Source organism: Trifolium pratense, linkage group LG6 (genome assembly GCF_020283565.1).
Source record: "Trifolium pratense cultivar HEN17-A07 linkage group LG6, ARS_RC_1.1, whole genome shotgun sequence".
Classification (NCBI taxonomy): Eukaryota; Viridiplantae; Streptophyta; class Magnoliopsida; order Fabales; family Fabaceae; genus Trifolium; species Trifolium pratense.
The window spans coordinates 14,281,500-14,353,588 of NC_060064.1; the positions used below are offsets into that span (position 1 = coordinate 14,281,500).

Here is a 72,089-nt window from a genome sequence, read left to right on the forward strand (position 1 = left end):
GACATTTGACTTAAGTGGTTAATCTCTCCCAAGGACGAATCATTTGAGAGAATACGAGTTTGATTTCCGGTGGGAACAACTCTTGACCATATTTCGCTTCGTGGCTGAACTCTGGATTATCAGGGCAAGAGAAGCATCCAAATACAAAAGAATTTGGTTTACAATTGTGGTGTGGCTCATATATCTGTGATGCTAAAAATTCTGTAACATTTTCGACTGGTATAAACCTTTCACAATTGTCTTTGATAATGATACTAGTTGTCCATTTGCCATCTGTAGTTAAGTGTGAATCAGCATTCACTTTGATGAAATCTTTTGGAGGAGGGTTCTAGTTCTATGTAGTATTCTCTTTTGACAAACTATGGGTTTTGTTGATGATGTGACAGGTAGGGTTCTGATTATTGTTGATGATGATATGCTTGCTAGTTAGGGTTTGCTGAATAGGTGCAATAGTCATGCAAAATGGACAGAGTTAGCTAAAGTGGTGTTGACAAGTACATACTCTTGATTAAAAACTTTATTGTTTCTTCTAGCTATCAAAATTCTATGGATTATTTGTGCTACAATTTCATTGTTATCCTTGGTTGCTGATGTCAAAAAAATTGCAAGTGACCTAATTGCTATTTATCGGTGAGTTTGGGGGGGTCGTCCCGCCAAAAAATCTTTATTTATCACAACATTAATTTGGTTTCAACCCATTTCTAGTTTTTACAGCAACACACACACACACCATGTGTTCAAAATTCATATATAAATTAAAACATGTCAATCTACCACATCAATCTTTTGAAATATCCTCTAAACGTGTGTGAGTGGAGCGGACGAAGAACAGTGGGATTGGGAACATGATGGGAAAGAAACAAGATGCTTTCTCTTCCAACCTTCCGTGATTCTTTTATACCCCCCAATATTTCAATTTTGCCCTTACAGAAAAATACGGTTCGCAAAAACCGGATTTTTTTTAGTGCAAATTCAGAGTAAATTTCAGTTTTTAGAAACCGAAATTTGTTGTCGAGGCAAAAAAAAAACTTCGGTTTCTACAAACCGAAGATTTTTTAAGGATAAAATTGGAAATTCAGGGGTATAAAAGAAACACGGGGGATCGGGAGAAAAAACATCAAGAAACAATCATGAATGGAATTGAAAACTTAGTTTTAGCTCTTAAATCTAAGTTTCTTTTTTTATCAGTGCACTATAGAAAAGAAAAAGAATTATTGGATTGGACTCAGTAGACTTTAGACTTATACATATAATTCAATCTTAGTACATAGTTTTTTTTTTTTTTTTAAAAAAAATGCCCACGGGGCACCTTACCCTATTTTTTAAGCGAGTTAGGCGAGACATACCAACTTAAGTTATCGAGCCCAAAATCGTAGCATTGACAATAAAAAATGGCGGGTTAAATGGGTCGGTCTGACCCGTTTTACCACCCTAGTAATAATATGATCCAACTTGGTAAAATCGACAAATTTTTCTCTTTATCCCCACGTTTCTTCCAAACCCCCTTGAAATTCCCCGTTTACCCCTTTAAACTATTCAGAATCTATTTTTGAATTTTAGAGTCTTTTTTTTATATAGTTTTAATTCGTTGTTTTTTGTGTAGTTGGACCGACATTTTCAGTGTTGACGGTTGAACCCGAGGAAGATAGAGTTGAAGTGATTAATTTATCATACTCATAGTCTCGTTTGTTTTTTATTTATATTTGTTCATCAAGATCTTATATTTTTATGTCAATTTTGTTGTATGCCGTTATTGACTTGTATCTTTTGAAGTTGTTGACCATTTTTTTTAATGGCATATTTTAAGGTTTTTGTTTTTTTGACAAAATGTTAAGGTTTTTGTTGAGTGTGTTTTAATGAATATATCATTTTTTTTATGTATCTTCTGGTGCTTCAGTTTTTTATTTTCAACTATTTCGGATTTATAGTTTCCAAATTAATTTGCATTTTCAATAGAAACTAATGTTTTTCTAGTTCTTACTTATAGGGCTTCACACTACTAGAAAATTCACTTTTAGAGACCGATTTTTCGATCGGAAAACAAAATCCGAAGTATAGATTTATGTAGTTTGAATTCTGCATTCCGAAATAGTTGAAAATGCAAATTAATTTTGAACCAACCTTTTAAAAATCGTTGAGAACTTGTTTTCGCGCCCCTGGCTTTTCTCGTGCGCCCCTGGAAATTCTAAAAATACCCCCATTGCTACTTAATTAGCGAGTGCTAAAGGGGGCGAAAATCTGAAAAAACACAGTTCGCTACTTTAGTAGTAAACTCAAAGGGCGCAAAATCTAGAAAAAAAAATACAGTTCGCTACTTAAGTAGTTGAGTTTGCTACTTAACTACTTAAGTAGTGAACCTTAAAAAATCTAATATTTTTGTCCCCCCCTCGTCCTTCTTCACCCCGTATGAAAATATTTTTTTAAGGTTCGTTAGTTATTGTGTGAACTCAGTTCGCTAGTAGCGAATTATATTTTTCCAGATTTTACACCCTTCAACACTCATAGTTATCTTGTGAGACGGATATTTTGGGAAATTCAGGAGGCGCTTGAGAAGTTCAGGTGACGCGTCGATTGTTTTGCACAGACAAATAGTGTCCAAAAATGTATGGTCAAGGCAAACACTTCCGACGCGCAATAGTTTTGTTAAGGCTGTTCATGGCAAAAAAGTAGTAATAGTAAATAACGATATCACATAAGAATAATAAGATGGTAAATTTGATAAGCTTGCGGATTGAAGTTAACTCACAAGCAGTAAAAATTAAATAAAGGCTACAAACACAATTTTCGTTAAGACTAACCTTTACAAGACAACCTGGTTGATAACTTTGGCGGGTCTTTCCTTCCAACCACAATTTTTATCCACTCGAATATGAGACCTTGCTCAAGAGATCAAAAACTAGTAAATATATTTTTATGAAATAAAATTTAAGGCGAGAGGATGCCAGGTCCAAGGCATGAAAGACCATAAATAGGGTTCAAAGAACATTTATAAAAGTATTTACATTTCCATCTATCCAAAGGTACTATAGTGAGGATTAAACTCGAGGGCTCTCAGATTCAAGACCTATTTTTTTATCATTAGATCAAACTTTTAGAGTTTTTTTTTTAATGAAAAATTCTTAGTATGTTAATTGTTATGTTAGTTTTTCATAACCTCAAACTTCTTAACACCTAGCTCAACCAACTCAACCAGTTGAGTTACCCCGATCAAACGTACTCTTCGAGTTGATAAACTAGTAATTTAATAAGGTAGATGATAGTGGATTGAATTAAAAATATTTCAAACAATTGGTGGTTGAATTAACGTATAAATATGTAATGACATAAAAGAATGGTTATATTTCTATATCCCTTTCAATGTAAATGCTAATACAAATGGTTCTATGGTGTAGTGGTTAGCACTCTGGACTTTGAATCCAGCGACCTGGGTTCGACTCCCGGTAGGACCTATTTTTTTATCGTTTCATTTATTAATAATAATAAACATTTATGCGATACAAATATAAATATGTGATGGATACATAAAATTTATTAAATTCAGGATACAATACAATAAAAATACGCAAACATTATGATGAGGGGTGACAACATTTCAATTTTTTTGGAGACATTGTGAAATACTGAAATCCAAAAGGAGATTAAAAGTAAAACATTTGATTTGACTAGCGACAACGTGGTGTGCTTGAAAGTTAATAAATAATGTCATTTTTCGGGGTGTAATAGCTGATTCTGATGGGTTGGTAGATCAAATTAAACTCATTTCGTGGTTTTGGTTCATATGTCGTTCAGGTAGACTTTGCAATTATTTGTATTCCGATTGGAGTGTCAATCTTAATATGTATTCTTAGTATTTAAGGGATTTGCGTTGTATTGTAAGGATTTGAGTACTTCTTGTACCCCTTATTAATACAATTTTTTATTATAAAAAAGGGATTGAATACAACGCCACATTAGAAAGTTCTAAATTTTTTGCTCCTAATCCTTCTTGATCGATCCTTAGGTAAACAAATTTGATGTCACTTAACCCAACACAACCTCTTATCCTCTATATACCACCTCCCCGTAAAAAAATTTCTTTGTATCCTCACTAGTTGTTTTAAAATACAACAAGGTGTCTTCAAAAAGGAAAGAAATAGAGAGGGAGAGGCTCGCCTTAATTAGAGTAATTCTATCATCAAAAGATACTTGGCTACTCCAAGTTCTCAACCTATTAGACATAACATCCACCGTCGATTTTCAAGTCTCTCTTGTTGCAGAATTTGCACCAATCGAAATTCCTAAAAATTTAAATGAAATAATATCTGAACGACACGACATAAAAGATGATATTCAACTTCTAAAAAACTAGCATCAACATTAACATTAATACCATAAAGCATACTCTTTACAAAATATTATCAAATAGTATCATGCTGTTACATTTATGCGACCTTTTAATATTAGTACATACTTAAATTTTATTATATTTTTAATCCTTCATATTTAATAAATTTTAAGTATGGACTACCCCTCCGTCCCAAAATATAAGACCTAGTTGATCACAAACACGTATGTCAATGCACAATTTTGATCACTAATATCTTTACTTGTCTATTTGTAAAAATTATAAAAACTTGATATTTTAAAAATACTCATCAAAACAAATCAAACAAGATCTCATATATTAATATTTACATTTATATGTTATTAGAAAAATACGGTTAAAACAAGATGAATGAATAATATATTTAATCAAAATAACTTTTATATTTTGGGACGAAGGAGTATTTCAGTTGTAACTTTAAAGTTCAGACACTCTGGTATAAGATTTCCAACATATTATTGGTAGAGTAGAAAAGTAAAATAATATAAAGCCCAAGAGATGAGAACAAAATAATAGAGCAATAGTATAATGTGTTTGTTTGTTATAAATGCCAAAATGTTAATGATAGAAGAGATACACTACACACACCTGTCATGATATATACTGGTATTTTTGAAGTTGAAAACATGGGTAGCACATGGGTATAGTACTATAGTAACAGTACAATGAATAAATATCCTTTTATGATCATATTTTAGTTTGATTCTATTGGTCCAATAATACTATTGTCAATGCTGCAAAAAGGAAACATGCACTTTCTAGGGACAATAAGTGTGCTCTTTTCTTTTTACTAATAATAGGTAGACAAATTTGATATCCTTTCATGCGTCTTGTGTTTCCATCTCAGATTTGTTTAATGCAAATCTGTGTGTCTGTGTTTGATTGAGGTATAAATCAATTTCTGCACCCAACAGGTATCCCACTTGCAACAGTGTTCCTTTCTGAGTGTATTTCATGGTTTCTGTTCCAACTCTCCAAATAAACCATCCTTCTTCACTTTATACTTCATTCTTTTTTATTATTTAATTTAGGGCCTAGTTAATTTCATGTCATTAATTTAATTTCTCACACTCATTGCTATTGATCCTTTTTTTATTATTATTTCTTTAACCCCCACATTCTTTTTATTAGACTATGTGCAATGGTTAACCATCTTCAACATTATTTTTTCACTTTTAAACACTCTATATCATTTTATCTTTCTTCCACTTAATCATTTAACACTCATTCAACTTTTACTCTCTCCAATGATTATTATGCGATCAAATAATTGAGTTCAAAGTATTATTGTGATAAAAATCCGCTCAGCCAATCAGATTATAACACGTATCCCATTCAATTCTTTCTCTCTCCGTCCGTCTGCTCCTCACTCTCTCTACCGTGCGTGTACTGCACGCGCCAGTTTTCAGCCACAAAAAGCGCGCCGCGTGTCCCTCTTTGTCAGGTTCAACACAGTTGAAAATTTTCAACTCTTCCCTCCTCCACATCATCTTCAACATACCTCCTCCAATCATTCAACACTCTCAACACCCTATTTAAACCTCTTACACCACAAACACCACTATCTACTTGTTCATCCCTACTCTCATACTTAGCCACCAACACTTTACACCACAAACCATCTTATTCCACCGGAAATCTCCAACACCACTTACCAAGTAAAGATAAATTAAACTCCCTCACTCTACGAACCCCCAAACCTCTTCTCTACAACTCAAGACAAATTTATTCTCACTTAATCCAATTAATTTTCCTAAATTCCTTACTCCCATCCCAAAGAAATGCTTTAAAAATAGACTCAATTAAAAAAATAATACTAGTCGAAACCTTGAAGAAGGAAAGAAAATAAATCGAAATTGAGAACAAAACATATTGAAGCAAAACTAATCGACCTCCCATCGATAAATTACAACTTTTCCATCGAAACAATTTACCTTTATATTTTTCAACCAGAGGGACCCAAAAAGAATGTCTACAAGCATTACCACACATCAGAAGACCCAAATACAAAAATGAAATCTGCCCAATTGAGATTGGATTTTTATAGCAACTGTACAAATAATAATTATGGAGTTGTTAAATCAAGATTTATACATGGATATAGTTGAATTTGAACTTATACCTAGTGGCTCTAGAGTTGTTGCACTTGTCCAATTGCCTTAGAAAATATGTTATATATGTTTCACCCATTAATTATGGATTGTCCTTTTGTTATTTTATTTTAGATCTGGACTCTTGTGTGTAATTATTAAATCTCATCTAATCTAATTAATGGCAAAAAAACAAAACATCACCCATTAAGTTTCCTTGTGCATGTATCCTCCTATCTCACACACCAGCTCAACAATTTAATTTATTCTCTTTACACAAAACAAAAATCCACAAAAGTGAAGAATCTTTTTATATCTCTCCTCTTCATCTCAACTCTTTCCCATGCCCGTACATTTCATCCTTACTATACTCTTCCAAAACTTCTGGTGGCATCGTTTTCAGCCTAATAATATAAAGAGGTGTGTTATTGTAAAAAAGATTAAATTTGTATGATGTACAAGTGAGATAAATATTTTTTTGGTAGTGAGAGTGAGACAAGTATTTTATTATGTAATATAAGATTATTTTTATTATTTGATTAATAAATTTTGTTTTTAGATATAGATTAAAAAAATAGTGATTTTGATGTAAAATAATTTAGAGATTAGTTTTTAGAGATTTTTAGAAAAATTGAATTTACTTTGTGTTTGTTTATTATAATAAAAATCACTTTTTTTAAATAAAACAATCTTTAGTTTGTTTGGATACAATTTATAAAAGTGATTTTTTTAATTACAAATAACTTTCTTATTTTAACATTTTTTTTCTCTCTCCTCTAAAAAAAATCTATTATTTTATAAGCTACTCTTAGTAACTTCTCATTTTTAGCTGTTTTATGATTATTTTTAGCTTCTAATTATTTTAAAAATCTATAACAAACAGATACAAAACAATTAAAAGTGATTATTTTTATAAAAAAGTAATTTTTTTCTAAAATAAACTATAACAAACGGCCTCTAATTAAATAAGATGTGATGTAACTTGTAAGATAATATATTGGTATGTAACGATGTTACTATACAACTAACATGAGCTATTTTTTTTTGGAAAAATCTTACATGAATTATGTAAAACACAAAAAACCACAAAGGGAACCCGTGTTTTTGGGAAATTTGTGTCCATTTAACATTTATTCGTATGTAATATAAATGGATCATATTGCCAACACTTTATTGTAAAGGAAGAATTAGTTCATTTGTTGCTTTTAATTGTGTCAAATTTTTAAGCCATTAGATCCGGTTAGTTGTGAGAGATTTGAATAATATGTATAATGTTATAGGTTCGATCTTCAATAATGATATTGTAAAAAAAAAAATATTGTGTCAAATTTTAAGAAAAAAATATTTGTCTTAAAAATAAAAATAAATTGACGTTTTCAAGCTTCATGTTTTAAATTTTTTTTTCTCTTAATGATACAAGTCATTGGGACTTGAGGGGCTGCTGAATCAAAATATCCCAATTAAGGTGGGGTAGCAATGAAAAAGAAATGCATAAATACAATTTTATAAATACTACCAAATTCTATTACTTTCGCAAATCATTTTTCAAGGGTATTATCCTCTGAAGCACGGACACAGACGGCGATATCACTAATATAAAAAATATATGATATCGACACGGCTATATATTTATAAAGGATATAAATTGAAAATCAAAATATATACATGTAAATCTAAGTTGAGCAAATTATTTCTTAAAAAAAGTTTTAAAACAAGATATGATAGTATCTTACATTTATTTATCTACAATGGAAAAAACAAAAAAAATATTATAATCAAAGTGCAATATCTTCAATCCCTCATCGATCGATATTGATTTAAACCGTTTGATACTTTTTTTGATAACTTCAATTGAACGTACGACAAACTTTTAAAAAAATCGTTGAATTTCAATAGTCTGAATACATAACTACATTTCTTGAATTTTTATAAAAATTTGTGGAGTTGATCTACTCAATGAGATCTTTGAATTCAACGGTTGGATTGAAGAAATATAATGCCGATATCGAGTTATTAAGCGAAGTAAGTCAAAGAAGACTTACTCCTAAAATCAACGGATCCCTCCTCATAAAATAAATACGGGACAAATATTTGTTTAGGTTAATTTAATATTTTTTGTTTGATTGTGGCCTTGTGTTAAAGAATTATACGAGACCTATATTTTTTTTAAAGAACATATATCTCCTAAATATATTAAATAAAAACGAAAAAAAGTATATATATGCAAAATTGGGGAACATAAATCTAATCTAGCGAGACCACACAAAAGTCTAGGACATCTCAAACAATTGAAACAAAGCCAACTTCTAGTTAATGCTAGCAATCATTAATTAGAAGTCTACAATCTAGTGTATGGACCAATCATCAACATGGAACCGATCCAAGAAGCAACAAACTCTCTGCAACGAACAACAACAAGCAAAACATATTTTTTAAGTAAAGCGTTCTAACATCCAATGATAAGGATATTCAACCAATCTGAAAATCCATCCACACAAACTCAAAATGCAAATGAATCGACTGTTAACACAGACCGATTCACGTACCAACAGACCCGTACCAATAGACCCCTACAAAATAACACAACAATCATCAAAGACTTTTTCAAGTCATATAGTTTGAATTCAATTATGAAGGATTGAAAACGGATTTAAGAACATCCCCAATTCAGAAACTACACAACAACAAACGACGACATATCGTGATGTCAAAGGAAAAACTGGAGAGAGATGGGGCGGTCGCGACGTCAACAAAAGCAACAACAACCAAATGAAAACCACGAACAAATCATGAACTACCGCCGAAAACGGAGGCTGCACCGAACTCGTTGAACCAAAATTGGTGTTCTTAAAGAGATGAGAACAAAATGTTGCACAACCCCAACAGGGGTTCAACCACCGGATCAAACGCAACACTACACCACAAAAATGAAATTGAACAACATTCACTCATCATATAATACGAGACCTATCTTAATTATGAAATTTTTACATGGAACTTTTTTTGTAATTTATATGAGGTGCAATTTTTTTAATATAATTTTTCTATATTTTATTTTATTTTATAATAACATTTTCTACCACTCCTATTTTATTCCTATATGTGTGAAACACATTGACTCACAATCTGTATTGTAGCACGAATTTTCTACTAGTTAATTAATACTCTCTCCGTCCCAAATTATAAGGGAAAAAACTCTATTTTTTGTCCCAAATTATAAGGATTTTTCAAGAATGTTCTCTCTCTCTCTCTCTCTCTCTCTCTCTCTCTCTCTCCTCTTTTCTCAATAAACAACAACCAATAAGAATAACTTTTATATTTTCCTATGCAACTTATTACAAGAAAAAGTCACAAAAACATATTTCAAATTATCGTATTTTACTTTTTCTTAATAAGCGTGATTTTTGTTTTTTGCCTTATAATTTACTCTCTCCGTCGCAAAATATAAGCACTACTTTGGCCACTACACGTATGCTAACGCACAATTTTGATCACTAATATATTTAATTCTGTATTAGTAAAAATTATAAAAACTTGATATTTTGAAAATACTCATCAAAACAAATCAAACAAGATCTTATATGCTAATATTTAAATCTATATATTATTAAAAAATATGGTCAAAACAAGATAAGTGAATAGTATCATTTAATCAAAGTAGCTTTTATAAAATGGGACGGAGGTAGTAAAGACTCACGGAGTATACTATATCAATTTCAATTTTCTACTACCATCATTTTGAAACTGAACAAATACTACTTCAACCTTAATTATAAACAAAGAGGAGGGATCCGTTGACTCCAGGAGTAAATATCTATTGACTTACTCCGCTTAATAACTAGATATCGACATTATATTTCTTCAATTCAACCGTTGAATTCAAAGATCTTATTGAGTAGATCAACTCCACAATTTTTTGAATTTGTATAAAAATTTATGGAGTTGATCTACTGACTGAGATATTTGAATTTGTTCTGGGCCGAGCTTAGACGCTCGGAACACAAGTCAACGAGCTTGTGTAGTCGAGACAGCGCCTAACCTCCGGACATACCATAAACGCTCGGGACACCAACGGTTACTTCTCTATGGCTTCTGTAACGTCAAACCACCGGAATGATGAACATTAACTGCACATCAAGGCTCCTTAGCCGTTTTCCGGCAGCCACTTGATGGCCTTAAATGCCATCAAGGGCCTTGGCCCTGCGCTGGGGGCTATATATACGTGAACACATTTCACTTCCAAGGTACGTATATTTTAGCTAAAGAAATCCTTACTACACAACCCCCCTCCGCTTTAACAGGGGCTTCACCGTCATCAACGCTGGTGCGGTCGCACACTTCTGATCAGACACGATCAGAATTCAATGGTTATATTGAAGAAATATAATGCCGTAAAATTTGACTTTTTAGATTCATTGAAAAGTAATGTATCTAGTCTATATTATTGACCAAATACATTACTTTTTAATAAATCTAAAAAGTCAAATTTTACTATATATGAAACCAGATGAATTATTAATAACCAATATATCTAATCTAATTTTTAATATAGGCTTAATTAATAAAATGATCCCTTAAAGACATTTTTGGTTTCATATTGGTCCCTTAAAGAAAAAAAGGTCTAAATAGGTCCCTTAAAGAAAAAAAAGTCTGAATAGGTCCCTTAAAGACATATCCGTTAATCAGTTTGGTCCTGTTTAGACCTCTTTTTAGGGACCAAACTGATTAACGGAGATGTCTTTAAGGGACCTATTCGGACTTTTTTTTCTTTAAGGGACCTATTTGAACCTTTTTTTCTTTAAGGGACCAATCTAAAACCAAAAATATCTTTAAGGGACCATTTTATTAATTAAGCCTTTAATATATTACTAAATACATTAATTAATTATTCAATGAATATAAATTTTGAATCGAAATTGTAGTAAAACCTAAAAAAAAAAAAATGATAGAGATAAGCAAGAAAATCACAATATATAAAAGAAAAAGAAAAGAAAAGAAAGAGAAAAAACAAGATCCACCTCGAACCTCTCTCCACCCTCCCACTACACTCCAATCCAATCACAATCATCCGCCCCCTTCTCTCTCTCTCTCTATCCTCGTTGTCTCCCCCAACTCAATCAAATTCTACAATCAGATTCTCTCTTCACAATTTCATCATCAAATCTCAAAATCTCCACCACCATCACAACCACCATAATCAAATTACTAAAACACCCACTTTCAAAAATTCAATCTTTTCTTCACTCATCACAACCCCAACAATGAGAGAAGACGATTCAAATTGGTTTTCAAGATGGGAAGAACAACTCCCTTCACCTGAAGAACTCATGCCTTTATCACAAACCCTAATCACCCCTGATCTTGCTATAGCTTTTGACATCAGAAACAACATCAACAACAATAATAATAACCCACTTAACAACATTAATCACTCAAACCCACAACAACAACAACAACATCATCAAAATCATCAAAATCAACAACAACAACCTCAACCTTCTTCACTTCCTTCTTCAACCGATTTCGCCGATTCTGGTGAACTTGGTTCTGGTACAGCCGGAGAAGAACCAGCTAGAACACTCAAAAGACCTCGTCTTGTATGGACCCCACAACTCCACAAACGTTTTGTTGATGCAGTGGCACATCTTGGAATCAAAAACGCTGTTCCAAAGACGATAATGCAGCTTATGAGTGTTGATGGTTTAACAAGAGAAAACGTGGCGAGTCACTTGCAAAAGTATAGGCTTTATTTGAAACGCATGCAGGGAATTTCTTCTGGTGGAGGTGGTGGTTCAGGTGGTGGTTCCGGTGGTGGTAATGACCCTGCTACTGATCATTTATTTGCTAGCTCGCCTGTTCCGCCGCATTTTCTTCATCCGGTTGCGAGGCCGAATTCGGATCATTTTATGCCTTTTGTTCCTGTTCCTGCTATTCACCATCAGCAACAAATGGCTGCTGCTGCTGCTGCTCAGTATAACCGGCCGGTTGGACATTTTGGGTCGCCGCCAAATGGACACTTTGAGAATCCTTTCTTGTCTAGACAGCAACAGCATCAACAGCAACATCAAAATCAACATCAGAATCAACATCAGAATCAACATCAGCAGCAGCAGCTTCATAGGATTGGGACACAAATACATCATAGCCCTGTTGGTGGTTATGTGGAGGATATGGAATCAGCTAATGCATCAGGAGGGAGAAAGGTTCTTACTTTGTTTCCAACTGGAGATGATTGAATTTGGGTTATAATTTATATATACAATATAGTGATATGATCTGATCTGATCTGTCTCCTTAGTTGCATTGCATAGCACCTTTAATTGTATTGAGTTGATTAATGTTGAATCATTGGTGGTGTATTTAATCTGTCTGGTCAGGTTCGTCGTTGTTAATTTCTGTTAGAGTCATTGGTAATTTTGGTGTTGGTGTTAATGTTACTAATTGGTTATGGAGTCTATATTGAAGTTAAAGTATTCGGATCTAAAAGCTCCAGCGGTTTTTAAGGTGTCCTTGTAGAAAAGAAAACTGCTTCTGTAATTACCTTGTTCATGACGGTCTATATGTTCTCTGTCGGCTTTTGGTGATCGATATTCATCTTGATGTCACTTTTGGGTGGGAGTATGCTTATGCCTGTTTATGAATCAGTAGTTATCTGTATGGCTTCGTCTATGTTGATTTATCCCATTGATGTATGGGAATTCGGCTGCAGCTCAATGTAATTCGGAGTGTTACGGTTTGAGAAGTTTTGAATTGGTATTCATGGCAGAGTGTCTCTGCAGATGGCAATAAATACCCTCGATAGATACTGGTGGAAGCATATGTGATTGATCGGCACATATGGTTGTGAATTCTTCGACTAAAATTGGGATCCTCTATTGTGAAAGACTTGTCTCATCTGCGTCGTGTCCTATAGAGGTGAGTTGTACATTGTTTGATTCTATACAAGACTTCAGTGCCTGATGTAAGGCGCTTGTTTAAAATTCTAATCTTGCTCCATTGTGGGGTTAATTTCTCTATGCTAGATGAACTTAAGTAAATTAGTTTCTGGGTAAATCCTGCTTAAAAGAACACAATAAGCTCATGTTTACTTAGTTCTGTATTTCTTGTTTGACTAGAATTCCGGATTCCCTCATATTTTTGAGGCATAATAATGTTCCAAGTTCGAACTGTTCAAGTTGACTTTCTTTTATAGTTTTCGATGATAAATCGATGCACTTAAATTGAGACTTTGTTGAAATGCATTACGCAACACGGCATTCTGTTATCTGTATTAGCATCATGTTATTGTGCATCAGAATGTTTATGTTATAGAATTGCCTAATGTAGTTTAGGACCATCATCCTCATTCTCTCAGTCGCTATGATTTTTGCTTATGTGCTTGGAAGTTGGAACTGATCATTTTTACTTACAGTAGTTCAAATTTCAATTAAAATGGTAAAGTAACCCCATAATCATCTAGGATCATGGGTGGATCTTCTCTAGGGCAGGGATGTGCCACGATAATTCTCTAGTTAAGTGCACGGTGAATATTAAGTAAAAGGTAGCGACTTTTACCACTACGGCAAAATGCGAATCTGTTCTTTACATTAAATGTTACTAATACTTATAATAAATATGGCTTCATCTAAAATTTCAGTCAACATCCTCCGCTGTCTAGGATAAACATCACTTATAAGTTGATCTAATCATGTGTTCTTATGAGGCTTCTTGAGTTCAATCTTATTAATTTTGCCTTTCCAGTTTCTAAATGTTTCCCTCTTCTTGAATGCATGAGGAAACATGGCTTTTGGCTTCAACACAATTAGATTATTTTCACCAAAGTTTATAAACAATTGATCCATAAAGTCAACCTGAAAAGTGGTAAAAAGCTTGATTTTTGGAGTGCTTGAAGTTTGATTCCTTCTGTTTTGATACTTGATGTATTAGTTTTGATGGACAATTATTTAGCAGCAACAGCCATTTTTTATCTCCATTTTTTAATGTAAAAAAAAGTATTACCCTGCTAAGGATGTTGCCATCTCTAACTTAACTTCTTTCTTCAATTTTTTAAGCAACTTAGTTTCCTGTGTCATTTACTCTTCTTGAACCACACCTGTTCTGTATACCTTGTATTAATAAATATTGGAATGAATAAATATTCAAACTGGTCCATGTTGAGAAATATAAAAAGAAAACCAATTGAATCATTTCTTGCTCTTCAAATGGACCACGCAACCGCATGTCACACTAGAAGAACCCTATTGAGCCGTTTTTCATTTGCATTACCAAAACAAAATGTTTGTAACAACGCAAAGGGGTCACAAGGCACCACTGAGGTCAAAGCGAACCAATTAAAAATCTTATATCACAATGTATATAGTAATAATAAGGGCATTCTCCAAAAAGATGTGTCTCGCTCTCCACCACATCTGAACACCACACACAATTTGAATTTTCAAATGTACAAAAGATATTTTTGGGACTTGCCAATACTTAAAAAGACAACAATTTAGCTTTATTTAGATAAAAAGTAAACAATTTTTTTTCTCACAAATTAAAAAAAAAAGTGATATATATTTTTTTTGACGAAGTGATATATTTGTAGAACTAAAAACATATTTAAACTATTTTTTAATATGAAAGTGTTTTATTCCTTTGTACTTTTTACATTTTTTGTGTTTCTATTTCTGATAGGAAATAAAGGCACTATAGCTTACTAATTATTTTTGGCTTTAGCCAAGTTAATAGAAAAATGCCATGAGAATTGGCATGGTGTACTTAACTAGTAAAACTATGCTTTTACAGTAACCACTATATTTATTCTATCTAGTTTTCTTAGCGGCTACATTATTGAAATATGTCCTTTTTCTCTTAGCAGCTACAAAACCAATAATAATACTAGGGTCTCATTCATGGCATGTGAAAGTAACTTTATGAAAAATACTTTTCATCTTTTTAGCATAATTACAATCAATTATTTTATTCTTAATTCAATGTCAAAAGTCATTTTCCATAAGAAACTTGAACCACCAACTATCTTCATCTTAGTTAGTCACTAACTTTATGTGCTAAGCATTTTGTCAAAACTAAGATTGATATTTTGTCCACTTAGGACAAATAATCAATTACATCATGTTGCACTAAATTCCAATCAAATATCTAATGCTATATGACAAGACTCGATAATGTAGATATATATAAATGTTCATAAAATTAATCATGATAATTTCATTTCTTTAAGTAAATCATAAAATTCTGACCTCATCATATATAGGGATAAAAAGAAAAGAAGACATATCCTAATATGGAAAATTCTATGGTACATTCCTTAGTTGGAATGTTTTGGTACATTCCAAAACTGGCCAATGAGGATGCAATGTTGACCAACTTTGAATGATATGGTACAACCTTTATGTATGATACTTACCATGGAACTTACCATCTTTTAATATTTCAACTAAGTCCCTTACATATTAAAACTTACACAATTACCCCAATATTATATTTTGTTAATTTTGTAAATTAATTAAAACTAAATTAAAACTAAATTTAAAACTAAAATTAAATAAAAAACAACATGACAAAATAATCGTTGTAATTATTTTTGAATCAAAGTTCATTGTTTTACTTCTTCTGAACTTCATCGTCTTCATCGTCTTCATCACCAACATTGGTTTCGTTTTCCTGAACTTGTTTTCATCCCCAACAAAGTGTAAACAACAACATTAACCTCCAAAACGGTCGCAATTGCTGGACGAACAGACTTTGCTAGTTCATTGTTTTCCTTCACCTGAGTTTGAACGGAACTCCATTCGACGGCGAGTTTGTGAAAGAAGATTGCGTGTGCAGTTGCTAAGGTAAATACGAAACAGTAATAGTTATTAAGAATTAATTTGATTTCAATTTGGGAATTAGGGTTTATGCAGAAAATCAGTTTGATTTCGTTTGGGAGTTAGGGTTCATGCTGAAATTGAATTGCAGTTTTATTTGTAATTAGTTATTAAGAATTAATTTTGATTTTCAATTTGGGAATTAGCTTTAATTTGTTTTCTGTATAAAATTAGTTGTGTGAGTATAAATTTGATTTTCAGTTGTGTTAGTTACCTTTCATTTTGTTTAGGAATTTTGGTGGTATTGTTATTGATGGTGACAATTGTTGTGTTTTAGGTTCACAACAATGGTAAAATTTGATGAATCTCTAGATGTTGATTCTAATGAAGTTAGTTCAACTGATAGTCATACATCTGATGATGAGAATTCCAGCTATTCGGCATCCAGTGGGCATGATAGGTCAGATGATGGCGATGATCATGGTGACCACCATGATGATGGTGATGATGATGATGATGATGATGATGGCAATGACCATGATTTTGCTGATGAAGCATCTATAGGTGAAAGAGCGGTACGTATTAATTCTATGACTGCTGATGAAATTCGTGGTATGGATTTTGGTAGTGTTGACGAAGCTTATGAATTTTATTATCAATACGGTAAATGTAAAGGTTTTTCCGTTAGGAAAAGTGATGATAAGAAAAAAATAGGGCCTGATGGTAGTAAAATAATAACAAACAAGCTTTTTGTATGCAGTAGACAAGGTTTACGAGATAAGAGACACATATCTAGGTTAGATAGGAAAAGAGAGCACCGACGTTTGACACGTACGAAATGCACGGCTAGGTTTCGTGTGACATACAAAGCCGATAAGGGTAGATTTGTAGTGTCTGTGTTTGAAGAGACTCATAACCATGAATTAACATCAGCTAGGTTTGTGCACTTACACCCGGTTTATCGTAAGATTAGCGAAGCAGATAGAGCTCAGGTTGATGGTATGCAGTCACGTGGAATTAGAACTTGTCATATTATGGGGTACATGGTTGCTCAGAAGGGTGGATATGGTGGTGTTGGGTTTACGAAGAAAGATCTTTATAATTATTTTGATAAAAAAATGCGTGATATTGTTAAAGATGGTGATGTTGCCGCATCGCTACATTATCTTAATGCAAAGTCAGCTACTGATCCCATGCTCTATGCTGAATATGCTGCTGACACTAGCAATGGACGGATGAAGTCTCTTTTTTGGGCTGATGGGACCAGTAGATCTGACTACTTCTGTTTTGGAGATGTGGTTGCATTTGACACAACATACAAGAGGAACAAATACAACCTCCCGCTGGTTATATTTTCAGGTTGTAACCACCATTCCCAAACAATAATTTTTGGCGCTGCGTTGGTATCAGATGAAACCACGGAGACGTATAAGTGGGTGTTGAATTGTTTTTTGGAGTGTATGGAAAATAAACGCCCAAAAGCTGTGGTGACAGATGGAGATGGGGCTATGAGGGAGGCTATAAAAGAGGTTTTCCCCGATTCGACTCATCGGTTATGTGCCTGGCATTTGAATAAGAATGCAGGTGAGAATGTGAAGAATTCAGGTTTTCTGAAGGGATTTAAAAAAGCCATGTTCTCAAATTTTTCAAAGGATGATTTTGAAGAGTATTGGTCAGAGATGATTAAAGAAAATGGAGTTGAAGGACATCCGTGGGTTATCAAAACCTACGAGAACAAGTTACTATGGGCAACTGCATACCTGCGGGATAAGTTTTTTGGACGTATAAGAACTACGTCCCAATGTGAAGCAATCAATGCAATAATAAAGAGTTATGTAAGAAAGAAAGGATGCATCTTTGAATTTATGCAAAATTTTGAGCAGGCTCTAAGAGGCTACAGAAACAATGAACTTGTTGAAGATTTTAAGTCAAAGTTTTCAGAACCTGTGTTGACAACTCAACTACGTTTGATTGAGAGCAATGCCGCTAAAATCTATACAGCGGAGATTTTCAAAGAAGTGAAAGAAGAAATTATGAAGGCCGGTGAATTGATTGTTAAGCATAAAAAGGAAATTGGAGATACAAAGTTTTATACTTTGACTAAATATTGTCGGGATGCGTATGAAAGAACAGTTGTTTACGATGGTGATACATTCCAATGTTCGTGCAGGTTGTTTGATTCTCGTGGACTTCCTTGTTCTCATATTTTTCATGTGATGAAGGAAGAACATGTTGATCACATTCCTAGCACTTTGGTATTGTCGCGATGGACCAAGGATGCTAAAATTGATTATTTGAACATGGTGGATGTTAATGATCCAGTTGATTCCGATGTGATTGAGCTTGCCCGTTTTGGTGCATATTGTTCTGTTCTGACATCATTTTGCAAAGAAGCTTCTAAAAAGAATGGTGTGTATGGTGACATTATGGATGACCTCATGAATTTAAAAAAAAAATATTGCAGTGTTGAGGATCCTATTGGAACACAAAAGTCAGTTGTTGGTGATCCTATCCCGGTTCAGAGTAAAGGTGCTCCAAAGAAAAAAAAGAATGACGCAAAAGCTCTCAGGCATTGTACTCATTGCAAGAGTACAACTCATAATGCGAGGACTTGTTCGGTAATTTTAATAATTCTTGATTGTTTATCTTTCGAATCATATAATATGTTTTATTAATTATATTGTTTTATATTTGTAGTAAAATTTCTTTTTTATTGTTATAAACAGGATAAAAAGAGAAAAAAAAGTTGCAACGCTGAAAGTAGTGTGCAAGACATAAATTCAGAGCTACCGGTTGACGTTGGTGAAAGTAGTGTGCGACAGAAAAAGAAGAAATGTGCAGAGCAACCGAAAGACCTTTGCGAAAGTAGTGTGGCACCAAAAAAGAAGAAATGTTCAGAGCTACCGAAAGACCTTTGTGAAAGTATTGTGCAAAAGAGAAATAAATGTTCGGTGCAATTGAAAGAGCGTGGCGCTAATGTGTCAACACCAACACATATTGATGTTACTAGTGCGACCGGGCAATTCACTCCGATGTATGGATTTCAACATATGATTCCTATGTTACATCCGGTTATGCAACAGATGCACGTACCATCTGGACAACATGTTCCACCTGCACAACATGTAACTTCTGTACCACATGTACCACCTCTATACCAACTGTATGGAATGAATGTTGGTGCAAATTCAACTTCGTGTTATGGTCTGTTACAACAGGTGATGAAATCTGCTGATGGTAAACAATGAGGTTTTGTTTTATATATTAAATGTGTTGGATGTACTATGTGATCGAATTTGAGATTTGGGCTGTAATGTTTATGATATTTTGAAACTAAGTTTTTTGTTTTTAATGTACATTTACATTGAGATTTGGAAAGAATTGAACTAGAAATTATTTTTTTTAAGGTATTGTTAAATTGTGATTGAATTTTGGGACATAATGTTTGTTAATACTATTACTGAAACCATTTGTTAAAGAGAAAAAAAAAAAAAAAAGAGAGCAAGGCATATGTTGAAGCAGGCTATCTAAGTATTTGTGTTATTTATGTTTTGATGCGCGAAAGAATAACAAATTAATTGATTTGGTGCAGTGGTTAGGGCGTTTAACATGGAAAGACCTGGCAGGAGTTCGAATCCTGTTGGTGTCTTTTTTCACATTATTATTTCCAATTTTATGTTTTAATTATTTCATTTTGAATGATTTGTAAAGTTGTAGTTAATTTGATATTTAAATTTATTTTATATTAATAGACATATATCGGTGACTTTTAAATTTTAAATGAGTAATTATTTATTATTCAAAATTTAACTCGTACTAAACTTCGGTTATCTATTAGGAAACGATTGACCTAACTAACCTTAGACTTAGGTGCTTGGTCCGGTTTCGATATTTGACTACTAGCCTTATCGTTTGACCTAACTAACATATATCGGTGACTTTTAAATTTTAAATGAGTAATTAATTGAATATTCGAAATTTAACTAGTACTAAACTTCGGTTATATATTAGGAACCGACAACCCTAACCTTAGACTTAGGTGCTTGGTCCGGTTTCGATATTGGACTACTAGCCTTATCGTTTGACCTAACTAACATATATCGGTGACTTTTAAATTTTAAATGAGTAATTAATTGAATATTCGAAATTTAACTCGTACTAAACTTCGGTTATCTATTAGGAAACGACAACCCTAACCTTAGACTTAGGTGCTTGGTCCGGTTTCGATATTGGACTACTAGCCTTATCGTTTGACCTAACTAACATATATCGGTGACTTTTAAATTTTAAATGAGTAATTATTTATTATTCAAAATTTAACTCGTACTAAACTTCGGTTATCTATTAGGAAACGACAACCCTAACCTTAGACTTAGGTGCTTGGTCCGGTTTCGATATTTGACTACTAGCCTTATCGTTTGACCTAACTAACATATATCGGTGACTTTTAAATTTTAAATGAGTAATTAATTGAATATTCGAAATTTAACTCGTACTAAACTTCGGTTATCTATTAGGAAACGACAACCCTAACCTTAGACTTAGGTGCTTGGTCCGGTTTCGATATTTGACTACTAGCCTTATCGTTTGACCTAACTAACATATATTGGTGACTTTTAAATTTTAAATGAGTAATTAATTGAATATTCGAAATTTAACTCGTACTAAACTTCGGTTATCTATTAGGAAACGACAACCCTAACCTTAGACTTAGGTGCTTGGTCCGGTTTCGATATTTGACTACTCGCCTTATCGTTTGACCTAACTAACATATATCGGTGACTTTTAAATTTTAAATGAGTAATTAATTGAATATTCGAAATTTAACTCGTACTAAACTTCGGTTATCTATTAGGAAACGACAACCCTAACCTTAGACTTAGGTGCTTGGTCCGGTTTCGATATTGGACTACTAGCCTTATCGTTTGACCTAACTAACATATATCGGTGACTTTTAAATTTTAAATGAGTAATTATTTATTATTCAAAATTTAACTCGTACTAAACTTCGGTTATCTATTAGGAAACGACAACCCTAACCTTAGACTTAGGTGTTTGGTCCGGTTTCGATATTTGACTACTAGCCTTATCGTTTGACCTAACTAACATATATCGGTGACTTTTAAATTTTAAATGAGTAATTAATTGAATATTCGAAATTTAACTCGTACTAAACTTCGGTTATTTATTAGGAACCGACAATACCTTAATTGGTTGCTTAATTGGGCCATGTTTATATTAATACCCCCGCTATAATGAATACACCAACTAATAGGCCCAGGCCCATTTGATAAGCAGTGTAAAGTTTTGTATTTCCCACAAATACAAACACACGTGGTTACGAAAGGTCACGCCTTTCTCCACTTTACTATTTCTCTCTTCCCCTTCCACACAACGTTTCACTGTCTTCACTTCCACTTTGCTTCAAATCGATTCGTTTTCGTCCCAAACGTATCTCCGATTCAAAGCTTGTTTTTCGACAACTATCAATGGCGTCTTCGTCGCAAAACAGGTACACCCTTTGCAACATACATTGGCGTTTTCGTTGCATGTGTTTGGCTTTCTCTTATAATTAGTTTGCGTGTTCAGAGAGATCGAAGTGTTCTCTGATGCATGTAGTTGTTGTTGTTTAACATGTTCTAGGGTTTGAATTTGTTTTTTTTTTTTTTTTGTTTACGGAAGAATAAAAAAGAATTTTTTTACCCAATAATTAGTTTTTTTAATAACTTAGAATAAGGAAAAATGCTGCTTAGATTCAATAAAGAAATTTAAGTTTGTTGTCTTCTATGTACATGTGTTTGGATTAAATTAACTATTTTTGGTTAAAACATGATAAAAGATGATGTTTATTCAAAACTTGTTTATGCTGAATTAGGAAACAATCCCTGAAAAGGGTAAAAATTGAGCCTGAGGATCTTATTTGCTTGAGTGATGACGAGGAGGGTCCAATGGTTAAGGGTACTAGGAATGGAAGGATGCAGGGCAAGAGTGCTGCAGTACAGGGAATGAATGCTTCGGTTCAGGGCAAGAGTGCTGCGGTTCAGGGCAGTGGTAATAGTTGTTGTGAATGGGTAGCTCCGGTTACCCGAGCTATTCAAAACTTGAAGAACAAACAAACACTGGTGAGTATTGGTGATTTGATTAGTTTAAAATTTATTTGTCTTAACTTTATTAATAACATTGTTGTCCTAATTTTTTTTTTCAAATTTCGTCCAGCATCTTCCAGCTCGGGTTGTGGAGGTTTGTATGCAGGCAAAGTCTGAGATTAAGCTGCGATCTCGACAGACCAACCGTATCTATAAATGTGCTATTTTGAATCCGGGACGAGGCAAGCATGAGAGATATATTGCTACTGGTTGGTATGATTATCTGAATGATCACAAGCCTAAAGTTGGTGACCTGCTGATTTTTGCTGTGGAAAACCCTCCAAATGTTATGGATGTTAACTTAATCCGCAAAGATCGCACCCGTTGAATGATGTTCTGTTTTCTGGATGTATTATGTTTAGTGTTTAATGACTGAATGAGTTATATTAGATTAATGTTTTTATCTCCTGCTGTGATGTATATTATGTTATGTTTTTATGTTTTTGGTTTAAGTGTAACAATTGCTACTTTTAGTAGTAGCCGGACCGCATTTTGCAATCACTCATGTGGTTATCAACTTATTTTGGAATGACATATATGTGTCTTGTGTTTGATTTATTAGGTTTTGGATTACAATTCATAAAATTGTAAGGTTTTGGGAGTTTATTCCAAAATTTTAAGGTTTGTATCATTTAAGCAAAATTCTAAGGTTTGTATCATTTAATCATATTAGTACCGTAGCGTAGTCCGGATACCGGTACCGGTACGCATACGATATTGCGCCTGGTACTTTGTAGTACGGTACTCGCACGTATGCAACATAACATATGAGTTGCCCGTGAATATGTCTACTTTTGTGTCTGATTTTTTTTAAAAAAATAAAAAATGTTAATGTTGTTACTGATGCTCAGTAAATAGGACTACTTTCTCAATATTAGTCAGTTTTGGAAGTTGAAACATGCTATAATCACTCCATACACCTATAATCACGCAACATCCTATGTCTTATGCCTATATTCACTCCACTAAACAATCTTATCCCTATGTTCATTTAAAAGTTGTTTTAACAAAGCAACCTTAAAAAAATTTAAATATTAAATTCATCAATGATCATATCTTAAAAATTTAGAAATTACAATAAAACATCACACAAAACATGTAAAATAGAAATTAACTTAATTAAGCAAACATTTTCAAATATACATAGAACAAAATCCAGGAAAAAACCAGCAAGTTTCTAAACATCTTGGATGTCTTCCTCTCATTGTCTAGTTTCATCTTCATCTTCTCTCCCTTTTTGTGTTGAATTTCTTTAACCATTTCAACCACATTCCCTAACATATCTGAGCAGTTGCATCCACATCTTTTTGATCCACCATTTATGTCTGAATCGTGGTAACCCACACCATTTCTGGGTTCAGGTTCTCTTTGAGGAACATTTGGACGAACATAGGGGGGGTGGCCTTCAATTAGGTCATCCCAATCGAAAAGATTACAACTTCTGCCAGTCTATGAATGAATCCAACAACAGACACCATTGAAATGAAATTTCAATCATCAGAACCTTTTTTAACCAAAAATCAATCTAAACAGAATGCAAATTATTAATAAATAAAAAAAAACGTAAGTTGTATAAAATGATTTTGCAATGAAACCTACCCCAGCAGCTGCACATTTCCAAAACCTCCTTTTGGGATTTTCGTTTGAGTTTGATACGTACATCCTCATTGGTTTTCTACAGCCACATTCTGGGATTTGGACTGGCACGGAGTTTGCAACAGATGAGGAAGACATTGCTGAATTATTAACTCAAACAAACGGAGGTTGAAGGTGATGGTGTAAATCAGGTGAGGAAAATTTGGGAATTTAGGGTTTTGGTAATAGAAGAAGTGAGTCTTTCGTATTACACCTGGAGTTATAAAGGCCTGGATTAGTTGGGAGCATAATTTAATGAAGACCATGCCTAAAAGGAGTAAACGAATCGTCCGTACGATTGAAATCAATAGTTCAGATTTGTTGGGGTAAGCTAAATCACGTCCTTCCCATATGGACCAATGGCTGTGATTGAATTACACGCGAAGATACCACTAACATTTTTATTTTTAATTTTTTAAATTTTATTATTTTTATTTAGGACAATTGGAAGGAACTTTTTTTTTTTTAAGATGTAAGGGTTGACGGTAAGTCTATCAATAATAATGCACGAGTTTAATTAATTATTATTCAAAATTTAACTCGTACTAAACTTCGGTTTCAATTAGGAACCGACATCCCTAAACTTAGACTTAAGTGCTTGTTCCGGTTTCGATGAAGGACTACTAGCCTTATCTTTTGACCTAACTAGCATATATCGGTACTAAACTTTTAATAATTTTCCTAGTTAGTAGCAACAATTTTGAATGCTATTTACACACAACTCCCAAAATAACATGAGAAAAAAACATGCGTTTTTTGACTAAAAGGAATAAAAATCTAACCTGGGTTTCGACGATGAAGCCCTTGCTCTCTTCGATTTTGTCATTTTTCAAGTTTGGATTGGAAAGGATGGAACTGTGTGTAAGTGTTTTGTGGTGTTAATGATGAGAAGGAGAATATGCAGAGAGTTTTATGTTGGAAAACGAGATAGTAACAGCTCTCCACGCATATATCCGTTCCATCCAAACAACAATTTGGTTTCCACGCGCGTACACATTATTATTTTTTATTTTTTTAAATTTCATTATTTTTATTTAGGACAATTGGAAGGAACCGACAACCCTAACCTTAGACTTAGGTGCTTGGTCCGGTTTCGATATTGGACTACTAGCCTTATCGTTTGACCTAACTAACATATATCGGTGACTTTTAAATTTTAAATGAGTAATTAATTGAATATTCGAAATTTAACTCGTACTAAACTTCGGTTATCTATTAGGAAACGACAACCCTAACCTTAGACTTAGGTGCTTGGTCCGGTTTCGATATTGGACTACTAGCCTTATCGTTTGACCTAACTAACATATATCGGTGACTTTTAAATTTTAAATGAGTAATTAATTGAATATTCGAAATTTAACTCGTACTAAACTTCGGTTATCTATTAGGAAACGACAACCCTAACCTTAGACTTAGGTGCTTGGTCCGGTTTCGATATTGGACTACTAGCCTTATCGTTTGACCTAACTAACATATATCGGTGACTTTTAAATTTTAAATGAGTAATTAATTGAATATTCGAAATTTAACTCGTACTAAACTTCGGTTATCTATTAGGAAACGACAACCCTAACCTTAGACTTAGGTGCTTGGTCCGGTTTCGATATTGGACTACTAGCCTTATCGTTTGACCTAACTAACATATATCGGTGACTTTTAAATTTTAAATGAGTAATTAATTGAATATTCGAAATTTAACTCGTACTAAACTTCGGTTATCTATTAGGAAACGACAACCCTAACCTTAGACTTAGGTGCTTGGTCCGGTTTCGATATTGGACTACTAGCCTTATCGTTTGACCTAACTAACATATATCGGTGACTTTTAAATTTTAAATGAGTAATTAATTGAATATTCGAAATTTAACTCGTACTAAACTTCGGTTATCTATTAGGAAACGACAACCCTAACCTTAGACTTAGGTGCTTGGTCCGGTTTCGATATTTGACTACTCGCCTTATCGTTTGACCTAACTAACATATATAGGTGACTTTTAAATTTTAAATGAGTAATTAATTGAATATTCGAAATTTAACTCGTACTAAACTTCGGTTATCTATTAGGAAACGACAACCCTAACCTTAGACTTAGGTGCTTGGTCCGGTTTCGATATTGGACTACTAGCCTTATCGTTTGACCTAACTAACATATATCGGTGACTTTTAAATTTTAAATGAGTAATTAATTGAATATTCGAAATTTAACTCGTACTAAACTTCGGTTATCTATTAGGAAACGACAACCCTAACCTTAGACTTAGGTGCTTGGTCCGGTTTAACTCCTACTAAACTTCTTTTTATTTTCTCCTTTATAATTGATTTTTAATTTTTTTTTAAAAAAAACCAAACTATTTCTTTATTAGTTTAATGTATTTGTCGTTAAAATTGAATCTAAAATTGTGCATTAATTAAATTTCTTTTAATTTATAAAATTTAAAATTTAAATTTAATCTAAAATTTAAAATATAATCTTTTTCTATATCTGCTACATTCAAGTTTTACATAGCCTGCACATGTTTGGTCCGGTTTCCATTAGGATGCAAGAACATGGATCTGACGGTTAGGTATGGTTGTAGTCAGTTTATATGTTGGGTAATCGCAACCATCAAAATCCATCGGACGGTGTTGATATGATGATGCATCACGAAATGAGTGTATATCATTTAACTCCAACCAAACGATACCACTTCCATTGAAACGATTACCACTGTGTAGTCTCACCGTTTCCAATCAAAGTTGATGCAATTACTTGTCCAAATTAATTCATTTGTCTTATCGGTGTAAGCTTTGGTAAGTGAAGAAGCATTAATAAACAAAATTGCTTTTCATCTACCAACAAATACACCATTTCATTTGGTTTAAACACCATTCCTATTTTGTCAAAAAAAAAACACCATTCCTATTCTTCGAAAAAAAAAACACCATTCTATTCCAACGAAAATCTCCATAGTTCACTTGCAACGAACATGGCGGAGACTCTTGGTGAACTTCTTCGAAGACCAGTGATTGATTATTTCACTACGGTTCATGTTGAAGGCGAGGTAAAGTTTCAACTTTCTTTGTTGCTTTGTGGTTTCATAGGAAAAATAGTCAAAAATAATTTCTTTGTTGATTATGTCTTCTTCAATGAAGGAATGATTCAGTTATATTTACGTATTATCTTGCTATGTGTTTGAGTTCACAATAATCACATATTGCTATTTTTTTTTGATATTTTTAAATGCAAATAGTGATAAGAAACATATCAAAAAGTGCGAAGAGAAACAGAGCATGCATCTTTGGAAAAGGATTTAAAAAAATGCTTCCTGGTTTAGCAGGTTTAGATCTATAAACAATATAATGCGGTATAGATTTGGTTATATGTAGTTTCGCTTAGTATATTCCACTTATTTTGATATTTTTAAAAGAAAACATTGATATGAAAAAACCAAATAACAGAGCAAAAAATGCGATTAGAAACAGAGCATGAAAAAATTGCTATTAGAAACAGAGCATGAAAAAATTGCTATTAGAAACAGAGCATGAACGTTTGGTTTTGATTCAGTGGTAATGTTTTCTGGCTTAGTAGGTTTAGATCTATAAACAATTTATTGCGGTATAGATTTTCAGATCTGATTGATTTTGACTGAATGTGAAACGTTAGGTTTTTGGTGAGATTGAACCGCAATTCTCTGAAGAATACAAAAGTGAATTGGGAAACATTTGGCACCTGTATGATAAGGATGGTCTTCAACTAAGAGTCACATTCGACAATGATGATGATGATGAAGATGGAGATGAAATCCCCAGAATCACAGATGGTTGGATGACAATAAGGGAGCACTACAAGTTTGAAGGTCATCACGAAATTTTCTTCAAATATTTAGGAACAAATCAATTCCAGATCATTCCTAACATGGACAGAACTGATCCTTCAAGATTCCCTACATGGCACACAAAAAGTAGATGTCTCCGAAAAGCTGTTTCCTTCAAGCTTACCATCACAGAGGATCCTAAAGTGGTTCCTGTTTTGGTTCGTCTCTAAATCTTAAATTTTAGTTATATTTATGTTAAATCTGCTTGATTTTTATTAAATTTACTCATAGTTTTGTTTTTTATTAAATTTACTATTAAATTTCACTCTATGTAGACATTACCGGAAGATATGGGAGAGTATTTGTGGGACACAATGCTGGATCGAGTGTTTATTATTGGTGGCAATCTTGAAAAGCAACTGTGCGACTTGGAGTACCAACAGGATCCGTTCGTGGTTAGGATATCGAGCGGTTGGAGTGAGTGTGTTGGCATCCATGGATTTGAAGTTGGAGATCGTCTACTATTCAACATGCGCAATATCTATGATTGCCATTTGATATGGGTTACGAAGTTGGACTAATGAGGGGCACCAAATGTTATTTTGAAGATGGTTGGTCATGAAGGGGTTGTTCTAAAACCTATCTATGTATCTATTTTTAATTTGTTTAAGAACTTGTGTTTTGCTTGTTTTTAATTTGTGTAAGCAGTTGTTGTGTTGTGCTTGTTTAAGTTTTGTGGTTGTTTAATTATTGACAATTGATAACTTGTAATCCAAGTTATCGAACTAGTAATATAATGGTTATTTTGGTCTTATGAATTGTGTGGCTAAATTGTTATCTATTTACCTAATTTCTTTGGGACTAATAATCAAATTTGCGTAACCAAATATGAAAAAAAAAAAAAAAAAGGTTAGCACTAATTCTGACTTTACGTTTTATAAATAAATTGTTTCAAAAAAAAAAGTTGTATAAATAAGTAAAAAAAACTTACGAATTTTTTTAAAAAAATGCTTGATTAGTTAACACTAATTCAGATTTTTGAGTGATTCATGATTTGGAATTTTAAAGACAAAAAGTATAATATTCAAATTAGGATAAAAAAAGAAGTATAATATTCAACTTAAATAACAAAGAAGGCAATTTACATTGTTTATATTTGGTTCGTTTCTGCATTTCCAAAACATTGAGGAAATACACATTGTCATAAAAAAACAAAAAAAAAAACATTGAGAAACATTGAGCACACCAAATATTAGTTGATGCTTGGCCTTCTAGCCAACATGCTAATAATTACAACTAAAGTATAGACTAGATGCAACTTCCAAGAACAAACCACATCAAACCCTCCAAAACCTTTCAATTAACCTAAGCTACCCTAAGTACCATTACTCCACACTCAACTAAACACACAAACCGTCCAACATCCAAACACAAACATCTTCATCATCCAGCAAAAAGAACACCATGGAAAAACCAGATGCACCAAGTCCAACCAAAAAACGCACCATGCCAGAAAGCAAAGGAAAAACCAGTAACAGTAAGAGGGGAAAAGAATACGAAAACACTACTACAACTGAGAACATTACAACTGAGAAAATCAAAACTCACCAGCAAATCAACTCTACACAAGTCAGTGAGCAGTATTCTGAGACTACACAAAAGAACATCAAACATGAGATTATTTACATATCATCCAGGTATTTCTTATTGTGTACACACATGAAAAATACTATCAACATTCATAAAGAAAGTTTCTTATTGATTCAACAAATTTCTAATGAAAGATCCTTCAACAAAATTATGATTTTTGTTTCATGAGCAATCATATTTGTTTAAGCTATATGAATCTATGCTGAATGTAAACCCTTTATATGACAAGTGCATTCAACATTAATAAACAAACAGTCTTTGGAGTTGTATGTGCATGTGTTTTTGAATCTATCGTGAATTTCAAAACATGTGTGAGTGTGTGTTATTTTATATGATATTCAACAAATGTGTATGTAAAGTTATCTGTGAAGTTCAATTTTTGAGTAGGTTTTGTTGTTCCAAATTATTTGTAAATAACTCTAACTGGAAAGTATACCCTAAATAATCTTAGCTTTCACTGTTTTAGTTAATAATTCCATATTGTATATGTCAGTTACTTCATATTATATGATTTAATCCTGGTATATAACAATAAATAATTTTATTTTATTTTGTTTATATGGTTTGAATAGTCACCACACTACCACCCAAGGCTGGAATGACCAGGAAGATTCTGCAGATTGTGATTCAACAGCATCAACCCCTAAGCAACCAAAAGATAAGGCGACAAAAAAACAATACCCTGCCACAGAGAGAAGGGCATGCAAGAAAAAACTGTGTGACAACTTGGGATCAACTTCGGCACCGCCGAGACTGAAGGAAATCAAGGAGTGGACTGCAATGCTTGAATCTAAGCAATATAAGAAGATTAACAAAATTCTGTTCTGTCAGCCAGAAGAGCAGGATGACAATGATTTTCAAATAAACTACCATCCAAAGAGTTCGATGGGATATGAATTTTTCGATACCGGAGTTCCTATTCCTGAAGTAAGTGGTACTATATTGCTATTTTTAAACCTAATACATAACTTTCATTTAGTACTAATAAGAATCTTTGTTTCACATATTTTTTATTACAGTGGATGCCTGTGAAATTTAGGCCACTACCAAGCATGAATCTGAATGATATTTGCTCTTACACCATTGCATACATCTTTATGAGCGACAACGAGCATAAACATGAGTATGTGTTTTTAATATATCTTGCTAAACCATTTATTTAGTCTATTTAATTTGAATTCAACTAACAATTCATAAATCTACCTGTTGCAGTGATGAGGTTCTGATTAAAACTTCAACAGATGTTTATGGGGACAGAAAAGCAATTAAGTCGTTGATGCCTAGGTGTAATGTGGACCAAGAGGTTATATTTTGATCTAACATTGTAAATTTTTTGGCTATACAATGTGAAAGTGAATTAAAATTTGATCTAACATTGTTTTCATTTGGCTATACAGATAATCAATCTGGTTGTTGCACGAAGCAATTGGCTAATAGATTCGTTAGGAAAACATAAATCTGTTTGGTATTTGCCTACGTATTTTGCGGTAATTACATGACCAACACTGAATTATGTTACATTTACATTTACATTAGTTGAGTAATAACTACTGACTTAAACTACATTACTTTTTAAGCAATATGCTCTGGATAACAAATACAAGGCTGATTATATCAGGAGCAAATTTCAAGACAAGTACATGCCACCAAACTCTATAGTTTCAAAGGTGAGTTTCCTATAAAATCTGGTTAGTGTGTAGCAACACATGTTTGGTTGATTCAGACTTGAAAAATCTGTTCTAATGGGTAATATGATTTCTATAACTACAGATTTTTATTCCTATGAATGATGAGGGAGCACATTGGTTTTTGGTGGTTGTTGATTTTTCTGAAAGAAAAGTTTATTGGTTGGACTCTTTACCTTCAGATGAAAGATATCATCCTAGGCGTCATTCAATTATTAGATTGGTATGCATGTGATCTATACTTTGTTTTACATTCAAATTTATTTTTTGCTTTTTTAATTCAAATTTTATATTTACTATTGTGGCAGATTGTCAAGCTTGAGGAAATCCTGCTTCTTCCTTGTTTTGTTAATGTTGCTAATCTAATTGGTCATGATAACCTAATCACAAACTTCACCAAGATTGAACCTACGTGCCTCCCGCATCAGCGACCTGGATCGTAAGTATTCTTAACCCCTATCTCTATTAATGATTTTACTTAAACTACATATTAGTGTGATACTAATGCAGTTTTATCAATAATCATAGGAATGATTGTGGAGTGTGGGTTGCTAAATGGATGATTGAATGTCCATTCAATAGTAACTACGGAGGCATAACTGTAAGTTGAATTAATGTCATAATTATTTGTAAAACATATCCCATCTAAGTAAATTTATAATTCCTTGTTCAAAAAAAAGTAAATTTTTAATTCATCCACTGTTTGTTTCATTATATGTAGGTTGCCACTGCCACAAGGATGAAGCTTGCTCTATATCTTTGTCATTCCTCTAATAATGTGTTGTTACAATCACTGTTGTCAAAGTCTGCTCAATATTGGGATGATATGCACAAGAAAAGGAAGGCTTTGGTTGATGTCTGAAGTTTGAAGTTTGGTTCTTACACTATGGGATGGAAGCTTTGGTTGATGTCTGAAGTTTGAAATTTTATTTTGGATATTTTGGTTTATTTTCTGTTTTTATTTTTGGTACTGTTACCTTAACCAGTGGGTTTGTATTTTGCACAATATGGTGGTCTTATATTTTGGATATTCTGCTTTATTCGGTTTGAAGTTTTATTTTGGATATTCTGGTGAATTTAGTTGACAGTGTTCTATTCTGGTGGATATTGTGGTTTATTCGGTTTTAGGATTTATTATATGTTTGTCTTAAGCTGTAGGTATCTCATGCTATTATCCAATTTCATGCTATATGTTTTACTTAAATACATGACATAACTATTTTGATTTATTTGTTTGTTTCATACAATTTTCAAAACATTATATATATATATATATATATATATATATATATATATATATATATATATATGTTGGGAACATACCTCTTAGTTCTATGTCTATGTAAAATTGATATGAATCACATTCTCCTTCTTAACATTTTTGACTTCAAGTCTAATCACCATGTTGAATGCATATTCATGTAACCTGTTTCAAATTGCAATAAAACTTAAGTTTCTGTAATTATCACCTAACAAACATACATTTAGCATTGTAACAAAATTTGGTATTGGAAATAGACATTTTCATGTATTTAATCAAAACTATTTAAAAATTGGATAATCAATATCAAAAATGTTATTGTCCAAAATTACACAACATTGTTCAATAAAAGTTGGATAATCTTCGTTAAAGTTACCAAAACTTATTAAAGTTACGCCTTTCTCATATGATAACTTACAAAACTTATACATCTTTCACATCATGTACATTCAACAACCTTTAATTGGACTTGTGTGATCAGTTAATGTACATTGAGCAGATTACAAAAGTTGCATGTTTCTCATTACATGACATGAATAATACATTATGAATAGTTAACTTAAGCTTGGAGCAACCTTTAAAAGTTAATTGGAATTGTTTAAAAAATTTCATCTTTCACATTACATTGCATAAATCATAGCTTATCAAAAATTAAGGTACATTGAACAGCCTCCAAAAGTTAATGTACCATGTTTTACTCAAGTAAAAAAGATTACAATATTCAATTTGAAAATTGTTACTGTACTACAGCTTAATGTAACACTGAGCATTAGCTAAAATATAGCACTGACTTCATATCATTAACTAGTGCTTATTCAACTCAAATACATATCACTAACTATAAACTTAACATTATAAAGCTTGATTTGTTTACCCTTCAAGCTCTTCTACATTGCCTGTTTTCCAGTTCAAACCTCTTAAACACAGGATTCCTTAACTGGGATCAGAGTGGATATATTACCATCCATTATTTAACTGCAGGAGATATGAACACTAATATCAGAATAGCACACTAATATCACATTCAAATTAACATAAGCACACTAATTAAGTGTGAATAACATCCCAGTCTAATTTTAACCCTAATCCCCAACTCAAATGACATCAAATTCATAATTATAAGATTTTGATAACACAGTATTCCTCAATTGGGATCAGAGTGAATATATTGTCATCCATTACTTAACTGCAGTATATATGAACAATAATTGATGCAATAATTCAGGAATATCACACTAATATCACAGTCAAATTCACAATAGCATACTTATTATTCCTATGAATCATACCAGTCTAATTTCACAATTAAAATGACTTACAAATCGTAATTCCCAATTCAAATGAAACCATAATTCCCAACCCATAAGTAACAGTATCAACATATACATTCAAAAATCAAATGAATTCAAATAAAATTGACAAGCAGAATTTAACAATTTGATAAATACAAAACCAAATCCCCAATTCCAAATGGATGGTTTATGCAGTAAGAATTCAAAGCAACTTCAATTAAAAATGCAACCCTAATCCCCAATTCGATCGTTTCAGGGTAACAATTTGAATCAACTTCAATTAACGTTGTAAACCCTAAATCGATAATTTCATAGGCTAAAATATATATACGAACAATTACCTGTGAAGTACACTACGATGCTTTGAACAATAGAACAATCTTGCACTGAAAATAGTTTTTGGGTGAACACAGATACGAATTATGCTTTAGTTTTTGGCCAGGAACACAGATACGACATTGGGTGAAAAGTCGATAATGCTTTAGTTGGATATCAATGAAATGAAACGAATGAAAACAAAGTCTGAGAGAGGCATAAGACGATGGATGACGAAGATTAAGACGAAGAAGAAGAAGGGATGAACAATCGAAGAAGGAGAAGAAGGGATGAACAATCGAAGAAGGAGAAGAAGGGATGAACAATCGAAGAAGGATAAGGTCGAAGAAGGATGAACAATCGAAGAAGGAGAAGGACGAAGAAGGATGAACAAAATGGAGAACAAGTGGGAATTTGGGATTTAGGGTTTTCACTCTCAATTTTAATTTGTTCAAATAATAATGTTAAAAATAATAATTTGTTCAATTTTATTGTAAATGATTTATGATTTTAAATTGAAATTAAAAATGTTTTTGATTTGTATTTTTAATTTGATGGAGGACTCATATGCAATAAATAAAAGTTTATTAAGAAAAAAGAGACTCACCATGGACCTTAGTTGATGTGGCAATTAAATTGAATTCTATTGGTTAAAAGTTTGGAATGCACCCATACATTCCAAAGCTGGAATGCACCATAGAAGCTCCCTCCTAATATTATGCCATATAAATGAGAAAAGTTTAGGTAAACGTCAGTTCTGACTCTACTTTATAGTACTACATAAAAATATGTAATATAATATATATATGGTCTGTATTATAATGGAATGGATTAGAGGAATCTTATTTGTGGACCAGAAATAAAAATCTAGTTCTGCATCTTGGTTCTTCTACATGATGGATGATTGGTACAAATTTAATAAATATCATATTCATCCAAAGTACAATTCACATGTGAGTGGGCCAAACAAATCTTGCAATGTTCACTTACGTAACAACTGTCATCACCTCGTATTTCTAAAATATCACACATATTTTCCAAAATGTATTTTAAGACTACATATTTTGTTTAAAAGTATATTTATAATAATATAAAAAAGACACGTTTTAAGCTATTATATTTTATTTAGTGGAAAAAATTTGAGTAGCATCCATAAGATTTTAAATTCGATTGTTATTAGTCTTATTGTAAACCAAAATAATAATACATGTTTTTTTTTTCATCTTTCTAAATGTGTACATCCAAAGTAATATTAGGGATGTGAATTTTTTGTCCCCTTACAATTGCTACTCTCTCGAACCCTAATTATAAAAGATGATAAATACAAGAAATAGAGCGATAATTTATTCTATTATTTATATTAATTATTAGTATATTTTCATTATCATAGTAGCAAAATAAAGAATAATAACTTGAGAGTGTCTTGACAAAAAAAAAAAAAAAACTTGAAGAACCCATAACATTAACTGGAGTGTGTAATTAGAAAGTAAACAATTAAATTAACATTAAAAATATATAGCAACAATATTTTTGAGAGAAATTTCTGAGATTTGGGGTGTGGTGATGACAAAAGAACATGTGCTGGATTCCAGCACAGAAGGAAATTAGGTGGAAGACACCCACCCTGGCTGGCTGGGTACCATATATCATTAATAATTCAGATTGTAATTAGGTGAAAGAGATGGATGGAATAAAATCCAGATCATCCATCCTATCCTATGTATCCTTTGCTCAAATTGTTTTTTTAATATTGACCAAAAAAGTGATACACATACTTGTACAAATTACATTGTTGTGCAACCTACATAATTTAAATAATTAAGCCAACACATGAGGTTAATTATTAACATGGCCAATATGAATATATCCAAAAGGTTAAAAAAAATCGCATTGATACAGTGGTAAATATGTTGGGTTGGGACACATGTTTGTTTTTTTTAAGAAGCTAAATTAGCCCATCCAAATTTGCACCAGAGAGAATCGAACCTCGAACCTCAAGAGGAACACACTCCCACGTCACAAACCAATACCAATGCACCAACCAAGTGGGTTGTTGGGACACATGTTCTAATATTTAATTATTCACGTCCTTATGCTTAGTGTATTTAAAGATAGGATATCCTAACCAACCAACGGCTATTCCATCTCCATTGTCCATTAAGCTCGCTCTAAACAATCCACCGTTTGCCGGATTATTGTCGCTGTAATCATAAAAAACTAATTTTTCAGGAATTTTAGACCAAGCTTCTGATAAACTTTGATTTTCGGCTAGCCCAGCACCAACTCTTCCATATATTTTTTGCTGGAAGTATCCCTGATCCCATTGTTAACGCTTAGTGTATTTAAGTTTCTTTGTTAAAATTTTTTTAAAACAAAAATATAAATAAACTACTGATACTACACTTGCAAAACAGTCTTTTAAAAAAAGTGTCCATAGTTTGTTCAGGGATTCCCTCCTAGGTTACTAAGAGCATATCCAATGTTACATTTTGAGGAATCCATTATAAGTTTTCAAGTGCAGCAACTTAATTTAATTTTATGATGTTTAAATATTTTTTACTATAATGAGAAGTTTCATCATTAATTAAGTTGTTTAATTCACAAATATTATTTCTCTTTTCAATATTTCATAGTGTCACTTTTGCACTTTCAATTGAAATACATCAAATTAGTATTTTAATCTTATACAACTTTGACTAAGTTTATCGAACCCAACAATACGTGATACACCAAAATAATATTTTCCCTTTTTTGGATAAAGTAATTGAAAATTTTAAACAATTAAGAATTCTAAATAATTCAAATGATTCAGTTAAATTTTCTTTATTTTAAAATGTTTGTGTCTGGATAGAATAAAATACTAGAAACATTCATTGTTAACATTTTAAAATTACTTTTAAATTTTTTAAATGTGTAGGGTCAAATTTAAAATTTGAAAAATAGAGTCCAATTTGCAAGCTTTGAAAATATTTAATGGTGAATATACATTTTTTGAAAAAAAATAGGGGTCAAGTTGAAAATTTTGAATAAAAAAAGGACAAATTTGCAAGAATTGATAAAATTATAAGAACCAATTTAATATTCACATTGTATCGAATAAGGAAGGAATTTCAAATTCCTATTGTTTGAGTGTCATTTGAGTTTCCCTAAATTTAACTTGGATACAATACCTCTTAAATTTCCATCATTTTAAAAATTCTCTAAATTAATCATCTAAACAACAAAATTTACATTGAAGAATTTGAATTCTCTCAAAAAATTACATTACATTACCTCAAAACATTGCTTCGTCCAAACACACTCTTAATTTATCGTAAACATGCATTATGGTGTGTTAAGTGCATGTGATTAAGTTAACCATTTACGTCGACCGCATCAGAGCGCACGCCCCTATGAAATGTTGCTGAGAATTTTTGATAGAACTGAATTTCAGAGGGCTGAACTTGTTCGATTGCCATCTTAAAGTGCTTCATTGTTACAACAGAAGCATCAAAGCTTTCCTGATAATGTCACAAAATGATTTACATATTAATATATATATTTTTGTCAACACATGAATTAGAAATCACGTTGAATATCTGACTAACCTCCAATGCTGCAAGAGCTGCTTGTCGACATACAAGTGATATATCAGCCCCAGTATAACCATCTGTCAGTTGAGCCAGTTCTTTCATGCTAACATCAGAATCATATGGAGTTTTGCGCAAATGAATGCTAAAGATCTCTTCTCGGTCCTTCTCATTTGGAGGTCCAACATATAGCTGACGGTCAAATCGTCCTGTAAATAATGATATTCAAGCTTATCAAAGTCATACCAAGTTACCAACTCATCTTCCTTAGTGTATTTCGGTGTTCATGCAACAATGCAAGTGAGAGAAACAGAATAACAACATGTACAATACCTGGTCTTAAAAGAGCAGGATCAATATTGTCTGGCCTATTTGTAGCAGCTATAACAGCAACATCACCTCTGCTACGCACACCTGTAGGACATGATTTTTTTGTCAAAAGAAAAATCGTGATTAAATTTGATCGATGGTTAACGGTTAAATGAGCAACCATTCACATATCAACTAAATCAAGGTTCATCACTAACCATCCATTTGAACAAGGAGTTGAGCCATGACCCTATCAGACACGGAAACACCATCACCATCTCTCCCACGATTCATAGCAAGACTATCTATTTCATCGAAAAATATTACTGATGGGGCATTGTCCCTTGCTTTAACAAACAATGATCTGACAGCCTTCTCAGATTCGCCAACCCATTTGCTGAAGAGTTCAGGACCCTTGACTGCTAGAAAGTTCAGTCCTGCTTCAGAAGCAACTGCACGTGCCATTAGGGTTTTGCTACAACCTGGAGGCCCATACATCAATACACCTGATGGAGCATCAGTTCCAATACGGGTGAATGCATCCCGGTGCTTTTGGGGCCATACTAGTGTTTCCAATAATTGGTTTTTGACTTCCCTTTGGCCGCCAATATCTTCCCATTTAACCTTTGGAACCTCAAGGGTCACCTAGATTAACAAAAAAAATAAAAGAAAAATACTACCAGTATTATTTTCCCTTTTCATTTTAAAAAATAATTGATTTAAAAGATCCTTGTTTAACATTTTATAAAAATAAGGAAAATGATTATTGATAGCATAAATGACTAACCATACTTTTTAAGTTTAACATTTCCCATCACACTACATCAGATTTTTGTATCAAGTGCAGATCATGAAAACACAATTACAAAAGATATTTATTTTTGCTTAAGCAAAAATTCCAAAAGTTGACTATTATTTACCTTTAGGGTTAAATTTGTTTTGATCCCTATAAAATTTGGGGTTTTCGGTTTAGTCTCCACAAAAAAAAAAAATCTCAAAAACCTTTCCGTCCGCACTTTTGGTCTCTACTATTAGGTCAACCCTGATTTGACTAATAGAAATCTACGTGGCACTTCCATGCGAACTTTTTTTGCAGGATTAAATTCAAACATTTTGAATTTTGCAGGGACTAAAACACATTTAACCATATATAAATAAAATATTTTTTGTGACGCCATTTCAACAAAAAGTCCATGTGAGGATTGACCTACCAGCAAGGACCAAAAGTACAGACAGAAAATTTTAGGAAGACGCAAACATGCAAATTTGTTTCAGACTAAAAACCGAAAAAATCCAAATTTTATAGGGACCAAAATTATGATGTTTAACCCTTAATTAGAAAACTACGGCTAATCAAATGACAATTGGTAGTGGAATGGAGGCATTAATTAAAATTGACAATACTTGTGTACAAGTAATTTCAAATAGACAGGTTATACATTTTGGAAGCTTGTGTATTTGAAGCATTTCATTTTCTAAAAATTGAAGGGTATTATAGAAAAATTCAGGAAATCAAAATGAACCCAAATCAAATAGACATATCCGTGATGAGAGATATTTTTAATTTAAAAGAATTTACTGGCATCAACCATACCTCTTTCATGGCACTAGGTCTTATTTCGAGCCTAGCCTTTTGAAAATCCTCAAAAGTCACTTGTCTCTTTTCTATAATTTCAGAAGTTTCTACCATTAGGAAGGAAGGCAATAAAAGACTGAAGGCCACCTACATATCCAAAACAGATGAAGTTGCAATACCTGAATGGTCGCTTGAGTTTGTTGCACTATTTGTCGGAGCGGGTTCCTCTGTTATGTCATCCAAACTACCAATGCAAGTCTTTTTAAGTTTAAGTTCGATAGAATGTCGTAGACAAATAGTATTTGCGCAATTGCGGAGGCCAACTAAATCAGCACCTACAAATCCATGAGTTGTTGAAGCAAGCTCTTCAATTTGCGTCTCAGAAAGAGAGTGATCTATTTCACAGAGAATAGTGCGCAAAATATCTTCTCGTTGGGCTTTTGATGGCACACCTGCATTGCATATGGAATTGAATTCTAAGTTAGTTGTGTTTGGTAAATGATTCTATGAATCCATCATCGTACTTAAAACAGATTAAAAATGAAAAATAGTTATTGTTGAGATATTTATATTTATTTTAGTATGAGGATTATGATAGGATTACATTCTTATATAGTATCAAGTCTACCCCCTTTTTGCAGTAGTAAAATATGCAGGCAAGTGGAGAGAAATTCATACAGTTACAAGAATAGGTATGAATTTTAAGATAATAACATACTTTTCATAAGGATCTATTCGCTTAAATCTTACCAATTTCAATATCCTGGTCAAATTTTCCACGTCGTCTGAGAGCTGGATCAACATGGTCAGGCCTATTAGTAGCAGCAATTACAACTAATCCTCCATTTATACTAATTCCATCCATCAGCTTCAATAAGGTTCCAACCAATCTTTTAGATAGCTCTTCAACCCCATCTTTCCTTGGAGGGGCAATTGCATCTATTTCATCAATAAATATCTGTATGTAACAGTGAAAATAATCCCATCATTGAGATTCAGCAACTTAGAAGAACTTGGAACATAAAAATATCAAGTTAGAAATAAGTGAGACTATTCCCAGCAAATCAGGTGCAAAACCTTGAAAATAACTAACCATGAAAACTAAAGCAATGAAATCTTGATGAAAAATCTTAAGATTGTAGGAACATTGTTAGCGAGCAGACAACCTATACACTATGCCAGTTTAACAAATTCTAGGTCGCACTATGTCAGTTTAAGAAATTCTAATAATAGTGAAAAAGAAATGATCACTAATTTCAATTACATCTGCTTAAAAAATGCAAGTCTCACCCCTATGTTTTGTTTAATGAACTGCTCACCACAGAAAAATATGATACAAGACAATACAATAGACTGTGTTTTGACACAGTGAAAGAATTGAAACCTTCCACCATTGCTCCCAAAAGTTATAGGAAATAAAGAATTGGTTTAGAATAAATTTCAAGATAATTCCGGCAAGTTCAAGGACTTTTAAATCATCGAAGAGAATTGACAAAACATATTGTTTTAGTACTTTTAACTCTAAAACCAAATCAGAGTGAGATACAAAAACAAGGTCTTTGACTGATGATAAAATGCTTACATTTTCATTTAATACTAATGCCTTCAAATTTCACAATTAACAATATTTTATATTAAATTCCTAATATTCTTCTGCCATCCCATTTAAACCACTTTTTGACTTCTCTTGATTAATCAAGACCAACATGACAGCAGCACAATTCTTATATATGTCACGAAGCCTCATAATTTTAGGTGTTCCACTAAGTCCACGATTAAGCACCACATGTACCACAACTCTTATGACATGATGCTTTCAGAAAAGATCTCATTGTAAATATATTGATTGTATCATACATAGAACATGTATGAAAATTACAATCAGAAATTATCAACAACATGCATGAGTTGTTTGGAGAAACACTTTATGTTCCAGTACCAGAACAATGCACGAAACAAAACTACTTCATGTCATGAAAACTTGTTCTATACTATCAAGAGAAGTTAGTGAATGCTCAAAACCAAGCCATTGAACAACACCCAACCCGGAATTTTTAAAATATAACGGGGTTCGGTGCTTCACATTTGTTTTCAATGTGGAAACTAGTCTAACACTGGGCAATTCTATTGACAGAACTTAAAGTTAACGAGGGAAGGGCGAAACTTGTCTGACACTAGTAGCTTAGACTTGAAGTTGGACCCATCGCAAGAGTGAAATATGATGTGGAGCAATGACTTCATAGATAGAGACTAGATCATCAGACATTGTCTATATCTCCTAAAGCAAGCCCAAAATCTGATGTGTCAAAAGCCAACAAGCACCGAAGGGAAGTGAAATTTGAAGTTGGAGATTGGGTGTACTTAAATTTAGGCCTCGTCTTCAACAATTACTGCAACGAGGATAATGATAGAAAAAGGTATCCGTTTTGTTTTTTTTATCAATGATATCTAAATTGATACATTTAGAAGAAAACAACAACTGGATTTCTGTATCAAAAAGAGGACAAGTGGTATTACAAAATAACAGACCAGATACTGACAGAGACTAACAGATTGGTCTGCAGGTACCAGAAAATTCCCTTCCGAGAATTGAGAGCTTCGTCTCACCCTCACATAACCTCTCAATAACTACCCAATAAACATTTTCCCTTTTTTCTCTCTAATAAGAGGTTCAACATATCAATCCTAAAGTAGCCGAAAGCCGGCAGATATTTTGGAACTGTTCAAATCTTGGCCAAGAGGAAAGACCGGGAACTCATCCCATTTTCCATGTGTCTCACTCAAAAGAGCTGTTTAGACAACATATTGTTTATCCTTAAAGTGATGAACCACTCCTTGACCTTTGGATATCGTCGGCACATGTCTCAAGTTCTTCTTAAATGAACCTCTCTCAACCAGTTACTGAGGTTACTTGGGAAATGTGGCAATGATCAAGGGGAAATTTCTTCACTTCAGCCTCAGCCTTGAGCTTTGTGGCAGTGATAGGCCAGTCCAACATGATGAGACTAGCCCTTTTTGGGTCGCGACCCAAACCCGTCAAAAATTTATGAGAAGAAAGAAACGAGGCTCTGGATTTAATTATCATGTAATAGGGATTTATGACTCACGAGAGCACGTTAAATGCATGGTCTGTGAAAAGTTTAGGGTCATTATGTGTGGACAGTGTTGTTTTAATAGAGGTGAGCATTATGAGAGTATTTCCTGGATTAATCTAACAACACAAGCAAAACTACCTAGTTCGTGTCTAACTCTTGAGTCCAATATTAAGGTTAATATTAAAAGCCTTTAACTTCAATGAGAAACTTAATTAACTATATGTTGTGATATGCAACTTGTGATACACACAGACACCAATATAAGAGCATAAATTGTTCATTTAAACAGAAAATGTGAAAAACTGAAACACGTGATCTTGAGAAAATATCTAACCACGGCAGGTGAAGCTTGAGTGGCTGAATCAAAAACATCCTTCAATGCTTTCTCACTTTCCCCATAGTACTGGGTAACAATTTCAGGTCCATTTATTGAGAAAAAATTGACCCCAGCATCATGAGCACATAATTGAACCAGCGAAGTCTTTCCCGTACCAGGTGGACCATGAAGAAAGACACCTCTGGTATTCTGCGTATCAAAACTACATATTGCAAAAACAAGATGCATAAGCACATAAGTGTGCGGAATTGTTTGAACATGTGCATTGATGTATGTGAGGAGTGAGGACACATCAATATGAAAATAGAGGTTTGAACTACAAATTCACTAATTGACTGTCAGAAACTTATATAATATTAATTGCTTTCCATAAAACATTATCCCGACATCCATACTTATAATAAACTGATCATGTTAAGGCCCAGCATGCAGTTCTACTCATTTTGACATTTAACGAATATTTTACAGAATAATGACATGTTTACAAGAAAAAGAAAAAAAGGCATGATGACATGTACAAATTATTTCTGATAAGATCAGCATATCTACTACCTGAACCTTATGAAATTACGAAGGATGCATGTTGATGAGACATATAAAACACAAAATTCAAATAAAGGATATGTCAAGCCTTCATCTGAAACATTAGAAAGAGTTTGCTGCAGGAACCATAGTCTACAGTCAACACTACTTGAATCCACCAAACATAATATGGTGCATTAAACAACACACAGTCTATGGCAAGGAAGTTAATAAATATAAGTCTTTGACTTTATACGACATCAGGTAAAAATATAAAATAGATAAGACATACCTTGGTAAAAAATCGTTCTTTGAAGAATAAATTATTTCCTTTAAAAACATTTCTTCTTTAGATAGACCACCTAATTTAGAAATATTATCACTGCTGGGTTTAACATCCTTGTCATCAAGTTTCAGACATGATAAATCCATTCGAATTGACTCTTCAAATGTTGCATATGAAGGCAAAGATAAAAATACCTTTGTTTCCCAATTGACAGTGAAAGCCAGATTCACATTCTCTAGCATATCAGAATCCTCAAGATTTAAATCACTGTTCCCATTCAATAGACAATAGTCAGGTATGTTAGTTGACCCCTTTTTAATTCCCGTCACTTGGAAAATGCAAAACTCAGAAAACATTGGGACATTGACAAGATTCCCTAGCAACATACAACGAGAGTATAACCATGAAGTTGCACATGTTTCTAATAACTTTTTGGAACTTTCATTTCCTAATGCCTTGCTAACATCAAATGAAGCCACCGATTGACCATTGGAATTGGTTACACTTGATGTTGAATCTTCAAATATGGGGGAAGAATACACACTGTCATTCGAAAACTTTGATCCATAAGAAGGTGTTGTAGGAGATGCAACAATATCATTCTCAGATTGGGCACGGGATCTTGACTTAGACAAGTCCGATGAGGGGAGATTAACTTTCAATGGTGCCCCAATCTTACAAGGAGCCAATTGAAGATATAACTCTTTGCAATTATATACCAAGGATTGTTTCTGTAATGGGTGAACAAACACACATGTGCCCGAAATAGGACATCCCATCGCAAAGGAAAGATTTAAAGACAGGCGTACTCCATTCTTCAATACCTAAATAAATGTCAGAAAATATAAGATTTTGATAAAGATAGGTCTATTATTATACATAAATTATCAAAAAAAAAAAAAAGAAGGCACAAATATCAATCAATCATATTTCAAATGAGCAAAATAACAGCTTCGATGAGCTGTTTGTCAATCTTAGTCTTATGCCAATTACAAGTTTTCATAATAGTTTTCTAAATTGAGACCAAATTAGAACTAGAAGGTAAGGGTTTTGAGCACATCCTTTGTTGAGGGTGTATGAGGTAATTTTTTATTTTTGTTTATTCTTCCGCAGTTTAGTCTACAACATGAACAACATATCATGATGCAGGATTTTGTTTGCTACTTCCAGTTTTAGTTAAAGAACAAAATATGATTAACGAGAAAGAAAATAATAAGTTTCAAAGTTTCAACAAAGGTATCTACATAAACAAAATCATCATATATCTATTTTATTTTTTCCATCTATTGATCATATTATGTAGAGTTTAACGAATACGCTTTGATACTGCAATCCATCCAATTATATTTCACAATCTTATCATTTCAATATATTACTTCCTATACATCACAGCAAACATTTACACAGAGATACGATAGAACAAAATGTAAAACTTTTTTACATAGTCCAAATACATATCCGTTGAACACGATGAATTAAGAGTTTAATAGATATCCTCTATCGTGTAAATTAATTTTACACCGACATCCCAATAGATATCAAACAATCCCCCATCTCATATAATTAAAGTGGAGTGGAGTGTAGCGGGATAATTTGGTAGAATACATAATTGCCATTGGAAAATGGTGTAAAATTATTTTACACTGCCGGTTCATATTCTATTTTCTCATGAATAAATACCAAAATAAAACAGTCCCCCGAAAGGTAGCTTAGTTGGTAGCTACTAGGGACATTATTGGAGTGGCCGATGTTCAAACCCCGGATTCCCCACTTATCTACACTTATAGTGTGTGAGTCTAACCACTAGGTTCCTCACTGGACCCAAAAGAAATAACAAAACAAAACAGTGGCAAAGACTAACCTTTGTAGAAGGAAAAACCGTTGCAAGAACAAAGTAATTTCCAGCAGCATTATCATCCAATGTGGCACAAGTTTTCAACCCATAGCATTTAACACATTCATTAGTCAATGACATGAGAGGAAATCCATGCAATTGCGCAACCCCTTTACTTGAAGATGGAATAGACACCTTCAAAATCAATCAAAATCAAAACTTTATGAAACATGAATAATCATAAACTACCATAACAACATAATTTGACAAAAAGCCCTAAAAAAATAGAGAAGGAAAATGAATTTCATTACAGAAACAAGTGAACCGGGAGCAAGAGAAGATGCAACCATAAAAGGCTCAGAAAGCCAAATTTTAGCGCCTTTGGAAGCTGAATTGGTGGTATCGATGTCGGTGATTTCGGCGATGAAAGCGGATTGTGAAATGAAGGATGGGAAGATTTGAGAAGCTTGTTGGATGAGAGAAGTGAGTTGTTGTGGTTCGGCGGCGGTGGTGGTTCGGGGTGGAGTGGCGGCATCGGGAAATGACGATTGTGACCTTGATTTTGAGTTTGATTTTGATTGCTTCTTGTTGCTGCTGCTATTGCTGTTACTGTGCTTTGAATTGGAAGAAGGCATGGTTGAGAGTGTGCGTTTTTGACAGCGGAGTTTGAATTTGTTGTTGAAGTGAGTTAAGAAGAAGAACAAGGTTGGAACCTTTTCTCTCACGGTAGGGTTTTACTTGTACCCAAATGGAGATGGATTTGACTTGGTAGGGTTTTACAAACAACTTCTTCACAATGTTCACATTGTTGATTTTGAATTTCTTTTTGTCAAGATTAAGTTTTTTTTTTTTAAGTTACATAATAATATTGGTATGTAGTCTCCAGCGTGCCATCACTACTCTTCGCGGAGAATCTTCGGACACACAAGTAGGCATGGCAACAGAACCCGTACCCGCGGGTACCCGCCCGAACCCACCCCGAGTTTGACGGGGAAAAACCGATTTGACTGGGTTTGGGTTCGGGTTTGGGTTTTCCCCGATTTCAAAACATGGGGATGGGGCGGGTAACGGAGATATTGGTACCCACCCCAAACCCGTCCCCGAACCCGCCCGTTTATATAAAATTACTATATTACCCCTATTTATTTATTTATAATGTCACATATCATATAATTTATCTACTTGAGTTAGGATTTTTAATGAACAATGGTTCTTAGTTATTTGTTTTTTTAGCAATTTCAGTGAACAATGATGTAGAACATTCTTGGTTATGTGGTTGTTTTGACGGTATTTTGAAATATTGGTTTGTACCGGTACTATTTTATGGTTTTGATAATTTTGGAATATCATTTCATTTGTATGTTTAATCCATTGAAATTTTGGTTTGTACTTTATTATTTAAAATTTTTTGTATTGTATGTATGTCAGTGTTCGGGAAAATTTTGGGTTCAGGTAAGGTTCAGCAGGGCAGGGCAAGGTTTGGGGATACCCGAACCCATTTGGGTATACCCGAACCCATTTGGGACGGGGATTGGGTTCAATTTTTCATCCCCGTCGGGTAATGGGCGGGGAACGGGTATTTATCAATGATTCGGGTATGGGGAACGGGGAAGGTAAAAACCGTACCCGCGGGTACCCATTGCCATGCCTACACACAAGGTTAGTTCTCCCCTTTCAAACTAATCTTAAAGTTAAAAATCGAATTTTTGACCACGTGTTTAAGAGTTTTTATTTAAAAATAAAATATTTATTTTAAAAGTATGATTTGTAATAAAATGTTTAATTAATAGAGTTGTATAACCTTAAAAAAAAATAGAGTTTTATAAACGAAATATTTAACTAATAGAGGTTTATAAGCAAAAAAAAGTTTAGAGTTTTATATTATAAAAAAGTTAGAGTATTTCTTGACAAAAAAAAAAGTTTGAGTATTTTGGCTTTTTTTTTTTTTGACTAAGAGTATTTTGGCTTTTAATAAACTATTTTGACGGAAAAAATTAAAAATTCTAAAAGACTTTGTAGTAATATATAAACTTTTAAGATTTTATAAAACATTTTACGACCGGATTTTATAATTTGGATTTTGAGAGATTTTAAGATATTAAAGTGCTTCTTGTAAAAAAAAAATATTAAAGTACTTAATTAATATATACAGTAATATTTAAATTGACTCTCGTTGGTACTTTTGGATTTGAACAATAGGTTCATAATTTCAGAATTATGATCTTCGTTGATTGATATAACACTAAAAATGAAAATTCATTCGGAACGTTAATTGAAAATTCATCAAGGTGATCCAATTTCGCCTTATTTGTTTGTCCTTTGTATGGACAAACTCTCTCATGTCATTCTTCATGCAGTGGAGGAAGGAAAGTGGACAGGGATTAATTTAAGCGGGAAGGAATGGCCCGATGATATCCCATCTAATGTTCGCGGATGACTTATTACTGTTCGGTGAAGCAAGCGAGAATCAAATGAGGTGTGTAGTCGACTCGTTACAACAGTTCTGTAACATGTTTGGGCAAGAAGTTAGCCAAGCCAAAACCAGTATTCTTTTTTCGCAAAATGTGGAGAGAGGCATGAGAAGTAAGTTGTTGGATATTTCTGGCTTTAAAGAAACTAGTAACTTTGGTAAGTACCTAGGGGTGCCATTGCATGGTAGAGCACCAAGATCGGATTTTCAGTATTTAATTGATCAAGTAAGTACAAAGTTGTCGATGTGGAAAGCTACTCACCTCTCTTTTGCGGGAAGAGTAACATTGGCAAAGAGTGTTATTGAAGTGGTTCCCACGTAGGGGTGTGCAAAAAATCCAAGTAACCTTAACCAAATCATTAACTAAACCATATCCAAAATTAATAACCAAATCCATTTTAAAAAAAAACCAAACCAATCCAATACAAAAAAACCAATTCTAAACCCTATCCAATTTTTTATAATTGGTTTTTAAATTGAGGCCCAATAAGGAAAAAGCCCAATAGTTTTTTTTTAAAAAAAAAAAAAAAATTTCAAATTCAATTAATTATATAATTTAATAAATAAATAATTAATAAGGTGGTGGAGGAATCGGTCAACGCGGCGGTCAACGCCGGACCACCGGCGGCCGGCACGGCGGAGCTCCGGCGGCGGACGGTGGCGGACGGCGATTTTCCGGCGGCGACCGGCGACCGGCGCGGTGGTTGATGGCGGCGCTCCGGCGGTCGGCGCGGTGGTTGGTGGCGGCGCTCCGGTGGCCGGCCACCGCCAACCACCCTTTAATATTTAATTATTTTTTATTTAACAAAATTTATTTATTTTAAAAATAATTATAAAAAACAGATTTTTGATGATTTTTTTTTTTAAAAAAAATCTATATTTTAATTATTTTGGGCTTAAAAAAATCTGTTTTTTTGGGCTTAGTTTGAAATATGTTGGGCTTAGAAAAAAAACTCTTATGAATTCATTATAAACCAATAATTCATAAAATTAAAGAAAAATTATGTTTTTTCTATAAACAATAATTATTAAATATGTTCTTTTAATCAATTAAACAAAAAAAAAATATTGGCTTAATTATTGTAAAAAAAAAGTTTAAATATATAGGAATTAAAAGTTATAATAATGCATTTTTAAAAAAAAATAAAAAAAAAAATAAAATTTAAGATGAATCGGTTATAAATAAGTAACCTATTTTTTATTATAAACCGGTTATAAATTGGTTCCGAACCAATTATAAACCATATCCAAATTAGTTTTGCAAAATAACCAATTTTTCATTAAAATGGTTTTGGATATAAACCAAAACCATAAATATGGTTTGGTGTGGTGTGGTTTTTAAACCATGCACACCCCTATTCCCACGTATGCAATGATCTCGACTTTTATTTTGCAGGCGTGTTTGGAGGACATTCAACGATTGCAAAAACAGTTCATTTTGGGCGACACAGAGCATAAAAGGAGATTTCATGCCATTTGTTGGGGTAAAATTACAGTCCCCAAATGGATGGGAGGTCTAGGGCCGAGGAAACTTGATGTTATGAACAAAGCGTGTTTGTTTAAGCTTGGCTGGAAGGCTTAGGACGATAGTAATAACGAGCTCTGGTGCAGTGTTTTATGTGGAAAATATGGTAGAGAGAGCTTGGTTGACACCAACGTCAGTCGAGCCACAGATTCAAGCCTTTGGAAGACGCTGAGAAGATTAAGACCTGATCTTGAGAGGTATATCTTTTGGAGATTAGGTGATGGTAGAAGGATAAATGCTTGGAGCGAAGCATGGATAGCAGAAGGCTTGGTTTTGGATCAGATTGTTGATATTCCAAACCATATGCACGGCCACGGAATGAAAGTGTTTGAGCTGGTGGGTAGTGATGGAAAGTGGAACTGGAACCTTATAGAGATTTGGATTCCAGAAGTTTTATTAAAAAAGATTGCAGCCATCCTTCCCCCCTAGGGACGATTACAGTAATGATGAGAGAATTGGCATTGGAGAAAAGAAAATTGGATTCTCTGTTGCCGGTATGTCAGAACCTGTGTGGCATTTGAAGGTTCCAGAGCGAGTGCGTACACTGGTTTGGATGACGGTACATAACAGGCTTTTAACAAACTCGCTTAAAAGCGAGATGGGTCTTAGCCATGCGCTGTGTGATTCATGTGGAGATGTGGAAGAGACAACACTTCATGTAATGCGAGACTGTCCGAGAGCAAAGAATATCTGGAACTGTGTAATTCCTTCGAAGGATAAAGCTATTTTCTATATGGGAGATTTACAACATTGGATAAGCTTTAATATACATAATTCCATGCAATGGATAGGTAGTGGTAAATGGTGCGACTTTTCGGCATATTGTTGTTATTGCTTATGGCAATGTGGAGAAACAAGGAGATTATTCATGAAGAGCAGTTTGTTCGGCCAATAAGACCTGTTCAACATATTATGCAGCTTCTTGGTGATTATGTGTATGCAGCTTTGAATACAAGTTATCAGGGAGAAATCAAGTTATCTCCATGATTAGGTGAAGCCCTAGGATGCTCTCTTGATTATGATACGGTATTTTTTTTATGATTGTCCAAACTCAGGTTAGGGACATATTTGATGCAGACCTAATGGGGATCTCCACCCAGAGGTTAATCTCTTTGTAATCATTTCTTTTTTGGGCTTTTAGCCCTCACTTTTATCAACAAAAAAAAAAAAAGAGTTTCACAGTTCTTGTAAAACTCAGTTCTTGTCTATATTGTCACCATGACATCACATTCACATGCTCTACATGAGAAAGGTAAAATGTGTTAATATATAATGTGCTCAGAAAGAAAGGACATGCTCAACATATCTTTGGATGACATGACAGAGTTGCAAAAAACTATAATGTTGTTAAAACCAAATCATCATTTCCAAAATATTATTGTTATCAGCTTTTTAATATACTGAAGATATAGAGATTATGATGTGAGAAAACCAAGAAAAATGAGGAAGTTTATACATGAAATTTCGATCACATTACAACAACTGCTATTAAAAAAATCCAAACAATCAAAACTAATGAATACAATAACAAATGGTTATTGCTGTGCCCCCCCACATAAAACCAAAACTCATGCATCTTCCTTTGTTTATTATCATCAAACTTATCTAGACAGAACCAACAGCAGGCAACAGATTCTTTGCTGGTGGAAGCACAGCAACAGCACCTCTCTGAGGATCAGAGTACTTCCTATAGACAACCTTCAGCTTTCCATTCCCAATACTAGAGTGAAAACTAGTCAACAACTTAGCACAATCCATTAACTGTTCTTCTGAGTAACCAGTGTGCATCTTCAGTGTCTCATTCCAAACAGGACTCTTGTTCAAAGTGCACCTTGCTGCAAAAACTGCTGCAGCAGCAACCATTGATGGACAATACTTTAAGGTAGCATAGTGCATCATCCCCAATTCAGATAGAAAATGAGCCATGTTCTCCAAAGGCTGTTCTTGTTCTTGATCAGAAGGAACACCGGACACAGATGACACCGATGACATGGATGCCGCTTTGATGAAACGGACAAGGAACACAAAAGGTGTAGGCACAGTTAATGTCCATTCAAGTTTGCCTAGGATGGTTTTCTCCATGATAAGAATTTGTTCGTGAGTGTAAGCATAATCTGAGAGGGTCACAAAGTCATTAACCTCAGGTGGCCAGATTTCTTCATACTTTGATGCCATCAGCATAGCACTGATGCCAACCAATTGAAGTTCCCTTCTTGGCACAAGTTTGACAGCTAGGAATCTATCAACTATGTTGATTGTGAGATAAAGGGCTTCTGGTGAAAGTTGAAATTTGGTGTGAACATCTACTAGCCAATCAATGAGTATTGCCCTCATCTTCTCATTTATCTCAGGCTGTGAGTCCATGTAATCATGTGGACGGTTCTCATTCTTCACAGTTCAACACATACACGATAGCAAAATTGAAATCAGACACAGAACAAAATCATAAAGAATCAAAATTCAAAAATAAATATAAATCATATTTATATAAGTCATGTAGTGTTTACCTCAACTATCTTATAGAACTTGTAAATATCTTCAAGATATTCAATAGCAGCAAGTTCATTGTTAGCATCACCAGCATCAATGTCAACAATTTCCTTTGGTTTGTTAGTCAAACCACATGCAGCCTAAAAAGAACATGAAAAAAAAATGTAAAGATAAAGAACATGTAAAGAATCTAATCTCTAATCAATCATAACATGTTTCTTTGTTAAATTAATTCATAAAAAAGAACAAACCTTGCTTCTGGCTGTGAGAACAGAAGTAAGAGTACGTGATGGTTTCTTCTTAGAATTAAGATCTGCTTCCTTTTTCTTGTGCACAGCCTTGTCTTCACTGTCCTTTTCATCTGAGATTTCAATGACTTCCTTCAGAACAGGCTTTGGTTTTGTAGTGACTTTCTTCTGAACAGCAGGTTTAGGGGCCACTCTTTTAGCCACTGCTGCAACTCCATCAACAGCAGCAGTAGGAACATTGGCACAAGTCTGTTTCTACAATTTCAAAACAATACAAAAAATCAGAAAACAACAATCATAATTAAACTAAATTAAACTAAATTAATCAAAGAAAGATTGAACAAATATATAAGAGAAAGAGAACCTTGTTATTCTCATTAGCTTTTGCTGCTTGAGCATTGGCAAGTAATTGTGCACAAAAACTCCTAAAAGAATCATCAAAATCAATAGGCAATCAGAAAGGGAATCTCAAAATCAGAGAGAAAATCACAAAATCAGAGAGAATATGAGAGAGAGATAGGGAAAGAACCTTGTGACAGGGCGATTTGGCTTGACTTCAACACCTTTTAGAGTGACCACATTTCCAATATCAAGAAGTGCTCTTCGGTTCCTTCCTTCACCTGCTGCACCGTTCTTCTTCACTGGTTTCCCTCCCCCCACTACAGCATCACCTATACCATTGCAAAATAAACAAAACCCCATTAAAAAAAAGGTCATTGATTTAGATCCAAACACAAAATCCATAAAAGAACAAGATCCTTAATTTGTAACAAAATTTTGCAAAATCCCAGATTTACACGATTTATCATCTGGGCTTCTTGCAAAAACCCATCTTTGCAAGATCTTTCATTCAATTTTTCAAAATAAATGAAAAAGAAACCAACCCAGAATTTTTTTTCTTATCGCTAGATTACCAAACCCTCAAAGTTGATCTTTGAACAAAAAAATTGAACCCCAGAAAGAATAAAACCATAAAACCAGAAAGAATCAATGAATCATAAAAAACAATGAAAAAACAATCAAAAATCAGTACGTGATTGAAGAAAAGACACACCTTTGGGTTGTTGTTGAGAAACAATTCTTGAAGCCATTGAGAATCTCTTCTTATTGTTGTTGTTGATGATGATTTTGTATGATTCTTGAGGGTAGAATCAAACAGTGTTGTTCTCACCCTCACACTCTCTTTGTGATTGTAGAATGAATGAATGAATGAATAGGAATGAGAATGAAAATCCTCTTTTTGAAGCTGATGGAGACAACGTTCTCTCCTCAACGGTCAAATTATTGTGTGCTTTTTAACCGTTGGATCGTTTTCCATTTATCCTACGATAGAACGTGCCTCTTCAAGGATAATATAGCCGTTGGTGTTGTTTCGAAAGAAAGGAATGGTTCACTCACAGTGCACATTGTTTCCACTTTGATTATTTTTACTTTTTTTAATATATTGATATTTTTGTGATTAATTTTTTTTCTATAGTCATACATTATTTCTTTAATAATTTTTCATTAAATAATAATGATAATTAGTATATTAAAATATTTGTTTTTTTAACTAAATATAAAAAAAAATAAAATTTATATGTATAGTCGATATGCAAATATATTTTATATGTAGATTCAATCATATTAAGAAATACATATTTACGAAGAAGTTTTAAGAATTAACGTAACAAATTTTTTGCATTTGTAAAAGGATTTATCGTTAAATTCGTTGTTGTAACAATGTTTTGTATTAAGGGTCCGTTTGGATTCGGCTAATTTTTTAGCTTATAAAAATAAATAAATTTTTGTGTTAATTTATAAGTTTTCACCGACAAAAATTGTATCTTTATAAGCTATTTTATCATAAATTACCTTGAAAATCTTATAATAAGACATAAAAACTTATTTATTTGCATAAACTGTTCTGCATAAGCTAAAAAATAAGTCAATTCAAACGAGTCTTAAAATTATCTTTTTTTACATCAATGACATTTTTTTTAATGGCAGATTGTTAGTTTTGGATTTTTGGTTGATTTTTAAAAAATGTTTCAAGTATAATGGAATTCGGGTTCTCACGAAAGATTCGTCCAAGCGAGAGCTCGTTAACCACTTGAATTCAATATCTTGGTTAATTATTATTTTTTTAAAACAATAGTTAATTATTGGTCACTATTGTTATTAAAATCAACCAAAAATCCGAAAATGACATCTAAAACTATTCGATTCTTAACGGTTTTGAGTTTTTATCGATTTGGTATTTTAATTCGGATTGATTTGTGGCTTTAATTTGGATCGCTTTGAATTTAAGAACTCCTAATTTTAAGGCATAATCAATGGCTATTGTAATTAATAACGAAAAAAGAAAAAAAGAAAAGCAAATTGTAAAAAATAGGAAAACATTTTTTAAGGCTTAAGGCAACGGTTAAAAACTGCTGCCAATTCCAATTAAACAAAAAAAAAGGATTGTTGTCTTGTCATGGGCGCTATTGCCCACTCAATGACAACCTTGGCTTGCGAGCCATACTCCCACATGTGCAAATGCCGATGGTGGGGCCATAGGGATATTTTGGTGTTTTTTCATGGGAGAGGGATATTTTGGTGTTTTTTGAAAGGTAAAGGGACATTATGAAAAAAGAATCGTGTGCACTTGTCGACCATAAAATTTGTTAAATTTGTAGCTACCTTCTTATAAATTGTGCGTTGAACCCCATAGCATAAAATTGTTGCGCCTAAATACACACTCACTCTTTCATTTGTTACTATTCCCACACAATGAAGGTAGGCTCATGTTCCCAAATTGACCAATGTAGAGTCCATATGGCCCGGTTTGCCAAAACCATAGGGCTTATTAATTAAAATTTGAGCCAAATTTTTTTTCTTGGCTTGACGCATGGGCGGTGGGTAGCCTTATAACTAAAAACCCTAAAAAAAATCACTAAAACGCTTCACTTTAGTAGCAGTAGTACAACACCTCAATGGGTAGCGTATGAGTAGGGTACTATAGTACCTATCTCTATACCCGCAGTTTGAAAAAAATACTCGTATCCATCATCATACCTGCGTGGGTTAACAATCTTTGTACCCGTGCCCACACCCTGCGTATCTAAGTACCCATACCCGTTACCCGCACTTTTGCTAAAATTAAATCGATCAATTATAAATTATCATATAATTTTAATAAAATTCAACAATTCAAAAATTTTAATGTTGACTATTAAAAAAATTTCTGACATAAACAAAATCTCATTAAAACTGTTTTTATTTTATTTGTGATATACTTTTGTTTTTAACCATATATATTGTGGGAAAACTAACGATAAAGTACATTGACTCTTGTTACTTGGATTCTTCTAGTGGCAGGCCCCTAGTGTAGGTTGGATTAATCTCAACACGGATGGAGCAGCAAAGGTTGGGGTCATTGCAGGGTGTGGTTTCTCAAAGAATATAGGCATTTGCAGTGCTTATAAAAATAGAGTTGCATAATTGACTCACAAGTGGTGGTTAAAACACTTCAAACTGATGGGTCTCAGGATGGGGGGATTCTAGTGCAAAGCATTATGAAGATGCTTACTTTGGATTGGGAAGTTGTGATTGAAGCTAATACTTGTGCGGTATTCTCAACCTACCTACTTGTGTCGGTTTCGGGTACAGGTACCGTTGTGCCAATGCGTTAGCATGTGTCGGTTTCGGGTACAGGTACCGTCGTGCCAATGCGTTAGCAAATTTGGCTTGTGATGATGGTAGTATATGATAGTGTATGACTATTGTCCTCCTCAAGTTAGTTCTAGTTTTAGTGTTGATTTTAATATAAGTTTCCACTCCTCGTTTAATTATAGTGTAATCTTTCTTTTTTGGACTTGGCCCTCTTGTATTCCAAAAAAAAATAAAAATGGAGAGCAATGTTGGATTGGGTGGTGGTTGAGTAAAGGTATTAAGAATAAATATTGTCATGAAAATACCACATTAACACAACATATATATACGTCACGTCTAAGTTCTATGCTGGCGAGTAATTAACGTGCGGAAAAATGCCTCAGCAACCAAAAACCAGCATTATAGACTAAAAACCACCAACAGAGTTGATTGATATAAAACTACCAAATCAGCAGTCTAACTGCTTCCAAAATATAGTATTTCTCACATAACAGAAAAATTAAAGCCTAAACATGAAAAAAGAAATAGCCGTGCCACCATCGATATAGAATCGAGTTCTGTGAACAAAAGCTGTGAGATGATCGTGCAAACTTCACAACTTAATCAGAGAAATAAGTTAACTAAATGAAAAATTTGAAAAACCAGAATAACAAATAATCTGAGCATTATACAAGTGATAAACAATAGCATGATCTAAACAATGAGATTAAAAAAATGCACCGGACATTTTCAGCAACTATATTTGCCTAAAACATTCAGACACGTCAATAAGACAATAACTACCAAGCTGTCTCACTAAGTGTGATCGGCTTGAAAGAAGTATTCAATGTTGGCGGCCGTCTGTGGGAATCGAACCCACGACCACATGGGTAAAAGCCATGCGGTCTACCAGCTGACAGCTAGATAAAATCTTATCATGGACAAGGAATAAACACACAAATAAAAATAGTTGATATTCAAAGACAAATTCAGCTGCGTACAAAATTTTAGTGTTAACACCAGACAATGTAGTTAAAACATAAAACAAAAAGGAAATACTATTGCCACCGTCGATCTAGAACCCAGTTCTGAGCAAACCGGCTGCGAGATGACAGTGCAGACTTCACACTTAATCTTAAAAACAATTTAACTAGACAAGAAATAGAAATACTAAGAACCAAAGACCATTTATTGTAATAATAGACTTCCCTAGATAAATGATCCTGCACAGTTCACTTCTTCTTGGGCTTAGGTCCTCCGCTGGGTTCCTTCTTCTCCACAGCCTTGATGACTCCAACAGCCACAGTTTGACGCATATCTCTGACAGCAAAACGACCGAGTGGAGGATATTCAGAGAAAGTCTCAGCAACCATGGGCTTGGTGGGAACCATCTTAATGATACCAGCATCACCATTCTTCAAGAATTTGGGCTCCTTCTCAATTTCCTTACCAGAACGCCTATCGATCTTGGTAACAAGCTCAGCAAACTTGACCGCAATGTGGGAGGTGTGGCAGTCAAGAACAGGGGCATAACCATTTCCAATCTGGCCAGGGTGATTCATGATGATCACTTGAGAGGTAAAGTTAGCAGCCTCCTTAGCTGGGTTATCCTTGGAGTTTGAGGCAACATAACCACGCTTGAGATCCTTAACAGCAACATTCTTAACATTGAATCCCACATTGTCACCGGGAAGGGCCTCTTGGAGAGCTTCATGGTGCATCTCCACGGACTTGACTTCAGTAGTCAGTCCAGTTGGTGCAAAAGTCACCACCATTCCAGGTTTCAAGAAACCAGTCTCAACACGTCCCACAGGCACAGTTCCAATTCCTCCAATCTTGTAGACATCCTGAAGTGGTAATCGGAGGGGCTTGTCTGATGGCCTCTTAGGCTCATTGATTTGGTCAAGGGCCTCAAGAAGGGTTGGACCCTTGTACCAGTCAAGATTTGTAGAGCGCTCAATCATGTTATCTCCCTCAAATCCAGAGATGGGAACAAATGGAATTTTATCTGGGTTATAGCCAACCTTCTTCAAGTAGGATGAAACTTCCTTCACAATTTCATCATATCTACCCTTAGAGTACTTGGGTGTAGTGGCATCCATCTGTTCAAGATAGAACAAAAAATTAGTACTTGCATAAGTTAATTATAAAAACAATCACATTTGCAACTTCAAACATAAACATCAAATACCTTGTTGCAGCAGCAGATCATTTGCTTCACACCAAGAGTGAAAGCAAGGAGAGCATGTTCACGGGTCTGTCCGTCTTTAGAAATACCAGCTTCAAAACCACCAGTAGTGGAATCAATGATGAGAACAGCACAATCAGCTTGGGATGTTCCAGTAATCATGTTCTTAATGAAATCCCTGTGTCCGGGGGCGTCAATGACAGTGCAGTAGTACTTAGTTGTCTCAAACTTCCACAATGCAATGTCAATTGTGATACCTCTTTCACGCTCAGCCTTAAGCTTGTCAAGAACCCAAGCATACTTGAATGAACGCTTGTTCATCTCAGCAGCTTCTTTCTCAAACCTCTCAATCACACGCTTGTCAATACCACCAAGCTTGTAGATCAAGTGACCGGTGGTAGTTGACTTCCCAGAGTCAACATGGCCAATGACAACAATGTTAATGTGAACCTTTTCTTTACCCATTTGCAATTAAAAAGCTTAAAACAACAAAAAGATCTGCACTTCAACAAAGAAAGCAGTACATAAGTACGATCCCAATCCAATGAATAAAATTAAAAAATACTACTATCACAACACATGAAAAAGATTGGCTGATTAAACAAAGGAAAAACAGATTGAGCAATCCAACAAAATACTATCAACAACACACCAACAAAAGAATACACAATTCAATATCAAGATGTAAATAGTAAATACACAAAGTGTTTCAACAGATTGAGCAAAAACAAATTAACAAACACCTATGAAGCACGACACTCCTCGGATTAGACACTTATAATTACATTGAATTGTGTCAGTTTCTAAAATTATTATCGGTGTCGACGTGTCAGTTGTCTGTGCTTCATAGACAAACACGACTATATAACTAAAAAAGACCCTCAGTGGATGAGCTCAATAATAAATAAAAGTGCTGATTCATAAACAAAAAACAATTATCACACGATGTGTATTCAGAATTTCGATTTAACATGCAGACAAATTCTAACTAACTAGGTCAAATTGAAAACAAAAATCAGAAACAAAAACAAAAATCAAAGCAATATCTAATAATGTTATGCAATCTAAACAATGCAAATAAACTATGAATCGATGATGATAAGAATATAAACGAAATCGAATTAGGGTTACCTTGTGAAGGAGGAAGGTGCGCAACAACTCAGAGAATGAGAGAGAGCAGTGAAAAGCAGTAAGGTTTTGAAAAGGGTTAGAGGGTTTATGTAGTGCTCGAATACGTGGTACTCAAGAATTAAGGATTCAAATCAAGTCTTTTAAGATTGTGTAAAATAAAAAAAAAGGTTAAATATCAAATTAACACCTTATTAAGATACCTTTACCAAAAAAAAAACACCTTATTAAGGATACAAATCAAATTTTTTAATTTCGTCAAAAAAAAATCAAATCTTTTATTTTTTTAAATTAAATCTTTAAGATTGTGTCAAAAAATAATAAAAGGTTAAATATAAAATTAACACTTTTATTTTATTTTTTTGTTTACATTGGATCTGTTGAAGATTGAATCTAAGACCTTATGCATATTATCCAAACCGATCACCATTATACCAAAGTGACTTTTAACACCTTTTTCTATAACATTGTAAGCAAATAATTATTTTAGCCCACAATATTTTTTTTAGTTATGATCTTAATGACCGTGTTCCTTGCTGTTTCATAAGTTTTGTAAGGAATGGACGTCTCAATGAACGATAAACTACAGTAAAATGTGTTAGGACCCTAATTGATGTTATTTATTGTCTTTTTATGACCCTAATCGTGAAACTGTCATTGAGATGAATTTTCTTTCGATATCCATAAAGCGTGGTGTGATAAAATATGAGCCGCCAACTCCAAATTCAACAATAAAGATGATATTTGTAAGAGACTTTCTTCATGGCCCAAAATTGCAGTTTGATGCCTTAATTTGTGCAATTTTATAATAGCAGCTCATTCGATGAGATCAAAGTGTCATTTCGTACATTGATTTTGGGTGAGGATTCGAGGATAATGAATATATTGCTTCTCACAAAGTGGATGTGGCCACTATTGGATAAAGTAGATTTATAGTGAAAAAGGGTGCTCATGGCAAAATATGGCGCCAAAGTAGTATCAAATTTAAATTTTGCGTCAATCCAATCAAACTTCAAATCTTTTTTGTGGAAGGACATTAGTGGGATTGAGAGGGTTAGAAGAGGGGAGAGGATTGAATTTTCCACTTTCTCATTACGATAAGAAAAAGTTTTATATTTCAGTGTCATGAAATTATTGATGTATCTATCTTATATACAGATTAAGGTTTGTAAGAATCGTATTAGATTTTATTTTTGAGTCAGGATCCGTTGACACCAACTAGTTTGACACCAAATGTTACACCTCTCAATAACGTTTTAACCGATATAAATTTTATAAAATCCACCGTTGGATTGAAAGTTTACATCATATAGATCATTTGTGTAAAATTTCAGACAAATCCAAAATCATTTGATATGCTATTGAGACACATAAAGATTAACGGCATTTAAAAAAATACAAAAACCGTTAATTTTGATGTATCTCAATAACATATCAAATGATTTTGGATTTATTTGAAATTTTACACAAATGATCTATATGATGTAAACTTTCAATCCAACGGTGGATTTTATAAAATTTATATCGGTTAAAACGTTATTGAGAGGTGTAACATTTGGTGTCAAACTAGTTGGTGTCAACGGATCCTGACTCTTTATTTTTATTCAAATACATATATATCAAAAGAGCATTGCTATATATCACGATGGTTTGTTTAACGAGAATAACGAAAGCATACGTGTCATATTGTTAAGGCAGGCAAAATTACATCAAGGGTCCTTTATCTTATTTATTTGTAACACTTTGATCCTTTATCTTTTATTTGTAACATATAGATCCTTTATCTTGTATATTTGTAACATTTCGGTCATTTTTTTTTTCATTTTTTATTAAAAAAATACTGATGTGGCTTGCCACATCAGATAATTCTATTTTTTTTTGACAAAAAGATAATTCTATTTTTTCAAAATCTATTTTTATTAAAAAAATTAAGAAATTAAAAAAAATATATGAAGATCTTCATCATCTCCATCATGTTCTTTTGAATCTTCATCTCTAATTTTCAAAGCATTTCCTTTCCTCTCCATTTAATATAGATCTATGTGTTATGTTCTTCTAAACTAAAAAATCTCCAAATTATCATTAAACCTATAAATGATTAATTTGTCAACAAATTTAGGATTTTTAAGAAAAAAAATTCTGAAAATTAATTCCATAAATTTTCAAAAGGAAACAGAGCAACCCTTGCTCAATCATCTTGCGTCTACATGTATATCATAGCACTTCCAGATCCAAATGCCCTAAAAAATACTAATGTTTGAAGTCAATTTCCAATCTTAACAATTTTTAGGGTTAATGATATATTTAGGGATTTTTGAGTTTAGAAGAACATAATATATAGATCTATATTATATGGAGGTGTATTGAGTTTCTTATTTTTTTTTATATAAGGAAGAATATGAAGATTTGAAGATATGAAGAAATTGATGAAGATGATGAAGATCTTCATCTTTTTCTGAAATTTTTTATTTTTTTAATAGAAATATTTTTTTAAAATAAAATTATTTGATGTGGCAAGCCACATCAACATTTTTTTAATAAAAAATGAGAAAAATGACTGAAATGTTACAAATATACAAGATAAAGGACTTATATGTTATAAATAAAAAATAAAGGATCAAAGTGTTACAAATAAATAAGATAAAGGACTACGGTGTAATTTTGCCTATTGTTAAAAGATCAATCAAATATTCAGTCCTGTTTTCCATAAAACACGGGTGGGTGGGATTTAACTTTTTAGAAAATAACACTGTTGTTAAATTTCCACAAAGATTTTATTCGTGATAAACATCATATATAAATACCTTTCCAAGGGGTCATGCCCTCCTTTTGTAACTGATTTTTTTTTGAGAACATATTAAAAGTGTAAAAGCTCGGATCAACAAAGTTTCAATTAAATTTGTCCAAAAAAATAAAATAAAATAAAATTACATAGATTGACTTTTTTATTTTTATTTTTTATCAATGAAACAAGTTTTATACAAAATTAATCACAATAATTTACTAAACGGTTTTACATTTGAAAATACAAATAGTAAACAAAATGATTTTTGAATTAAATTATTTTACAATCAAATCAAATAATCTACAACAAAGGACTCTAACAAAGATTTTTTTTTTTAATTTCACTTATCCAGTTATCCAAATATACATGAAATAAATTGTCTTGCCTACCATTCTTGTTGATTTATTCATTTTCTGAAGATTTGTTTTTACCATATACGGAGTAACTAATACCACTGAAACTCACATTGTAAAGTCTTGGGTTTGAACCCGGATGAAGGCATTCAATCTAGCAATATTTGCATTGTCAACTGAGTTTTATTTTGTATTCGATCAATTTTATTTTGTAATAGGTTCAATAAAAGGTAAAAACTTAGGAAAGTTTAGTGCTTTCTTTGGAGTGGAATATCTTCCATACACCAGATCTCATGAAGTGAAAGGATCCCAATAAAAGGTTCACTTCAGTTGCTCATACAGTCACACTTAATAAGTACTTGCTTCCCATCTTAAGGCTGCCATGGTTTGCACTATGTTGTTTTCGAGATTGATTGCCAAGTACTTATCGACCACTTCAACAATCCGAGAACATACATTTTGTATTTTGACGCTATGATATCTGAATGCATTGAACTTCGTTCCCTTTTTCGTGTAAGTTTTATTAAGAGATAAGTGAATAATGCAACGCATAAGTTAGTTAAGGTGACAATATTTGCAACCTGTCCCTAGAATTATTGGCTTAATAAAACGTTGTACTTTGCATTACAATGCAACTAGTAGATAAATATGCAAATCAGCAATGAACAAATGAACAAATAATCATAAAAACTTGAGTTTGTTACAACATGATTAGGCAAACAAAAAAAACATGCCTAAAAACAATGCAACCTAATTAGTGGAAACCCAATTACAAGTATTAAATCACACCTTAAACAAAACAATCACACATGTATAATCACACCAAGAATCTCATAAAACTCACTTTTGTTGGAAAACTCAATCAGTTAATTTTGCTACTACACTAGATCATCTGGTCCAGCAAGCACAACCTGTCAAAAAAGATAAAGATATATGAAAACCAAAATGAAATAATAAGGCCTTCTTTGGATAAACAATTAAATTAAGCACTTATAGCATAAACACTTATTTATAAGCTAGTTATAAGCTGTTTTCATAAGCTACTCTTGAGAGCTTATGGAAATAAGCTGAAAACAGATTATGAAGCTCTCTCAAACAGTTTTACAAGTGCTTATGCTATAAGTATAAGTATGAATATGATCCGGATCCTGGCGGTCGTAATTGCAACATTTCTATCTTTCTCTGATTCAAATGTTAACACAAATGATAGCCCTTTTCTTGCTTGCCAAAATAGTGCCTTCGCTGCATTACCAACGTCACTTCTAACTCCGCATATCCATGAAATGAGGAGTGCTAGCAACACACTCTTTAACAAACACACTTTAACACACTCTCTTCTATTGGTTAAAATTTATATGGGTCCCCTAAAAGTTATATGGGTCCACATTTTTTTATGGGACCCATGTGAATTTCAACCAATAAAAGAGAGTGTGTTGGAGTGTGTTTGTTAAAGAGTGTGTTGCTAGCATTATTCTCCACGAAATATATAGTACTTGCATTGTTGGAGAGTAAATCTCTCTAGATTTTGTAATCCAACCCGTGCATAGCTTTATCCTCATCTTCCCACGTTATATGTGTCAATATATTATTGGATGCATGTGTAAAATAAGTTTACACTGACAGTGTATATAAATTAAATTCTTTTGATAAACAATCAATTTAGTCTATAGTGTATCAAAAAATTCCTCTCCAATTTAGTCCATAAAGTATATAAAAGTAACTAGTCTTTAAAGGATATAAAATTTGTCAATTTAGTTCTTAATATCTTAATAATAGAGACAAAATTGAATGTTAGTGTCATTTTAGAATATAAGAATAATTTTTATCATATTTTGTGTTCTTAAATAATATTTGTTTTGCTAATAAGTTTTAATATATAACTAGGCGGGTTCGATTAAAATACATAATTAAAATATTTTTATAAATTAAAAATAATAATTGTGATAAGTATAATCACACATTCGATTAAAATACATTGTTAAATACTTTTTACGATATTGTTATATTCAATATTATATACGTTTAAAAACAAAAAAATATTGTTCAGAATTAAAATAATTTTTATTGAAATGATGTATCATATTTTATTTTAATTGTCTCATCGTATAAAATCTTAGTTTTCATTATATGAGTTGCAATTTTAGTCACAAATCACTTTGCTTTTTTATTTTTAATGTATCCCTTATTTATTTATTTTTATGGCTTAAATGCACTTTTGGTCCCCCTATTTTCAAAAAAATGAAGTTTTGGTCCCTCAATTTTAAAAATCAGTTTTTTAGTCCCCGTATTTTAATTTTTTTTTAGTTTTGATCCCCCATCCTATTTTGGGGTTAATTTTGTTGATGTGGCCTTGTAACTAATGATGTGGCAACATTCATGTGGACAAATTTAATATCCATGTCATTATTATATATTTTTAAATTCAATAAAACTTTATTTATAAAATATTTTAATTATTAGAATTATATATTCAACTGAAATAATAATTGTTAAATCTTATAAAATATGAAATTTGAAACCTTAATTATCAAACCTTCAATTACTAGAATTTTATTCACCGTCAGAGAGAATCCTTCCTTACGGATTTCATCAATCCTATGGTTTCCGTTCAAACTCAACAATTTCTGGATTTTTAAAAACGATAAGAAATTAGAGATGATTTTGTGTTTCAATAGAAATTACTCATACTCTTTAAACTATTTATGACTTTGGATGAGTTTGAATGAAAACCCATAAATTGTTTTAAGTTTGAAGTTGAATTCTAGATTGGTTTTATATAAAGTTGGATGATGATATGCATTAGTGGCAATGCCACATTAACAAAATTAGCCTTAGAATGGAATGAGGGATCAAAACTCAAAAAAAATTAAAATTGGGGGACTAAAAAGTTGGTTTTTAAAATAGGGGGACCAAAACTTCATTTTTTTGAAAATATTGCTCATGAGTAATGTTGAACTAAGAAGTATGGTGGTTTTAACATTTTTTATCACGTGATCTCGTGTTCTGAAAATTACCTATCAAATAACAACGTTACTGCTTACTCCCTTCTATACAATTTAAGATGCCAAATAACTTATCTACTTACCTCCCTCTCGTTCTCTTGAAGTTTCTTATCAATTATTCATTTGGTGAAATTTTATCCCGATTTTATTAGTCTCGATTGTTTTTGTCTATTGTTTGGTTTTTTTTTTCTATGAGGTTTTTTCCACTCATTTTGCTTTGAATTTTTTTATTTAATAATTGTTTTTCGGATTTTCAATTTAATTTAGCAGTGCTTATTAGAATGCAGTACTCTTTTTTATAGAGGATTTGTTTTTTTCTTTCATTTCATGGGTTTGATTAAAACACACATTTAAAATATTTTTTATCAATAAAAATAATAATTATGATAAGTATAATCATATATAATTAAATGATTGTTAATATTTTAAATATAGTATCATAGTTATATTTAATATAAATCTATATTAAAAATAAGAAGGTTATTTAAAAAAAAATGATTTTGTTTAATATTAACCTACATAGTAGATTTGTGTATATTAAGGAAAATTAATATAATTTTTAGTGAATATCTGTTAATATTCATAAGTTTGAAGAGGTGCATTATATTTTATTCTAATAGTGTAATAGTATGAGAACTTAATTTTCTTTTTATGCATCGTGGTAGTATAGTCGCAACTTGCTTTGCATTTTTACTTTTTTTTTTTCTTACCGTTGTTTTTTTTACTTTTGTATGTTAGAGGTAGTCATGCGTGCCTTGTGCTGATATATTGACTTTGTTGAGCTAAGTTTTATTTATTATTAAAATTTATTCTAATTTTTTTTTGATCATTTTTTTTTCATTTGTGCAATTTTTCAACTACTTTTTTCCTATACTATTAATAAAAAAATGTAAATAATTGATATTTTAATAAAATAAAAATAGTTTGTAACTTACGATTTTTCATTGACCTTTCATCAATTTGAACCTTTTATTATTTTTATAAATAAATAAATAAATAAAATATTTTTTTTTACTAAATTTGTTATTCTATAAATGAAATTAAACAGAAAAATGAGTGTTAATTAACCAATATGTGGAATGAGTGATGGATAAATTTGATTATGCTTGCTTTAACATAATCAAAATTCTTGGGGACGACTCTTGAGTTCCGTATTTTGAATTTTACTTGTACCTAAAATTAAATAGAGATGTTGCTAGCAATGAATAAAAAAAGTAAAGATTAGCCATATATTTAATAAAAATCACAGTAATAATATATAACAATTATGTAAAAAAAAATAAATTGAATGGGACTATATATATAAAACTAAATTAAAAATTATACTTGACTTGCACCAATACATACACCATTTTCCAATCAGCAACATATCATTTTTCATAACACTGGTAACGATTGAAAAACATGAAATTGCAATGAATATTAGTGTTAATGGTGAGGTTGTCCATAAAACCATATGTCATCATCTATGTGTTCATATATAAACACAACAAATATGTAAATTTAAAAACACAATAGATAAAAAGTTGGTAAAATGTGATCTACTTACTTGTTGAAATTGTTTTGAGTGTAGCTGATAAGTTAGGAAATTATTCAAGGGATTGACAAAACTCAGCTAAGTTCTCTTTCAAATCTTCCTCACATTCCGAACATGAGCAATCAATCATGTTTTCCCTTCATGACATTAAAGAATAAATGAATATAAAAGTAACAAAAGAACAAAAGAATGTACAATAATTAAGTTTACTATAAAAGACAAATGAACACAGGTATATTGAAAAAATGTATACATATTTTGCTGAGATTGCTATCAATAGTAGACAAAGTGTACAACTTGAAGATGTATATGATCTCATGAGTACCATTGCAAGTGTCAAATGTATAGAACAAATATGGAAAAAAAAGTGATAAGTGGTGGTTATAAAGGTTAGAGTGAAATTGAAAATTAAGCGATATTTCTTTTATTACACTATGTTGGTTACAATTGCAAGAAGCTCTAAGGTTAGGGAAGTGTAATAGTGGAAAATACTTAATGGTACGGTTATGATAGTGGAAAGTTATAAATAATATAAAAACATGTTTTGTGCAATTCATTCTTATGAAAAATTTAATTAAATTAAATATTTATAAGTGGAGTTTTTTTTTTTATCAAATAAGTAGAGTTTTCTTAGAGGTGCCACATCATCACAATGCTTGCTTATGAGCAACTCAACCTTCCTTTTACTAGTAAAAGATTTGGAGCTCTCGTGAAGTGAAGTCGAGAGATAGTGGTGGAATATGGTTGAGAACGACATAAATCACGATGATGGTGCACCTAGAAATAATGTTTATATTACGTAATTAATGATTTTAATTTTTATGTGCTACCGGTGTAAACATGGGTGGGTCCACATAGAGTTGAGGATGTGCACTTGTCGACCCTAAAATTTATTAAATTTGCAGCTACCTTCTTATAAAAATTGTGCGTTGAACCCTATCATAAAATTGTTTCGCCTAAATACACACTCATTCTTTCATTTGTCACTATTCCCACACTATGACGGTAGGCCCATGTTCCCATATTGCCCAACGTAGAGTCCATATGGCCGGTCCGATAAAACCTAGGGCTCAGTCATTAAAATTTGAGCCGAGATTTTTTTTAGCTTATATCTTGACCAATGTTTTAAAAACCGAACCGGACCGGCCGGTCCGACCGGTTCGACCACGAACCGGTGCCCTCGGCGGTCCGGACGACTAGCAAGAACCGCTAGTCAGTGGAACCGGTCAAAAACCGGTGTGAACCGGTATGAACCGGTGTGAACCGGTGTGAACCGGTGAACCGGTGAACCGGAAAAACCGGCCGGTTTTTCTCTCACTTAAAAAAAAAAAAAACTGATTTTTTAATTAAAAAAAACGATGGATTGAAATTGAAAGGTTAAAAAATCAAAAATCTTTCCTTTCCAACCATAGACTCAAACACGTGAAAAAATTATATGAACGGTTCAATATAAACGGTTCAATAACGGTTGAACCGATCCGACCGGTTGACCCTTGAACCAGTTGTCACAACGGTTCGACCTCCGGTCCGGTTCTTAAAACATTGATCTTGACGCATGGGCGGTGGTACCCAATATAACTAAAAACCCTAAAAAAAAAAAAAAAAAAACTAAAACACTTCACTTTAGTAATAGTACAACAACACCTCACCTCTCTCTCACACACACACACACACACACAAAGCAAACCCTCAACTAATCGATTCTACATCACACATTGTGGTACTCATCCTCCCTCACTCTTAATACAACCTTAGTCTCACACTCACGTGTTGCACACGCTGCTCTAAATGCAAGTCATTATTATCTTCACACGTTGTGGTAACTTATAAGAACTAGGACCGTCCACTATATTTTGTAACAACTTTGGAATTTCTTGTGCTAATGAGCCTCTATCAAAAATGGAATTATTTTGTTTTTGCAAAATAACATTATCTCATACAAATTTACTAGTACTCATTCTATACATATATCTCAACAAATCTTCGTGTTTAAATCATCTCTGACAACATTTATACAATTACTTGTGAATCAAGTTAAAATTGAAGCAGCCGTTTAACCATTTCAAAATTTCACATTCCCAACACCTCAATTATAAAAGCTAAAACTTCGGTCCATAGTGAAATGAACATTCTATATTCTCGTTAAACTTTTGTCTCTCTTGAAATTCTCACTTACTTTTGTGCACGTACATCACCTCTTGTGGAGTATTAACAAAATTGTCTTCCACATATCGGATCTACTTCGCCTTTTGCCATCAATCCACTTTGGATTATTAGTGCCGTATGTGGGAACCAAGGGTCTAATTTACTAATGAAGAATGACATACCCTTCAACTCCTTATCAGGATTAAAATTGAGTGCAATCAGATATCAGTGATCATCCAATCAAGATCAGATGACCCTAATTTAAGCAGTGTATTTAGAATTATTATTAAATAAAATAAGATATCTATTTCTTAGACTGTCCAATCTTATATGGACAATCACAAATGTGGTGTGGTTGTATAATTGCATAGAAAAAACAACGAACTCTATACAATAAATTCAAATTTAAAATCTAGAAAGAAAAATAATACTATAAACCTTCACCACTAAACCAATTTTAAGTTATTTTTTACAATATTATAATCTTTTTAGTTCTATATATAAGAGAAAATTTGCTTTTTAGATTCATCATAAAATAAGCAAACTTTCTCTCACATGCGGGTCTGTTTGACCTAAAAAATTTTCTTCTTCTTTTTACATATGCGGGCCCGTTTGACCTAATTTTTTTTTCTCTTCATTTTACTTAAAACTTAAAAGTAAGAGCATCCACAATGGAGCTCCCCAAATTTAAGTACTTAACTGGGTCTCATGTGTACACATCACTCATTTATTATTTTTTAATAATAGTTCACAATAAGTACTCAATCCCTCCAAACCAACACCTCTTAAAAAGTTCTAAATCGGTCCTACTAATAACTCTATATCTCATCAATAATATTACATCTTTATAAGTAGGTCCCACAAAAATATTATAATGAAGAGAGAGAGGGTACCTATTTGAGAATCAGTACCTATTAGGTACTCAATGAGTTTTGCTCCAATGGTAGTACATAATAAGTACCTATATAAATACCTAATAGGTACTACCATTGGAGATGATATAAGAAACTAGGTCAAACAACAATTTCTAAAAGCTATGGTAGAAAAAAAAATAATAATATATTCTCAAATATATCTTTTAACCCTATTATAATAAAAAACAACAACTTTTAACTTTTTTTCTATAAAAAAATTAAAATTTATCAATCAATTTTAACTTTAATTAAAAAACTATCATTTCTAACTTTATCATTAAAAAAACTTCTACGACTAAAAAAAACTTGGTCAAACCGGCCCATAGAACTGTAAAGACTTTTTTTTTGACCGGATAAAACTGTAAAGACTTACTTACAAGCAAATGTAGACATTTGTCAAAACTATAAAGACTTATAAGTGTTCATAAAAAAAAAAAAAAAAAATAAGTGTTGCCCAACGGCTCTTTTGTTCTCTTCTCTTCTCTCCCCCCACACAAAACAAAACCCTAACATTTCGTTTTTCCACATCCATCTTCAATCACCGCCGCTTATTCGTTTTTGTTTGTAATTCGTCAATTTGGTTGATGGATTCTACTCGATTCAGTTTTGTATTTGGGAACCGAGAAAGCAGTTGACGCTAACTTTGATTTCTCAAAATGGTTTCTCAGGGTTCTTCTCCGTAACTTTGATTTCTCAGGGTTTCGCTTTCACTAATCCACTTGACGGTAATTATTTCATCTTTTCTTGAAAAATCAATACTTGATAATTTTGGTTATGATGTCGTTGCCAAGATTTCTAGAACTACGCTTTGTGTTATTGTTATCTTTGAATTTGAATTCTTGATTGAAAAACATTAGGATTCTTGATTGTGTAGGCAAGCAAATCTATTAGGATTCCTGATTGTGGGAATACATTTTACCAATCATTCATGACTCTCGTGCTTCACATTTTCTTGCTTTTAAAAATGTCACTGAAATCATCACTTTTCTCATGCAGGAAATTCCCCCAAAACCCCTACCTCTTCACCAAACCCTCAATTTTGACCTTGCTCTTGCCACCGCACTGCATCGCCGTTATTATGTCAAGGGACTTCATGATTCCCTCTCATAAGGAGTTCATGGTGAACCGACAAGATCAAGATATGCTCACATGGCTGGCTAGGTCAAGTGTAATTCTTCCTCACAATTCCATTCTTATTCTATTTCCGTTATTCATTTTCATTTTATTTTCTACATGCTTAAAATTTAGGTGTTCAGATTAGGTATTTTTATTATCATAATAACTGTTTTAGGTGAATTAGGCAAATTTTTATCCATTCATTTTTTATGCTTAATAACGGTTTGTGCATATATACATATATACATATATATATATATATATATATATATATATATATATATATATATATATATATATATATATATATATATATATATATATATATATATATATATATATATATATAACAAAGTCATTAGGTGGGTGGATGTATGGTGCGGTTGAATTTCCTGCAAGTTGTATGCTCGTCTAATTTCTATTTGTATGGTTGTGCTGTCGTCTCTCTGTCTACCATTGCTTGGCGAGTTCTCGTATCCTTTTGTCATCTGCTTTTTGCCTTCACCTTCCCTTTTGCACGTAGAAGTGAAAAGTTGCATATGTTCTGGTTGGGGACTGTTCAGATAGGGCTTGAGTATTTAGGAACTTTGAATTGGAATTAGTAGCTAGAACATATACTCCTTGGACTCTCTCCTCGGGTATGTAACCATGTTATGCATACCTTTGTAGAAATTATTAATGAACACAAGGAGTAATACCATGGTAAGGAGTATGATCAATTGGAAGGGGTTAGAAATGCTCACTTATGGGGTTTGTATACAAAAACAGAACTTAGCACTATTTTAAACATGAGTTAATAGGTAGGTAATAAAAAAGGAGAGTTAGGAGCTAAGATGCAGTATAAGGTGGAGGGAAGGGGAAGTATTTAGGAACTTTGAATTGGAATTAGTAGCTAGAACATATACTCCTTGGACTCTCTCCTCGGGTATGTAACCATGTTATGCATACATTTGTAGAAATTATTAATGAACACAAGGAGTAATACCATGGTAAGGAGTATGATCA

At 32.9% G+C, this 72,089-nt stretch overlaps 5 protein-coding genes and 1 non-coding gene across 6 annotated transcripts; 3 read left to right on the top strand and 3 right to left on the bottom strand.

Moving 5' to 3' along the window:
* Positions 1 to 3,377: 3,377 nt before the first annotated feature.
* On the top strand, positions 3,378 to 3,449 carry TRNAQ-UUG. The gene has a single exon. It is a non-coding gene; the product is annotated as a tRNA-Gln (tRNA).
* A 7,994-nt stretch (positions 3,450 to 11,443) lies between these two features.
* LOC123888262 (transcription factor MYBC1) lies at positions 11,444 to 13,627 on the top strand. Its single transcript, XM_045937263.1, has one exon. It carries the CDS (start codon positions 11,715 to 11,717, stop codon positions 12,687 to 12,689), a length of 975 nt encoding a protein of 324 aa, XP_045793219.1. The 5' UTR covers positions 11,444 to 11,714; the 3' UTR covers positions 12,690 to 13,627.
* A 2,582-nt stretch (positions 13,628 to 16,209) lies between these two features.
* Positions 16,210 to 19,614, top strand: LOC123888263 (protein FAR1-RELATED SEQUENCE 5-like). Its single transcript, XM_045937264.1, has 3 exons — positions 16,210 to 16,289; positions 16,600 to 18,880; positions 18,989 to 19,614. The coding sequence occupies exons 2-3, from the start codon at positions 16,610 to 16,612 to the stop codon at positions 19,508 to 19,510; spliced, it is 2,793 nt and encodes a 930-aa protein (XP_045793220.1). The 5' UTR covers positions 16,210 to 16,289; positions 16,600 to 16,609; the 3' UTR covers positions 19,511 to 19,614.
* Positions 19,615 to 37,082: 17,468 nt separating this feature from the next.
* On the bottom strand, positions 37,083 to 46,432 carry LOC123888264 (calmodulin-interacting protein 111). The gene is made up of 11 exons (XM_045937266.1): positions 45,880 to 46,432; positions 45,596 to 45,763; positions 43,741 to 44,558; positions 42,924 to 43,128; positions 40,245 to 40,452; positions 39,674 to 39,946; positions 39,513 to 39,583; positions 38,137 to 38,563; positions 37,943 to 38,023; positions 37,628 to 37,818; positions 37,083 to 37,540 (listed from the first exon to the last, which is right to left on the bottom strand). The coding sequence occupies exons 1-11, from the start codon at positions 46,201 to 46,203 to the stop codon at positions 37,394 to 37,396; spliced, it is 2,913 nt and encodes a 970-aa protein (XP_045793222.1). The 5' UTR covers positions 46,204 to 46,432; the 3' UTR covers positions 37,083 to 37,393.
* Positions 46,433 to 50,986: 4,554 nt separating this feature from the next.
* LOC123888265 (G2/mitotic-specific cyclin S13-7-like) lies at positions 50,987 to 53,628 on the bottom strand. Its single transcript, XM_045937267.1, has 6 exons — positions 53,356 to 53,628; positions 52,831 to 52,972; positions 52,666 to 52,726; positions 52,305 to 52,556; positions 52,071 to 52,193; positions 50,987 to 51,951 (listed from the first exon to the last, which is right to left on the bottom strand). The coding sequence occupies exons 1-6, from the start codon at positions 53,390 to 53,392 to the stop codon at positions 51,169 to 51,171; spliced, it is 1,398 nt and encodes a 465-aa protein (XP_045793223.1). The 5' UTR covers positions 53,393 to 53,628; the 3' UTR covers positions 50,987 to 51,168.
* Positions 53,629 to 56,865: 3,237 nt separating this feature from the next.
* On the bottom strand, positions 56,866 to 59,387 carry LOC123888266 (elongation factor 1-alpha-like). Its single transcript, XM_045937268.1, has 3 exons — positions 59,236 to 59,387; positions 58,108 to 58,602; positions 56,866 to 58,018 (listed from the first exon to the last, which is right to left on the bottom strand). Exons 2-3 carry the CDS (start codon positions 58,567 to 58,569, stop codon positions 57,149 to 57,151), a joined length of 1,332 nt encoding a protein of 443 aa, XP_045793224.1. The 5' UTR covers positions 58,570 to 58,602; positions 59,236 to 59,387; the 3' UTR covers positions 56,866 to 57,148.
* Positions 59,388 to 72,089: the final 12,702 nt, after the last annotated feature.

Excerpts from the sequence above, each read along its gene's own strand:
- LOC123888262 (XM_045937263.1), top strand. The coding sequence starts at position 11,715 with ATGAGAGAAGACGATTCAAATTGGTTTTCAAGATGGGAAGAACAACTC.
- LOC123888263 (XM_045937264.1), top strand. The coding sequence starts at position 16,610 with ATGGTAAAATTTGATGAATCTCTAGATGTTGATTCTAATGAAGTTAGT. Across the intron at positions 18,881-18,988 it reads ATAATGCGAGGACTTGTTCG|GATAAAAAGAGAAAAAAAAG; the intron begins GTAATTTTAATA and ends TGTTATAAACAG.
- LOC123888264 (XM_045937266.1), bottom strand. The coding sequence starts at position 46,203 with ATGCCTTCTTCCAATTCAAAGCACAGTAACAGCAATAGCAGCAGCAAC. Across the intron at positions 38,024-38,136 it reads ACTCCTTGTTCAAATGGATG|GTGTGCGTAGCAGAGGTGAT; the intron begins GTTAGTGATGAA and ends CATGTCCTACAG. Across the intron at positions 37,541-37,627 it reads CAGCTCTTGCAGCATTGGAG|GAAAGCTTTGATGCTTCTGT; the intron begins GTTAGTCAGATA and ends TGACATTATCAG.
- LOC123888265 (XM_045937267.1), bottom strand. The coding sequence starts at position 53,392 with ATGGCTTCAAGAATTGTTTCTCAACAACAACCCAAAG. Across the intron at positions 52,973-53,355 it reads TTCTCAACAACAACCCAAAG|GTGATGCTGTAGTGGGGGGA; the intron begins GTGTGTCTTTTC and ends GCAATGGTATAG. Across the intron at positions 51,952-52,070 it reads AGTTCTATAAGATAGTTGAG|AATGAGAACCGTCCACATGA; the intron begins GTAAACACTACA and ends TGAACTGTGAAG.
- LOC123888266 (XM_045937268.1), bottom strand. The coding sequence starts at position 58,569 with ATGGGTAAAGAAAAGGTTCACATTAACATTGTTGTCATTGGCCATGTT. Across the intron at positions 58,019-58,107 it reads TGATCTGCTGCTGCAACAAG|ATGGATGCCACTACACCCAA; the intron begins GTATTTGATGTT and ends TATCTTGAACAG.